This window comes from Cibotium barometz, chromosome 46, assembly GCF_041138505.1.
Source record: "Cibotium barometz isolate CiBa-2024 chromosome 46, ASM4113850v1, whole genome shotgun sequence".
Classification (NCBI taxonomy): Eukaryota; Viridiplantae; Streptophyta; class Polypodiopsida; order Cyatheales; family Cibotiaceae; genus Cibotium; species Cibotium barometz.
The window spans coordinates 34,945,390-35,017,478 of NC_141091.1; the positions used below are offsets into that span (position 1 = coordinate 34,945,390).

The 72,089-nt window shown below is 42.9% G+C and overlaps 1 protein-coding gene across 1 annotated transcript; it reads right to left on the minus strand.

Moving 5' to 3' along the window:
* Positions 1-26,982: 26,982 nt before the first annotated feature.
* On the minus strand, positions 26,983-48,636 carry LOC147612164 (uncharacterized). Its single transcript, XM_086784039.1, has 6 exons — positions 48,478-48,636; positions 48,140-48,400; positions 47,408-47,607; positions 34,759-34,798; positions 27,760-27,808; positions 26,983-27,562 (listed from the first exon to the last, which is right to left on the minus strand). The coding sequence occupies exons 1-6, from the start codon at positions 48,514-48,516 to the stop codon at positions 27,072-27,074; spliced, it is 1,080 nt and encodes a 359-aa protein (XP_086640165.1). The 5' UTR covers positions 48,517-48,636; the 3' UTR covers positions 26,983-27,071.
* Positions 48,637-72,089: the final 23,453 nt, after the last annotated feature.

The window sequence follows — 72,089 nt, forward strand, 5'->3', positions numbered from 1 at the left end:
TTTTCCGGGACATCAACTCCCAGATACTTGAATGACTGCACCATCTCAATTTGCTGTCCATTATACAGAATGCATGGATATTTGGTAGGCTGAATTGTTTTCACTACCATCATTTTAGTTTTGGTGACATTGACTGCTAGGCCACTTTCCTTACAAAACTCATGGAGCATGTGCATCATCCGCTGCATGTTTTCTGCTGTGTATGAAAAAAATACTACATCATCTGCATATAGTAGCAGTAATATAGTGTATCCAAAAATTTGAGGGTTATCTTTCAGTTCAGCAGGCTCTGTTTTCCTGACCAACTCTTCCAATCTATCAGTACATAGGCCAAACAAAGTTGGTGACAGAGGGCAGCCCTGTTTGACACCCATATTGCTGTAAAAAGAGGTTGACATTCCATTTGTGCCTTTGAGTTGACAGACCACCTTCTCATAGAGTTTATAGACTGCCACCCTTAGGTCATTTGGCACCCCTAAGTGCACCATTCTCTCCCATAGGCTGTTCCTTGGCACGGTGTCAAATGCTTTCTTAAAATCAACAAAGCAGCAAAAGAGGGGTTTTCCTTGTAAACGGCTCTCCTCCATCAGAACCCGTATTGTGACCAAGTGATCTACTGTGTTATGGTCTCTCTGGAACCCGGCTTGTCCAATGGCTCTCTTCTCATTCATTTCTGCCCATAAACTGAGTTTGCTCTCAACAATTGTACTAAATAGCTTGGCCATAGTGGATCCAACCATAATGGTTATGTAGTTGGTGAGTTGGTTCTTATCTCCCCCTTTATAGATAGGCTTTATCCAATTCTCTTGCCATTCTGGTGGGAAACTGTTGACAATTGCATCATTCAATAGAAGAGCAATACATTCTCTTGTATACTCTTTTGTCCACTTGAGTAGCTCAGCCTTGAGGTGTAATGTGTCAGTGGCCTTCCTATTAGCCATTTTCTTCAAGCCTTCATTCACAGCCTCTAGTGAGAAAAAATCTGGGCTATTAAGGTGGACTGCATTTGTGACCATAGGTGAGGCATGTGGGTGCATATATAATTGCTTGACATACTTGAGCATTTCTTCCTCCGTGAAGTCTCCCATGATATCCTTTGCTTTCCCTTTGGTGCCCCTCCATGCACCTCTTGGATTTTTGGCAAATTCAATGGCATCTTGCCACTCTTTTTCTAGAATGTATGCCCTCTTTTTCTTTCGGGTGAGTGTATGGAAGTGCTTTTCTGCTTCCCTACGTGTGTCACTATTCTGCAGATTTTTTATCCTCAGCCTAGCTTCTTTGCATTCATCATCGAACCATTTATTTTGTGGCAGCCCCTTGGTGCATTTCTTCTTACTCTTTTTTTGTCCTAATAATGTATGTGCCACCGATAGTCCAGCTCAGCCTGTGTATTCCTCTTAGTGATGCATCAATATTTTCAGCATATTGCTCCCTCTTGTCACTGTCAATACAAAAAGACCAACCTACTGTAGTAGGTGTTTGCATTTTTGTCATGTATGGGATATTCACCTTGAGGTACAAGGGAGCATGATCCGATTCTGGGTACTTAGGGCCAATCACATACTCAGCTATGAGATGTACCGCATCTACAGAGATGAAAGCATAGTCTATCACGCTAGACCCTCCACTAGCTAGAAAACATGTCGGTACCTTTGTGTGTGGGAAGAGAGAGAGAGAGAGAGAGAGAGAGAGAGAGAGAGAGAGAGAGAGAGAGAGAGAGAGAGAGAGAGAGAGAGAGAGAGAGAGAACTTATGTGTGGGCAAAAGCAAAAGGAGATTGAGAACCACAATTATGGAACCACCGCATGGAGAGTCTATGTGTGGACAAGAAGAAGGAGACGAGAACCATGACTGTAGAGCCACTACACCAAGAGCTTGTGTATGAGTAAAAGTAGAAGGAGATGGAGAACCACAATTATAGAGCCACTAAACCGAGAGCAAGAGATGAGTGTAAAATTGAATCTCAGAATTGACCTATAGCACTTGCATGAGAGAGAGAGAGAGAGAGAGAGAGAGAGAGAGAGAGTCCACCAGCCTCTCAACCCACGTTCTCCAAAGTGAGGGGGAGGGGACCACATACAGTTACAAAAGAACATGGGTTGTAATTCTAAGCTTGAATTTGAACTTGAACTCCCAAGTTATTTTCAATACTTTTTAGTAGCCAAAAAACCAATGTCCTTGTTGACACCACTTTTGAGACCACCTATTCACGCTTCTACCCACAAGCCATCACCTTAGATAACCCCTAACACTCAACACTCATCTCATCTCACCTTATCGACCCCATCCCCTCAAACCAGTATGGAGATCCAAAACCTCAGTGGTGGTAAAGATGAAGACCACCTCCAAGCCATAACCTCAACAACAACACTTCACGGAGGTAATAAAGAAGGAATGGGTACCTAAGAGAACCTTGTCTAACCAAGGAAAGTACGATGCCCAAGAAAAGACCTAGTATTAGAGCGAGGTAGCAGCCACCATTTAGCTAGAAGCCTATCCATGAGTGGAGATCTGCCAAAGTGTGAGCCCTATGCAATAGAGTTTTACTTAAACCTTGAGCCTAGTAGGATCCCTGTCAAGATATTAGAAGATCAAGGCTTCTACAAGGAAACCCTTCCTTTGGGGTCCCAAAAACCTCATGAACTACACCCCCCAATCTCCAAAGCTAAAGAGAATCAAGTAGCAACCTCCAGGCAGCAACCTCGAATGCTTGTTTGAGCCCACCAGCTAACATCTTGTTGCGTCCTAACCAAGCTACTAGAAGCGCAAGGCTTCTATGAAGGAAACCCTTACATTGGATTTTGAAGTCACAAAAAGCCCCACCACAAGCCTCTAGCCTCTACAACCAAATCAACAAAAACACCAAACCAAAGATGAAGTGGATTCCAAAAGCCATGCCAAACCCAAATCTTAAGCTTGAATGGAGAGCAATGGGTTTCACCTCGCCTCATGTGTTGACACCACCTTCGCCTGGCCCATGGTACAACCCATCGCCTGGACATTCCTCAAATCAGTAGAAACCTTCTATGGCCTCTTCTTTGTACACCTCACATTAAAAAATACAGTTGCAGAAAGTGCAGAAGTTTCCCATGTATTGATGAATGAGAAAGGACCGACCCATGCACAATATCTCAATATGTATGACACTCTATATGTGTGTGTCCGTCTAGAATATAGAAACTGGATCATCATAAAGATCGTCATCACACTAGGCACTGACCAAGTGTCTACACAAGAGGTATAAGTGGTATCAGTCAACTCACTATCAATGAAATCTCTAAGGCCACTAAGGTCATCCCCAAAGGTATAAACCAACTCCATCCTCACTGGTGTCCCTATATGACCTGAATCCCATGATAGATCAATCTCCAATAGTACTGGATCTAAGGAAATACCTAGATCAATCTCCAATAGTACTGGATCTAAGGAAATACCTAGATCAATTGTAAAACTCTCAAAGTCAATGTCATAGGATATGCTAAAAATATGATCAATATGCATACTCCTACGATGTCTCACCTCTATGAACTCATCACTACTCTCATGCACTATCCTTGACTGCTCAATCACAACAACTCGATCCACTCGAATGCTGCCATGAAAACTAGGAGTAGTGGTCGTATTCGAAATCTCTCCACATGTAACAAATCTAGAGGAGTAGCCCAACACATCTAATACTAGAACCTCGGGTCTATGCTCCTCATGGTCTATAATGTGCTCAACGACATGTGAAGTGTCAATCCCATGTGTAACTAAGGATGTATGACTAGCCGAATGGTCATGACTAGTCAAATGCCTATCAAGATCATGGAATGCATCACTATGGTCATCTAATGAATCCCTATGATCACTAGGAATAGAGATAGGTAACTCTATGATGCTCGATGTGCTTGATGCCATCCCTCCTATCAAGATCATGCTCACATGATTTGACTCACACACACATCACTCTCACTATCACTATCACATACATCATCATCATGTACATATGTGTCAGTGGCATCATGTGCACGTGTATCACTATCATCATGTGTATGTGTGTGTGATACATCAATATCATCATGTGTGTGTGTGCATGATACATCATCATAGGTATGTGGGTGTGATACATCCATGTCATCACATGTATGTGTATGACCATCACCATGTATACATGTATCAACATTAATATTATCATCAACATGATGATCATCATCACTATCCACATCATCATCCACTGAATGCATGTCATAATGATACCCATCCTTAGGTATACAGTCATCTCTGCTCACAAATGTAGGGCACTCAATCAAATCCCCACATACATCCTCCCATGCAATCAGTGCCGAACCATCTATGTAAAGATAACCACATAGATACTCGACAAAATCACCATGTGTAGAACGTCTAGACCATCTACACAAACATCCTCCTCATCAAATCAATGTCTAAACTGGCTAGGTAATAACATCTGAAGCTCAAACATCCATATGTGACATGAATATGATGTGTCATCATAGCATAATGTCGGTGAAGAAGGATCTAGAGGTCGAAGCCGTGATGTGCCAAATGTATGTATGCACTCGGCAAGTGATATCTAACTCCTCACCTATAATGGCAAATGAAGATAGCCATAAAGCCAGAGTGATAGGATACGAGCAGATATCGCATGATCAACGTCTGGGGGGATGGAGACATAGTGATGTCGACGAACGAAGATGGTGGGTAGCACGATGATCATAGGTGGGATAGAAGTAGTAATGGAAACTCATGTCATCCCGCCAAAGCCCGAAAGTGTGGAAACACCTCTAAATGTGCTCAAGAATCCCACACTACGTGTGGAAAGGCACCAATATGCTCAAATGGTCACTCGAACATGAACAAAAGCCAAAACAATGACTAAAGTGCTCAGAATGACCACCCGTGCATGAACAAGGACTAAGATGCACGTGTGCATGCCCAAAATACACTAAATGGCCCAAAGTGTGTACGTGAACGCCCAAAATGCACCAAATCGACCACACGGCACATTAACCACCACCACCATGAGGCTCAAAACATGTGAACAACCTCAAATAAAACATCAACGCGTGTGACACCCCTCACACGTGTGAGCAATCACCCAATATGCCCACACTACACACGAACTATCTCCACAAACTCAAGGCATGAGGGACGAACTCCATCACCGCATGTGAACACCACTAACTCAATGCATACTTATCATGCGTGGGAACCACCACTAGCACAAGTAGGTCGGGTGTGGAAATGGCCAATCGATAAATAGGAGATATAAAAATGAGTGAGAACAAGCTGCAAAATGGGCTAAGTGATAGCCTAGGATGTGGGTTAGAAAAAATGAATGGGAATAGGAAATGGCCAAAGGATCCAAGGTAAAACAAAGTATAAGTGTGTGAAAAGGCTAAGAGAGAAAGAAAGAAAAGAAAATCTAAACGTTAGACTTCACACACATTTTTTTTTCTCCTCTATTTCTCCCTCTCCCATTGGCGCCTCCTCTTTCTGTTGAGCTCTTCTCTTATGCTGAGCTCCTCCTCTGTTGAGCTTGAGCAAAGCATAGCTTAGCTCTTTGAGCAATGATGGCAATAAAATTGTATATATATATATTTTTTATTGTTGTTTGTTGTAAAAAATGTATGCTTGATGGCTGGTTACTGTGCTTGAAGAGCCATGTGCTTGATGAGCTTACTGCGCTTGATGAGGTTAGCCTCAGTTGTTGAGCCTCACCTTCTTCCACTTCCACTTGCTGAGCCTCACAGAGGCGATGAAGCAAATAGAAGTTAGCAAACATCACCCTCGTCCTATAGGTCGGCCAAGTGACTCACCAGCGTGCCTTCTCCAGCGTGCGGAGCCTCATAGAGGCGATGAAGCAACAAAAACTGGTTATTGCGCTCACGAGCAGTGTGCTTAATGTCGAGTTGAGCGTTGCAAAGAAACTATGGAAGTGTGGTGTGTTAGCCTCTCACCTAGAGGAAGCTCATCATAGGGAGCAATACCTAGTGTGGTGTGTTAGCCTCTCACCTAGAGGAAGCTCATCATAGGGAGCAATACCTAGAGCACTCATGGGAGTTTGCACCATATCCATGGGAACACATGTTCCAAGGAGAATAGATGTCCAAATGTCATAAAGTGAGTAAAAGATCCTAGTACATGATAGTAATCTCCTATTTATACCCCTAGGGCACCATGTGTCCCACATGTGTAAATGGACCCTAACCCCATGGGCCTAGGCCCATCTCCATGTGCATGTGCACCACTAGGACACTTTGTTACAGAGGGTCACCTTTGACTTGCTTGCACCCATCCAAGGGGAAAAGAGATTGGAAAATCAATAAGGTTCAAGTAGTTTTAGGTATCAACATAGGAGAAAAATTGTTATCATAGTTATAAATTGAATTTATTAAAGCTTAGTAGGCCATATTTTTAAGAGGATACAATGTATAGTAGTGCATATAAGAGAACTCTCACAAGAAGTAGGATCTTTCGCAACACAAAACTTTTAAACTCAAATTACACAATAATAGAGATAGAGAAGAATATTGTATTAATGAAGCGATACAATAGATAACAAATCACCACACCTATATGCTTTTGTGAAGGGAGTTTTGGATGGCTGATTCAAAACTACTTATATATGGTGGCCCAGTTTGAGCCCCACAATATCAAGACAAGCTATCTACCTACTCCATTGGGGACCATTATGGAACAATGTTCTAGTGTAGCATGTAGCCCCAAGTTGTCTCTAAACCATCTAGCTTCCTAGGCCACCATCCTAAGGGGATACCCCAAGCCCAGGCTGCTTAACCATCGCTACTTCTAACATAATTGGGGACATACAAACATGAGCTAGTCCATACAATATGAGGGTAGAGCAGTGATGTGCAACAATAGTAGTGCAAGAGCAAATAGATATTGAGAAGAGTGAAGGTGTGTCAAATGATCAATCCGCTTACTTAAGTGCAAACCTTGACATGCTTGCTTGAGTAGCTATAGGGAATAGTGTGTCCAAGAAAAGAGTGTAATGAGGAGGGAAGTAGGCTATCAAATCCATTACCACCATGAAATTGAATGGGAAGTGTGGTCTTTAGGTAGTAGGTAGGGTGTTCTGGTGACTATAGTAATGTTTAGAAGACCTTAACATGTTTTAGTTAGGTGTATGTGTTGGTTTAGTCATTAAGGAGAGACACATTGGTTGTGAGTATTTTAAATTTTAGGAATTATAGAATATGCCAAAGTTTACAACCTTAGTATAAATTTATCCTTAAAGCATACCTAAATGATTGCTTATATATATTATTAACCTTTTAATTAGGCATGTGTATGAACTTTCACTTATTGATTTAGTTAATGATCACTCTCTCTACAATTTTGTTGATTGTGTGTATTCGGAGAGAGAGAGAGAGAGAGAGAGAGAGAGAGAGAGAGAGAGAGTTCACATAATGCGCCACACAATATCGTAACATGGTATGACAAGGCAAATGGGGAGATTGATAAATGTTACTAACATAGAGAGAATACAATTATCATCATACATGGGATGGAACAAAAAACCAACCAATTTACAAATGCCCTTTCTAGAGTATTCTATTTACAAATCAAATAAGAACAAAAACTATAAATTTAGAGTACAACAAGAAAACTTTGGAAAAAGATTTAGATCACTCACACATATTCATTTACGTTCTTCAAACCTTTGTCATTATTCTCACAAATAGTAAAATTATTATGGTTGATTGAATTTTGAAAAAACAAATATCATCACAAAGAGAAGCGCTCCTTAGAACCCTTGTAGCTCACTTAAAAGTCAATAACATCTAAATGAGGTGTTTCTCTCTTTTTTTTGGGGGGGGGACAAAAAACAATAAGATTATGAAGTTTTTAACCGTACCAAAACTTGAACGACTTTTAATTTTGAAAACAAACTTGTTTGTCTTTTAACTTAAAAATAAAAAAGTAATTCCTTGTATGTGTGCACTTACTAGGTTCCCCACATCTTGCATACAAGGGAGTTTTGAGTCTACACTAGAAAAATGCATGGCGTTCCACTCAATATTACTGATGATATGGATGACCTCAAGATACCTTCCTTACCTTAGTCAAACTATGATGCCTTATTTTCAACAACAAGAAATATTTTTTCTCCCTCAACCTTTGAAATATGTGTTCACATTATTGATTTCCATTGCACATTGAGTTTTTTTGTATTTCTTGTTTTATTTGGACATTTACAAATGTAATTAAAAGATTTCATATGACTAATGTGGTTTAGTGTGCTATCATGGTTTTCTTTTAAGAAAATTATTATATTGTTTTTAAAGTTTACTAAAGCGTTTGACATTCTAATATGCCAATTTGAAAGGAAGGCTTCGCATATTCGGCTTGTGTGAACTTTATCATTACTTCTAGTTGTTCTTCCAAACTTTTATACTTTACACTATGCTCTATGTTTTATTCTTAATAATTTTCAAGAAAGTAGCTACACCTTTAGTATTTCATATTTTGAATGGACTAATGATAGTTAGATTGCTTTACACTAGGTCTTCATGTTGTGCACAATAACGATAAGTGCGCTTTACATGAAGACTTTAATGCTTTACACTTCAAAAACTAGTAAAAGTAAAATCAAGCTACCAATTTGTATATAGAACTTGGTAAATAAGCATTTTCTTGTAAACCTACTCTTATGACAGTAATGAATGTGAGTTTAACTTAACTCTAAAACATGCTTGCATTTTAAGGAACTGTTTCATGAGGAAGCTTGAATGAATTGATAGGCCAAATGACACAAAACTTCTTACCATCTCACTAGGTGCAATCGAAAACCTACATGTACAAGAATCTACAAAAAGCAAAGATTATGCTGATAGCATTAGAGCTAGGAAGTTATTTCACCTTCACATTATATTTGGATGCATGTGTATGACACTTAAAAAGAAAAAGAGTACGACATACGTGTTCCCATACGTCCTGGCCAATTGGGACAAGGCACGGGCGTGCAAGGGTACTTGTGCGCGCCGGATGGACGGGGCGGAGTGGGTAGGGAGGGAGGGGAGGCCATGTGTGGAAGCAACCTAGGGGTATGTTGGGGGGGGGGGGTTAGAGGATGGAGCTATAGGCTAGATAGCTCACACAAAGGCCACCGAGCTGAGGTGGCAGGGGGATGAGGGTTATGGAGCATAGACCACATGACGTGGACATCACCGTAGCCACAAGTCTGCACATCTCTGTAGATCTTGTCGAATCCTCGACCTGCACACCAACACGGCCAGATTAACACTCCAATGGCAACGACTAAGCAGGGCACTTAATCATGATTAACAACCTAATCTTCTGCACAATTATGCCTAAGCATGCACATTACCCTGGCTATGGCGCAGGAAGCGGTTGAAAGTGCAGTGCCAGAGCCTGCGAAAGGGGGCCGAGATGATCCCTAGGCAACCCATGCTTCTCCCTTGTAAGAGGGTCTCACTACACACTACACCTTTGTAGTAGCTCACCCTTGAAAAAACTATGGTGCCTTCTTGAGAGGAGAGGAGAGGAGAGGAGAGGAGAGGAAATGCCCTCACACACCACACCAACCCTCCCTCCCTTCCAAACCCTATATAAAAGCCCCCTTTCCCCCCCTTTTTTTTAACCCCTTTGTCAAAGGCTTCACACCCTTTGTCAAAGGCTTCACACCCTTGAGAGAAGCTCCCCCCATATGCTCCTTGCTTGCATTTCTTTCAACCACCCCTTTGTCACCACTTGGAAGCTTCCCATCACCCCAACAAATGTTACAATCAAATTATACAAATGACTGTTGCCCAGCCGAGCACACTTAACTTCCCACTTGTTGATCGAGATTCTACCCGCGCTTGGGACCCCATTTTTCCATTCTCAACATGCATGTAGCCCCGTGTCCTTTGGGTAAATTTCGAAACCCCACAAAAAAGAATCACTTAAAAAAGTTCAACTTTTGTTGCCAAGTCTTTGCCCATTATTTCCCCCATGTGCTCAATTTTATTGCAAGGGGACAAGGAAAATGATCCTCCACAAAAAACTAGTCACTTTCATTGCATAACAAAACCCAGCTAGCTTCGAAAAAACAACTATCTTGAAATTCACAAACCATGTGAGCACCAAGATGCACAAAAAGGTTCACACGCAATCACATGTCTACATATGATTTTTCTAAAGTTTTCCCAAAGTGACTCCACTTTATTTAATGTGTTAAAATTCCCTTCTAAAAGCACTTGTCCCTTTAATTTTAAAAAAGTTGGTGCCATTCTAAGTATATGAAATGTTTGAATGCATTAAGCCTAGCCAAAGACACATCTAGAGTGAAAGTTCACGCCCACTCCTTAAACTTGAAGAATCTTTGAACTTAGCCAAAGACACGTCTAGAGTAAAAGTTCACTTCTTAAACTTGAAGAATCCAACTAAGTGGTCTCTGAACGACTTGGGTACAAAAATCTAATCCTTATTAGCAAGAATGAGTAATCAAAGGTGTGCAGATTAGTTATGTATACGGAGGCATAAGGAAATAAAATGACAATGGTTTTCTAAACACACAAGAATGGTTACCAATTTTAAGAATTTTAGGTTTATGCTATTTTTGGGATACAAGAAAGGAATGACAAAGATTCAATTTGTAAGTTGTGTTTAGAATGTCAAAGTGCATATTTTGAAGTTTTCTTATTCTAGGCATGGAGCCAAGAACCCACTAAGAAGGAGGTTTTTGATCTTGTAAGAAGGAAAGTGTGAAAATTACTTATATATATGGAAGGAACACTAAAGTAGTCTTTCAAGAATTGAAGTGACTAAATTTTTGGGTTTATGCATTGAAAATTAAATCTCGCTTTAAAATAAGTAGAGTGTGCCTTTGAAGTACGCACTTAATTGTATTCATAGTCAAAATCAACTTTGTTTAGCTTATTTTGTGGATACATGCAAGGCACACTCCTTCATGTAGCACCCTTTACAAAGTTGATTATAAAAGGATAACTTGTCGGCATTTCCTCTCTCTCTCTCTCTCTCTCTCTCTCTCTCTCTCTCTCTCTCTCTCTCACACACACACAATTCAGCATACACAATGGCCTCATAGTCAATGTGCAAAAAGACCAAAGTTATTTTAGTAAAACCCTTAAAAGGGATCCTCCATGTGTAGCTATAATGATATCCACTTGTGGAAGTGGTGCACTTCTAAATACCTTAGCATCAAAGTACATTCACCATAGATGGTGGTGGAGTGTGGTTCCTTGGATAGAGAAGTGTAAACAAGCATACTATGCTTTTGAGAATTTATGTCTAATAGCACATTGAAATTAAGAGTTGGTCCTTAACAAAATATTTTTTAATTACCTATCAAGCATATAACTACTCTATGCTATTGAAATATGGAGAGGTGCATTTAAAACACCACATAATTGAATGTAGAAAAGGATCAAAAGAACTTTCTCACAAATTTCATCAAAGTTAAACAATAACCCACTTCTCCTTCTTAATTAGCCTATTTAGGCCTTGGGCTTGTAGAGGCTAGTAGAGTACATGCTCAAGCTTTAGAGACTACCCTCTAATATATTATTGAGGATAACAAGCTGTAAAATGTAGAAAGAATGCAAGAGAAGATACTAAGCGAGAGAGAGAGAGAGAGAGAGAGAGAGAGAGAGAGAGAGAGAGAGAGAGAGAGAGAGAGAGAGAGAGAGAGAGTTAGTGAGTGAGGAGGAAAAACATAAAAATGACAAGGAAGCATGGGTTATTTTTGTATTTAAGAAAATTTGGGAGGAAAAGAAGTGTCTTGACACTAATGTAGTGTAAATTTGCATCAATAATTTAACATCATAATTAACATCGTAACTACGATGCTACATGACACATGAAAAATGCTAAGTGACTCGTAATTAGGCTAAATTTTTCATATTATAACCTAACCTAATTCAATATAAGAGGGTACCACTCCTCTTATAGTAACACCCCCTTCTTCTCTTCCATCTTGTTTTCTCCTTTCACATACTAGCATTGGGAAGGAACTCCCAAATTAGAATCTAGATCAATTGGCTCCTTGACCTTGGCCCGTGCACCCACAAATGGACATTTTGCAAATTAAACCAAGGATAATCTTGAAGAGTTGCCATCAGATAAAGAAGATAATAAGGAGCCTAAACCATCAAAAGAGATACCACCAATCCACATGCAAGAATTACTTGTGAAGAGTTTGTTGATACCTTGGAAAGGAAGACAACAAGCCTACTAACATCTTGGAAATCAAGATAGTGGTAAAAGTGTTGAATAGGTTCTAAGAGAATGGAGGCCCCCAAATCCATGTGACCACCCCATAGGAGGTTTTATCATTCTAGATGGGCTAGATATGAAGCTTCAAGAAATAATAGCTAAAGCTATGGGATTTTAGATCTATTGGAGAAAGACATACCTCAAACAAAAAAATCATTGGAAGATGTGTGGTGGAAGCTTAATCTGTGGGTCTTGATTCTTGCATCTTGCAGGATGCCTAAAAGTTTGGCTATGTTCCCATCGTCAAATGTCACTACAAGGCTTATGCCTACATGTGGATGGCAACCCTAGGCCCCCAAAAATCCTATTGAGGAGACTCACTCTAAGTCCCTTGTATGTGGTAGATATCACAGTGTTCATTTTGTTTCTTTTAAAATAGTGTCTGAGCTTGTTCAAGGGTACTTTTGGTTGTTCTTTGATTTTGTCTATTGAGGGAGAGTGCTCAATCGGGCATGGTTCCTCCTTGCATTCGAGTTTAGTTATGTGGGCTCTTCTATCCAATCCAGTAAGTCTCTCTAAAGTCATAAATTTCCTTGCGAGCGAAAGAGAACTTATCGAAACTTAAACCTTTAAGGACAAGAGGGCTATGAGAGGCATGCTATGTTTCACTGGCAATACACACACTCGTTGGGGTTCATTCTCACTCTAAGGTGCTAATGTATGAGGTATGTGGACTAGTCCTTCCCTAGGAGTTAGTGCCTCTGAAGGGAATGAGATAAAGTCGTTTTTTCCAATCACCTCGAATAAAATATTATGTTGGATGTGGTGACCCATGGAAGGCAATTTCACCTCCCACTAAGTCCTGCCTCTTACTACATGTAGCAATGTGGGGCTTGGTTAGATTGGCTTAAGAGGAAAAGGCTTTGGAATTGGTTTTATTAATGGCCTCTTAAGAATGGATATGGGTATGTCCAAGGCCTTGGTAAAAATCCAAGGTTCCCTCACTGGGTCTATGGTTGGCTTTGGGATATGCTCAAGTGGGGTTAGTGGTTTGTACTCGACTACTTGCTCCAACACTGGCTCTAGTTTAGCCTGTACCTTCCTCAAAAGCTCCTGAGCTTGTTTCATTCTCTTTTTCTCCAACATGAGGTTGGGGTGCTCCTTGAGTTTATTTGAAAGGTTTTCATAGTCTTTGAGCTCTTCTTCTTCTAGACCTTTGATTCTTGTTCATTGACCTTTTGGGTCTAATAAAATAGCCTTTGCTGCTTACACCTCTAGCTCTTTCATTGCTTGCTTTATAAGCTTGGGCTTTCTTCTTTATTGACCATCTTGGATGTTCCTTTAACTGTTTCCCTTGTCTTGACTTGAAACCTTATAATGTGATTAAGGGGGACTATATGAATAAGTCCTCTTCTTAACAAGTTAAATCTTATCAAAGTGTTAGTAGATGCTTCTACCACATGGGCGATTATCACTCTATTGGGACAATGCTTGTAAGCATGGCCAAATCCACACTTAGAGCATGTGCTCCATAGAAAATTATGTTAGAGTTGGGCATGGGATTTGAAGTCCTTGGAGCACTCCAATGATTAATGGGGGCACTCCACATATAATGTGGGCCTTTGCATTGGAAGCATTACACATTGGTGGTGGCCTCTATACCATATTATTGAAGTGGACACTCCACATACAATCTCCACATACAATGTGGTCCTTTGCATTGGAAGCATTACACATCAGTGGTGGCCTCTATACCATATTATTGAATTATGTTTCTATTTGTTGCACCATGACTTCAAATAGAGAGGTGTAGTCTATGGTGAAGCCTATTTAGGATACCCATAGGAATCATACTGTTGCTGCTCATATGGATCTTTTTGGTCATAAGACGCATAGCTCTCTTGTTCTTGGTTTTCTATCTCTGGGGCTAGGCAAGGACACTTAGTACTTTTATACATGTGCGGGTCTTGGAGAAATCGACTAGGGTGGTAGTACTATTAGATATTTAGTAGTACTACATTATGAGGTCATACACTTATGCTATGGGAACTTTTGTCCCATTAGTTTTTTTCCCATGGCCATCCAAGTGTGAACGGGCATCTTAGGGTTAGCTAGTATATAAGCAACCTCACTCTTAGCGTAGGGTTGCTATTTATTTTGTACTTCATTTTAGTTTGAGCTCTTGCTCCTATTGAACTAGCCTTCTACACTCTCTCTGTGTTCTTTGATCTATGAACATTGAGTGAGTGAGTATTGCATCTTTGCTTTCATTAAAGCTAATAGTGGTATCAGAGCCAAGCTATCCATTGCTTGGTTTTCTAGGTTTTGAGCTTCATAATCTTCCAAGCAATCTATAGCTTATTTGCTTCAAGCTTCTACAACATTTTGCAAGTGGTTGTCTTACTTGAAGTATTCCTGATTGTGTGGAGCTCAAGAGGTTTCATTCAACTTTATTGCTTGAAGTCTTCTTCTTTGTCTATGGAGTTAACCAAGTTCTAGAGAACTCGATGCACCTCAACAAGAAGCAACATTATAGTTGGGTCTATAGTTCAATCATGTAGATCAATTGTGGTACAATTCCTCCAATTGAGTGCAGGTGATGCAACTCAAGTAAGTGGGAGCAATTCATGCTTTTTTAGTTCCAAATCTACAATATTTGTAGTTTGTCAATTGATGGGGATGTTAACATGTAGCATCAAATTCTTCTATTTTCTCCCTCAAAAACTACCACTTAATACAATGATGACACATGGCAAGTTATAATCTAATTGCTCAACTAAGAAATTGCTCGATTGAGCAACATGGATAGAGTAACATTCCACTTCTCCAATCTAATCGCCTGACTAAGCAATTGCTTGATTGAGCAACACAGGTAGAGTAACATTCCACTTCTCCAATCATCTGGTTTTCTAATCGGCTTACTCTCCACCAATAGTACAAATGTATGGTTTTCCAATCATCTATTGTAGGTTTTTCTAATCATTCGATTGACTAATTCACCAATCATTAGCTTTTTCCAATTTCTATGTTTGCATTAGTTCACCAATCAGTAGCTTCTCAAATCATTACATCCTCCAAATCGTCACCTTTTTTAATCACTACACATAGCAATCACTCTTATTTTAAATCGACTAGTCTAATTGCCCCATAGCCATTGAATAATACCTAAACTTAGATTATGTATTCCCATAGCCATTGAACAAGTGTAGAAAAATGATATGAACAAAAATTCAGATTGTATTTTAATTTGTTGTTTAAACATACACAATGAAGCCACGACGTGAAACCCATAAATAGAGGTATGATATTCAAAGACCAACTATGGCATTCTAAAAACTGGCCTAACTACTTTGGTTCCCATCCTAAATTAGCATCTAGGAAGTCCCTGAGGTGCAAGAGAACTGACTCGAGTATTCTCTCACATGGGTTGACTAGCACTAGTTGCATCTACATGAAACAAGCATGAGCAAGATATTAAAATATGATCACAACATAAAAACAACGCAAAAAACATGTGACAGCATGTCAAAAGCATGACTTCTTACCATTTAGGGATACCTTTCATCAATGCTTTTGAACCGTGGACCTGTTGAGCACCCCAAAAACCTTCCTATGAAACAAGCCTAGGAGGAATTGAACCCCAAATCTTAGCCGTACTGGCTAGACCTCCACGAGGCTCCCCACCCCTTGGTTAGTATAGGCTGAAGATAAATCAAAATAAAAAAAATAAATTAACAAAATATGCTTACCTGTGCATATCTAACCAACCTTCATGCTCATATTAAAATCACAAAACAGAGCTGCCTGTATTTTGACTATGGCATGCATCTACACAAAACTATGCAAAACACATAGAAAAAGCTACTATTTTTGGGATGCATGATAAAGAAACATTCAACTCCCTAAGTATGCAGCTTTAGATAGGTTGTAATGAGCATAAAATATAATGTGATGTCATATATATACAATGGTCAAACATAACCAAAGACAAAAGTCCTAGCTCTTTGGCTTCTCCTTGTTGCTCTTTTTCTCACAAGTATCGATGCGATCCTCTCTAGGGCTAGTGGTTGACCTTTGACTTGTGCGGTAGTTTCCACTCCTAGAACAGGTGTGATTATGGCCACGATGGTGGCTACCATGGATATGGCTACATCCATGGCTTTGTCTGCTATGGTTAGCTATGCTGGTTATGGTTCTATCTGTTATGGCTATGGTTACACTGATGGATATCGCTGATGTGCAACTACAACTGCACGTGATGAGTACTTTGGTTGTTGCATAGTTGTGTAACCTTTGAGCATGGGACAATGATTACTTGTTGATTACACATCTCTGAAAGCAAGATACAAATCATGGATTATTGATTGGATGTTGCATGCATACCTTCTAAAGGGATTCAACATAGGTTTTGTCAAAAGTTATGCCCTTGTTGAACAATCAACATGAGGGTAAGGAGCGTCGAGAACCCAACAGACTTTATATGCTCAATGACATGATGGACTTGCTCTATCACACAAGTTGTCACAAAGACATGGTCAATGACATGGTGGACTTGATATGCTCAATGACATGGTGGACTTTCTCTATCACACAAGTTGTCACAAATAATCCTCCCTCTACAAGGCACTTCTAGTGGGCCATAGTGGTGGCAGGTGGCTGCCCCCGTGGGCAAGTCAATCCATACATTCCATGCCAACACTTGATGTGGAAAAGGGAAGCAAGGAGTTTGGAAGGCTCACCCACACCAAAATGCACCTTGCCTAGATCTTTCCTTCATCTTTTTGTTTTCTGGAAGGTGGAACTCGATTTAGGAAGTCCCAGATATCTAGGAGTTCTTAATCGATGAAGCTATCTCCCATACAACCCGTGTAATCACACATATGTTGCCAAACAGAGGTTAGTGCCTAGGAATACTCTCATTGTCAAGAATCTGCTTGATAGACATGTGGAGTACTTGGTGGAGAGAGGTCTGAGTCAAGGGGGGTTGTCTCCATCATCGTAGATTGTTCTCCAATAGGTACTACAACATCATTATTTACCCATGGTTGGTGCTCAGATTCTTTTGATGGGCATGGTTATGGACCACAATCGAACAAGTCATAGTCATCATCAATTATATCCTTCTTCTTTAAACCCTTGCCCTTCTTTGATTCCTTACCCTTTTTTAAGTCCTTACTAGATGTTAGACCTTTCACCTTTTCTGGTCTCGCGAATTATAGCTGCCTTGAGTCGTATGCCTAGGCCAGGAAGGTCACGTGGAGGTGAGACCTCGGTCGAGAGTAGTTTTTTATGTGATCTTTGACTCTATCTAGACGGATTCAAAATAGCTCATCCGAATCAGATTTGGCAAGTCACTGAATTAGGGATCTTAGCCATGGTGGTGGTCTACTGGTCGGCACTGAGACGAGTAGCCATTTTTGGTTTGTTTTGAAGCCCAGGCCAGGAAGGTCATGTGGAGGTGAGACCTGGGCTGAGAGTAGTCTTTTATGTGATCTTTGAGCCTACTTAGATTGCTACAAAATATCTTGTTAAGATTGAATTTAGCGGGCCCCCAAACTAGGGACATTGGCCATGGTGGCTCTCAATGGGGCAATGCCAAACAAGGAGCCATTTTTGGCTTGTCTGAAACCTAGGCCAAGAAGGTCATGTGGAGGTGAGACCTAGGCCAAGGGTGCATAGATAGCCAACATGTCATTTTTATATATATTACATGGTCAAGTGAGAAGCCATTTTGGTCTACTGACTCCACATGACCCAAGTACATATATTGGGAAACCCACATGTCAAACCCCACGAAGAACTAAGGTCTTTAGTTAGGAACCCCGTAGACAAGGTCTCAGTGACAATAGAGTGGAGTTTGCACCAGCTCTATAGATGCAGTCCTATTTTCTATGTAGGCCATGCTAAATTAACTCAAACATGGGATTTAGTGCTGGAATAAGTGGACCATAGCCGGGCACACATGATACAAGTCAAGGTGACATGCCAGGACCTCAACCACCATGGTCGTGAAATGGCTGCCAATAGTGCCAAGTAGTTATTTTCAACTTGTCTGAAACCTAGGCCAACAAGGTCATGTTGTGGAGGTGAGACCTAGGCCCGTAGTAGTCTTTTATATGTCTCTGATCCTTTCTAGATAGATTTAAAATAGTTCCTAATTATTGGATTTGGCGAGCCCCCAAACTAGGGACCTTGACCATGGTGGCAGTCTCGAAGACGGCAACGGGCCGATAGTGACAAGTAGCCATTTTTTGCTTGTTTGAAACCTAGGCCAAGAAGGTTATGTGGAGGTGAGACCTAGGTTGAGAGTAATATTTTATGTGTCTAGACAGATTAAAAACATCTCCTTAGGATCGGATTTGGTGAGCCCCCGAACTAGGGACCTTGGCCATGGTGGCGATCATTGAGACCTAGGCCAGGAAGGTCATGTGGAGATGAGACCTGGCCTAAGAGTATTCTTTTATGTGGTCTTTGACTCTATCTAAATGGATTCAAAACAACTCATCGGGGTCGGAATTGGTGAGCCCCCAAGCTAGGGACCTCGGCCATGGTGGCGACGATCGGCTTGCTGGCACAGACAAGTATCTCAATGTGCCGAATGTGAGACTACTTCCTGTCTAGAAACAAAGTATTTGAGATCTAAGATGCATGCCTCCCTTCTCACCCTATGTTAGGGTGTCAGTATAAGCTATTAGAACGTATCACACTAAGTATAGATGGATTATGATCCGAATTGCCAACAAGTGTATCTTCATTGGATACTCAACTCAAAGTGAGAGCTACAAATGCTACAACCCACATAGCATGATATTCTTCACCGGCAAGGATATATTGTTTGATGAGTTGAACAGGTGGTGTCCTCCTGAAGAATGTGGTGCATATGATTTATATGCTAGGGCATGGCAGAAGTTGGGCTAGAAAATAAGTTAAGGACCATTGGGTCTTATGGTGTAGATATAGAAAATAACACCAGTTCTAGGTCAAGTGATGTGATGCATGAGATGGCACTTCCCCATGGTTTGTAAGACCTAGGACTATCTTTGCACAAAAGGAATCATCTTGAGTCTATGTGGAGGGGTTGGTGTCAAGGCAACTGCGGGTAGGGTGCACAGATAGCCAACATGTCAGTTTTATATATATTGCATGATCAAGTGAGAAGCAATTTTGGTATACTAACTTCACATGGCCCAAGTAGATATATTGGAAAACCCACATGTCAAACCCCACAAAGAACTAAGGTCTTAAAGAACCCCCTCAGAAAAGGTCCACGTGATCTCCCCCTATGTCAGGGTGTCAGTAAGCTATCAGAATGTATCACTAAGTATAAAGAGATTATGATCCAAATTGTCGACAAGTGTATCTTCATTGGATACTCAACTCAAAGTGAGGGCTACAAATGCTACAACCCACACAGCAGGATGTTCTTCACCAACAAGGATGTAGTGTTTGATGAGTTGAATAGGTGGTGTCATCTTGATGAATGTGGTATATGATTTATATGCTAGGGACATGGCAAAAGTTGGGCCAGAAAACAAGTTGACCATTGGGTTGTATGGTGCAGATACATAAAATAACACCAGTTCTGACGTGACACAAATTCTTGAGATGGCATCTCCCCATGGTCTGCACGACCGAGGGCTACCTCTACACAAAATGAATCATCTCAAGTCTATGTGGAGGGGGCTGGATGGTTGGTGGCAAGGCAATTGCAGGCAGGGCGCACAGATAGCCAACATGTCATTTTTATATATATTGTGGTCAAGTGAGATGCAATTTTGGTATACTGACTTCACACGGCCCAAGTACATATATTAGGAAGCCCACATGTCAAACCTCACAAAGAACTAAGGTCTTTAGGAACCCCCTCAGACAAGGTCCATGTTACAGTAGAGTGGAGTTTGCACCAGCTATAGATGTCACCCTATTTTCTACAGAGACCATGCTGAGGATAACTCAAACATGGGATTTGATGCTGGAATGAGTAGCCGGGCATACATGATACACAGGTCAAGGTGACGTGCAAGGACCTTAGCCACCATGGTCACTCATCACGAAACGGTTGTAGAGTGCCAAGTAGTTATTTTCAGCTTGTCTAAGATGGAAGGATATTTTAATGGTTAGCAAGCTAAAACACTAATATGGACTCACCAACCAGGACATGCTCTATCGAATTCACAAGAAAAAGGAGAAGAATTGAGAAGCTAATAATAAAAAATGCACAGCACTCGAGATGGAATTTTCCCTCAAGGTGCAATAAAGATAGAGACCTTGTATAGGGCTAACATGGAAGGATATTTCAATAGTAGCAAGCTAAAGCACTACTATGGAAATCTTATCTTGAACATGCTCTATTAAATTCACAAGAAAAAAGAGAGAAATAATAAGTTAATAATAAAAAATACATGTCTCGAGGTGAACACCCGACAAAAAAGAACTAAATAGGTCATATCGTACAATCTTTGTATATGCAGCCGACCTTCAAGATGTGGGACAAAAAAAAACAATGGAACTGGCTCGCCCTGAGCTAGAGTTCCCACAAAGACCACCTACTAGCTGCATGGCCAACCTTGGTTATTGACATTGGATTTAGCAACAATGTTTTATTTTGAGATACATGGATCTCATTAGGCTATCCACCCGTCACACCATCCGTTAGCAACCATTCCCTTGATAATAATAAACAATTCCTTATCCATATCTTCCTATTATTTTGAAGTGGAGTTTTTCATTAGCCTAAACCTATATCTTGAAAGTTTTATGTGACTCCCATAAGCACAATGAAAAATGGCAACATCCTTGAAAGGGGATGGATAAACAGCAGTCAGGTCGCATTTTCATCGGCGACAATTCCACTATACCGATTCATAGTGAGGGTAGGATGGAGATCATTCTCGATGCCAGAGGGGGGAAGCATTCCTCTAGTGTTCTTTATGTCCCCACACTTGGTTTTCATCTATTGTCAGTGCATGAGGTTTGCAAGATTGGCTTGCGGGTGGAGTTTGAGGAGCATTCTGTTACTCTTTGGGATAGAGAAACAAGCCAAGTTGTTTGGGAAGGTGAAGTGGAGAATGGTATCTACAAACTCTCAGCACTCTCCTCATGTTGGAGCATTATGATCTTCCTCGTCCACTTTGGGGAGAGGCTGTGGCTACGGCTGTCCATATCCTCAACCGATCTCCTACAACTTTAGTACCAACAAAGATGACTCCCTTTGAGGCTTATTTTGGCAGGAAACCAGATGTCTCGCATTTTTGTGTGTTTGGGAGTGATGCCTATGTTCACATTCCAAAGAAGCTGAGGGGGAAGCTTGACTCAAACTCCTAGAAGCTTGTCTTTGTGGGATATAACTCTCTTTCCAAAGGATACAGGCTGTATGACCCAAAGCGAAACGAGGTTGTCGTCAACATAGATGTTTTTGATGAGCATGTTCCAACTTCCACTGTTGATGAGCCACAACTTCTTGGAAACCTAGACGAGTCTGATGATGATTCCCAGTTGATTGTTCTAGCTGGATAGCCTCAGTCAGTTGAGGAGGTTGAGCCCAGGACAGGAGATGAGCACCCGCAGCAAAACAGGAGGCTCCACGTTCTATTCGAGTACCTAGGTGGTTATTACACACCCTTTGGGAGTCAGGTGTTACGGACCTTCCCTCCGAGTGGACCACAGAGGACGGACCTCGAAGATCTGAGACAAAAGGCATTCAATGGAGCTCTTATAAGGTAAACTATGCTTTGATGTCTCGTATCATGCGGGACAGGCCCACTTCCATAAAGGAATCCCTTTCACCACACAGGATACTTGGAGGAAAGCCATGTAGGTGGAACTAGATGCCATAGAGAAGAATAAAACTTGGGCACTGGTTTGGAGGCCATCACAATGGTCAGTCATTGGTGTCAAGTGGGTCTTTAAGACCAAGTATACGTCTAATGGGTCGGTGGACAAACACAAAGCTAGACTTGTGGCTAAGGGTTATGCTCAGCGGCCTGGCATCAACTATGAGGATACCTTTGCACCGACAGGGAGGATGACCACAATTCGAACCGTTCTTGCCCTTGCTTCTCCTCAGCAATGGCCTGTATATCATATGGATGTGAAATCCGCGTTCCTTAATGGTTACTTGCAAGAGGAGGTGTATGTTGAGCAACCTCCAGGCTTTGAGATTCCAGGATCAAAGGGGATGGTTTACAGGTTGTGAAAGGCCTTGTATGGTCTTAAGTAGGCTCCCAGGGCTTGGAATCAGAAGATTGATTCCTTCTTTCTACGAACTGGATTTCAAAGATCAGTTTGCAGATCCTAATTCGTATCTCTTTCACGAACGCGGCCTGGTCACGTTGATCATCCTTTATTTGGATGACCTCATTCTTACTAGCGGTCATGTGGAGCACATTGCAGTGACAAAGGCTACCTTGTCAAAAGAGTTTGAGATGACCGACTTAGGCTTACTCCACTTCTGCTTGGGATTGGAGATCTGGCAGACCCAGAGGGGGTTCTTTGTCTCCCAACAGCGGTGTTCATGAGTTGCTAGAACTGCAAGCCTATCACGTCACCGATGGACCCAAACACGAAGCTCACAATGAATGATCCTTGTGAGCCGGTTGATGCCTCTCTGTATCGGAAGCTGGTCGGTTCATTGATCTGGTTGTTGATCACTAGATTGGACTTGAGCTTTCATTTGGGGCTGTTGAGCTCATTCATGCAGACATCTTTGAAGTCTCATTGGGACACATGATTGCGGATCTTGTGGTATCTGCAAGGTACGAAGGATATTGGACTCTTCTACGGCATTGGAGGGAAAACGAAGGACTGAGTCCGACTCCAAGGATGGAGTGACTCAGATTGCAAAGGAGATCCAAACACGAGGAGTTCTACATCAGGCTATAGTTTTACCCTTTAGCTACACTACTCAAACTATCGGTGAAGATATGGAATTTACATTCCATGTTACCCTAGATCCCTTGAGTATTATGTCTTCCTTGGTGGAACTTGGATAGGTTAATCGTTGTATTCAATAGATGAATCCATGCAAAGAGTCACCTTGCACACTCCTACAGGCAATGTACAATTGCTATTACGGGGGGAAGAGACCTTGGAGCAGCCAACTATTGCCCTATCGTCTACAGAGGTTAAGTACCAGGCTGCTTGTGGTGCTGTCTATACGAGATTGTGTGGCTACTACGGAGGTTTCTCGGTGAGATTGGGTTTCCAGAGAAGGAGCCCACGGTCATCTAGTGCGATAACCAGAGTTGTATCGCTATTGCTCAGAACCCGGTCTTCCATGCTCGGACCAAGCACATAGAGATACAATATCACTTTGTTCGTGAGAAGATTTTGGCTGGTGACATCTTGCTTCTTTATTGTTCGACGAAGGACAATGCGGCGGACCTCTTCACGAAGTCTCTACCTCAGGCTATGCTCCGGCGGCACTCCAACTCACTGGGGTTGGTTCCACATCCAGGAGCTGAGAGGGGGTGATAGCAGCCATCTCCTGTCTATACGTTACACCAGGGCCTCTGTTGTGGGTGTGCCCGCCCAGTTTTGGTGTTTACCCATTTTTCCTCACTACCATGTATTTTTTTCCATCTTTTGGGTGTGGAAGGGCTGTCGGCTATCTCCTTTTGCTTGCCGACTACTAGTTTGCTACCCGACTTGTCCTAGAGATCCAGCCAACTATTGGTCACCTAGCCGACTGGCATATATCTGGTCGTGAGCCCTTTTAGTGCAGATCGTGAGCATCTGGCTGTTGTCAGCCTCTTCTGGACAGGCCGACCAGCAGCCTGGGGCCATATAAAATGGCCCCTTGCCCCCCACACTTGACATTGTCAATTTTGGGATTTTCTTGTGTGTATATAGCAGAGTTACATAGCTTCTCTCCCCCTCTCTCATCAGTGTTTTGCTCTCTACAACAGTTGTCTTCATTTCCGTTGTGCTTTCTGACAAATCCCTCCCTCTTGAATCTGTCTTGATCGCAAGACGTTGATATACATGTACTTCAAATATATATGAACCAACCGCTTCCTCATAAGCTTAAAGTATATATGAAGAGTCCTAGAATTACTCCTCTCGCATCCCTTTTGCATCCAATAGCGAATAATTCTTGAAGTGCAAGAGGAACTTTTCGACCTCTGTCTTTCCTCTTTTTCTCACAGAATGAAACTCAATCTGTTCTGGCTCTTCCACCCTTGGTGGATCCTTCAATACAGGCTCCTCTGGGGGTAGCTCTATACATGGTTTCCATAAACTATCATGGAAGGCATTATGTGTCCTCCAATGATCTAAAAGTTCCAACCGAATGACATACATGGTTAATCTTCTTGGTATCCTGAAGAGGTTCATATACGATCATTCCCTAACTTTGGCAATCCAAAGATAAAATCCATAACAATACTCTCCCGTAGAACATTGAATGGGTGCAATAATCTTGCTAGCTTTTGTCAATCAAAACTTGGCTATCTGGAGAAAAAAAAACCAAACATTCTCGAATGTATAACTCAACGTTCGTTCTCATACAAGGCCAATAAAAGTAGCTTTTCAAAGCTTAAGTTGTAGCCAATTTTGGCCTCAAAATCCTTTGTGTCACATAAGCAGGTTTGCATTATAAGAAAACTTACTTAGTGACATAAAAAAAGTCACCAAATCTTTATTCTGCAATCTGTTTCAATCTGTTTCAAAACATCTTTGAAATCCTCTTTGGTAGTATAAGGATCCTTCATCGAAATGAAGTCCATATGGTAACCCATAGAAACCACATGGCTCAAGGATCTCCGAGATAATGCATATGCTTCCTTGTTGTCTTTGACATTTATAGGCCACAACATGGCCTTCTTGGTTCAATACTGCTCCAATGCAATCTAATAATGTCAACCACAAAAAGGTCTAGAATAACCAAGACTGGTCCTTTGCTAGCATAAAGTCTCAATGCTTCAAAAGGGTTCTATTTTAGCTTTGGTCCTCAAAGATTCCATGGCTTTATTTGTCAAACATACAATGGGCTAACATCCACTGCAAACCATTCGTCGCTCGAACTTCCTGGCATGATGTCAATCTGATGATCTTCTGATATCTCTAGCTTCACTGCCGTCCTTTTCCTTACCTATCTCGAGAAAATTGCATCTGAGAGAGCAGGCCTAGGAGAAGCTTTCATGTCTCCTCCATGAAAAATAGAACGGGTAGCTCTAGATCCTTTTGCAATGACTCCTTTGGCCCGAAGATAGGCTTTAGCCGCTTCAACTCCTTCGGCTTCGGTGGCTCGATCCTTGATGAAATCTTCAAACATTTAAGCCCTTCTATGGTCATGTTTCTTCTTGGCTCTCCAAGCAAGGAATTCTTCATCTTGGAGAAACTGTCTGGACTGTTGAAAGTTATGGTACTCTTTTGATGCTAGGACCATGGTCTCAAGATAAATAGACTGTCGACCTTGGTTCCCATCTTTTGGTCCAGCTCAATCTCCTCTTTCCAATGGTGCCCTTGACTCGTGGTCAACCTTGTTTGACTTTTTACTTTTTCTTGCTTTTGACCAAGAATTGTGCTTTTTTTTAATCAAACCTTATGGACCTGTCCCCATGTCTTCTTCCACCTGTTTGGTTTCCGGGCAGGGGTTTCATCATGTGAAATAGAGCTAGGAGGACCAAATATTTATAAGAACCCCCGTCCAAGTAATCATGCATCAAGAAAGTGCACAGCCAGTTCCGACTGTAGGGCTGCCAGAAGCCTATCTCTAACTTGCGAACGGGTGGAGCAGTAGACACTCCTAATGAATTGTCTTCATTTCATTGTCCATGTCACTTTGGAGGATGAGAAGCTCATCATTCTGAAAAATTGATAGTCCTTACAGCCTGTGGGAGTGGAGAAGGATTGGCTTGGGCAGAAGCCATAATGCCAATCAAGGGACGGGCAACCGACATGAATACGAGAAGAAATTTCCATATGCTGACACATGCAAGGAAGAGGAGAGGCTTATCTACGCCAGAGAGGGGGGAGAAAATGGCAGGCAGAGAAAAGGCGGGCATACGGAGGAGGTGAACGGCAGGCAGGAGGAAATGTGCGCAGAGGGGAGGGGGTAAGGTGGATGGCAGGCAGGAGCGCAAGGTGAATGCCGGGCAGAGTGTGCACATGCACAGTTGTGCACAGCAGGGGGGCAAGTTGAATGGTGGGCAGGATGAAAAGGTGTGCAGACAGGAAGAGGGCGAAGTGAAGGCAGGATGTGCAAGCACACAGGTGTGCAACAGGGGAAGGTGCACAGCGGTCAGCAGTACGGAGAGCCTCCAGCTCGTTGTTGGTGTTCTATCAACATAATTCCGAAGTCATAAACATTTCAAAAAGCTGCCCATGACAAAAATCATCACCACCTTGAGTTGAAAGAAAACTGCCAAATTGAGCCAGACAAATGGAGGACTATGAAACAATGGTACCTGCCACAAAAATAGATTATCACAACCAAAACTCCAAGGCCCAAAATTCCTTAGGCAAACTTACCAAACCTAATGACCAAGCTTTGCCAATAACTTAACCGATGCAAACACAGTAATGCCATGACCAGCATAACCATTGACACATTGAGCACTACCACGCAAGGCATAGGAGGACAAGCCGTCTTTACTTACGCTCACCAAAGCATGCACGTCCTAATCCTCTTTCTGGGCTCTTGATACACCCTTATACGCACGCACAGATGGGCACAGCGTTCAAAGCAACAAAATTGTATGGCATTAAGCCCTGACACTGACAGCTGCGATAAAATTTCCCAAGGACCACAGTTTAAGCACTGGAATAGAAAAAGTAAACAAAACATCTTCATTTAAGTAATAATTGCACCCTGATGGAATAAACAGCAGCTGTAAGGAGGACATAACAACCAGTTTTCATGTCTTAATCATCATCTTTAAACAGGTCATCTTCATGTCCATACCAACCCCTTTTTTTGGGTTGAAACTCTGTGTTCCCAGATTGGAACTTGGCATTTCTGGGTTCGTTGTCTTCGTCTTCATCAGTATCATCTTCTTCATCTCCACCTTCACCTTCACTTTCACCTTCATCCCAACTAAATTCTGCACCTTCAACATCATCCTCCTCATCTTCAGAAGACGCCAGACCACGATGACGCCTTCCAAACTGAGCTCCACGCTCCATTTCATGTCCTTGGCTTCTGTTTGTCTCTCTACCACCATAGACACTGTCAAAGTCCTCATCTTGATAAGTTCGTGTGTTTTGGCGGCCATAGTTGCTTCTTTGTGCTCCAAATTTTGTTTCGTCTTTGTTTGCACCCTGATCTCTATAAGAAACCGGAGATCTCATCGAGTCTTTGTACGAATCCCTTCTCATGTACGGTTGAAAAGGTACTCCAGGCATATTACTTGGTCCTGTAGTATTCCAAGTCACATCAAAATCAAAATTTCACACTTCAATACCTAAGAGCCCTCAAAATAACAACCATCTTCAATTTTTGTGCATATCAATGCTCGCATAGGCTATCAGCTTGAACACCACAAGTTAAGAAGCCTTGTACAAACACTCTCAATTTCTGAAGGCAGCCACAGTGAGGGTTCTGTTCAAGTACCTGTATCCCTCCGGCCCTCAAAAGGATAACGATCCATGCCAGATGCAGTCTGCAAGAAAAGCCCACACCAATGCTTACATTTCTCATATTGGCTACAATACCGTAACTTTCTTATAGGAGTAATTTGAACAAATGAAACACAACTTAAGACATGACACACCAATCAAGCCCCCAAAAGCTAAACTAATGATAGAATAAGCCACATTCCATACGACAACACACTTGTGATAGTGGTCGTGATGGTAATGGAGGAGGTGGTTGTGGTGGGCGTTGTGTGCGTGCATTGAAGCAGTCTGCAGCCAATACAATAAATTGATTAAGCAACAAAATGAAACACAAAACCATTCACAATGCATGAGACACGCCACCACAACTTGTGATGACACAGGCAGAGTTGGATCTCTATGTAGCGGAGGCAGTGCTCCAACCCTTGGCTACCCAAGTGGCCAAACAGGTGCTTTCACAACCACCACGACCTTCACCTTTATTCTCACAACCACCACCTAGTACAGAACCCCAGCCCACCTCCACCTTCTTTATTCTCACAACCACAGATCTAGAGCACGACCCCAACAGCACTTCACAAACCCAACCTTATGTTCCATCTCCCAAGCATGTTGTTGCTATGGAGGACTGCAGCACAACCATGAGCTCAAATAAAGCAAATTCAGCTTCAACAAAGAGCCTTCAACTGGACAGCACCCTCAAGACTAATCTTGAAAGAATCCAACTTGAAGAGGAGACATGCTGAAATATCTTGGAGGCTCAACTCCAGACGGCAAAGAGACCAATAAAAAGACAATGAACGATGAAGACGTGAAGAGTACGGGGCCTTCCATATGGCTCGCTGTGAGCCCAGTGAACCCAAGGTCACCTTCAGTAAGTGTGATGGTAAACTTTATCCCTCCACCGTTTGAAGCTTACTTTTACTGCAATACATCAGTTGGATAGGGAAATGGATGCATTGATTGTCACCTCATTGGCAATACCATTGTGTGGTGGCAATCTTGGTCCCAAGCCTACACCAAGGATGGCATGGCCGCTTATGAGTGGGACCAGTTTTTAGCCGACTTGAAAAGGCGGATCCTACAGCCAAACTACCTCCAGAGACTTCACAATGAGTTTCAAGGCTTGCGACGAAATTTGCAGCCCATCATCCAGTTTGCCAATAAGGTACTCAAATAGCTTTATAGTTACAAAAAGCATGGCTTGTGGAAAATGGCATTTTATCCAGCCCTAAAAAGGGGATTATTCTGGATTTATTTTGGTTTTATTCATGTTTTTTGTCTTGCTGCTGGCCAACTGCCCCTTGCACTAGACCGACCAGCAGCCCACATACTATATATAGATTTGCCTCATTCAGTATCTAGTACCACTTCATAGACAAATCAGGTGCCACATCTGCTAGTGTTGCTGCTGCCGGGGCCTGCACTACATCTGCTTCATCATCATTGTCTCTCTGCTCCAGTGCTTATGGGACAGCAGCCCTCTCTGCTACGCAGAGCATACCAGCGTTTTACCTCAGCTTATGGGACAGTAGCCCTCTCTGCTACACAAAGCACACCAGCGTTTTACCTCAGCTTATGGGACAACAGCCCTCTCTGCTACATAGAGCATATCAGCGTTTTACTTCATCTGATGGGACAGCAGCCCTCTCTGCTACACAGAGCACACCAGCGTTTTATCTTCAGTTCATGGAGACAGCAGCCCTCTCTGCTACATAGAGTACATCGTTTCTCTTCTACAGTTTACCTTGGGACAGCAGCCCACTCTCTCTGCTACATACAGTACATCCATTTTTCTTCTACAGTTTACCTTGGGACAGCAGCCCTCTCTGCTCACCATCTCACATCATTAGGATGGCAGCCGTCTCTACTTATCTTCACCATCGACCCCACTCGGGTCGGCAGCCCTCTCCGCTCCTCACCTCTCACTCAGGTATTGCAGCACCCTTGTCACCAAAGCTTGCACTACTTGTACCACTCGGGACCATAGTCACAAGAAACGTTTCGAGGTTTTTTTCGTTTCGAGGTTTTTGGGGTTTTGTTTCGAAAGGTTTCGTCCCTTGGCTAAGAAACCACGAGGTTTCGAAAAATCTATAATTTCATAAAGTATAGATACTTAAATACTTATAGTAGCCATCTAAAAACACAATGTAATGATAAAAAAAATGGTCTCTTCTCACACATCTCAGGGAACCATCCTTACTTTGGTGAGGCTTTATGGCAATTTTGCTTGATTAGATATCACAAGTGGTTCAATCAAGGACTCTTAAGAAATTGAAGAAGAGAAGGTAGAAATTGGGAAAGATTTAAGACATTGAAGGAAGAAAAAGAGGAAAGAAGAGAGGAGAAGAAGAGAAAAGGAGAAGAGCAAGGGAGAAAAAAAAGAAAGAATGAAGGAAGCATGAGTAGAGGTGAAAGAAGTAGCCAAAGGTGGAAAAGGAAATCCGGGAGGCAAGAGAAGAAGAGGGAAGGAAGGCGATGAGGAGGATATTTAAAAAAACAAAACTCAGAAAAATCAAGGGGAGGGGGGGGGAGGAGGAAACAAAACCTGAAATTTGGGAAAAAATGCCGTACTGGAGAGGTTTCGAGGTTTTTAAAAACTATTTCGAAGTTTCGAGGTTTCGAGGTTTCGAAAGCTAGAAATAGATTTTTTTGTTACTATGCTCAGGACGGCAGCCCTCTCTATTGCAACACCCTTGTCACCAGAGCCTGCATCACTCGGGACGGCAACCCTCTCTGCTCTTCATCACCCTTCAGGTACCGCAGCACCCTTGTCACCATAGTCTGCATCACTTCACCTTCTGCTACACACTACCACCTCGGAGTGCCTCTGCATCCACCAACACGAGCCTTCGACACCGACCACCTCTCGGAGTGCCTTTGCCTTGCATCAACACGAGCCTTCATCACCAACCATGCTTCAGCTCTGACATCATCTTTGCTTCTGCACTAGTCTTCTACTCAGAGTCTCATGCCATGATGATGCTTGCAGTACTCACAGTTACAATCATTTTTGGCATGACAGCCAAGACAAAGAACCTTGCAAAGAACCCGAGGGATCAACAGAGAACCCGACGGATCAACAGAGAACCCGAGGGATCGTGTGTGCATGCCCATGATATTTTATCTCAAAAAAAAGAACTAATATGATCACTAAGTACTTTGTTGATATGTGGTGCCATTGCACTCGTGAAGCACATGAGCACCAAGGAGAGTCCCACGGTGGGCAGTTGATGCAGGCTCTGATCACAAAATGAGCACGGCTGCAGTGAAGGCTCAGTGTGGAGGTGCAGAGCAGGACTGTACTTGGGACTGTTTTGGAACAGATTTGGGACTTATTTATGCCGTCCTATATGGTGCGTTTGCTGCCCTGATACCAACCCTTGTTGTCCTGATCTGGAGGCCTGTATTTTCTGCATTTTTCTGCACACAGGCCTCCTATGATGGGTTAATATGATCTCTAGCCATGTCTTGCTAGTGGGAAAGCAAAACGCAGAAGTGGTGCTGATGATGATGGTGGCAGAAGCATCAAAACGCAGCAATGATGATGGTTCACTTCAGAAAACACAGGTCAACCAGCACACAGATGGGTAGAAGATGGTTGATCAGCAACGAACCCTAAAATGCGGACAAAACCCCTAAAATGCAGATAGAAACCCTACAATGCAGTATCAGAAAAACAGCATAAAGCATATGAACGGGCTCTAATACCATAGTGGTATCCACACAATCAGGGAGCAAGCTATGGAGGGTGGAAGATATCCATGATGTGAGTGGAAAAGAGAGAGGGAGAGAGAGAGAGAGAGAGAGAGGGACACGAAAAGAGAGATATGTTGCACAACTCAAATGATACTCCTAGGCCTTAGTAAGGGCTGTTCACACCCTAAGGGTGTATTCTTACCAATGGACACACTACTAGACTCCAAAATACCTAACAATAGGTGTCTCTTTGTCTCCTCAGTTATGAAGAAGATTCCATTGAACTACTCCATCCAGAAATTGTTTTTGTTCATCTCCATAATTTGATGATGCTTGCAGACAGCTGACAGATACTAAGTAGCTCCAATTTGATGCAGGAGGCTTGATTTTGGAAAGCCCCAGTTTTTTTGATGATGCAAGCACTCTAATTTAATGCAAAATGCTGAATTTTGTAAATCCCCCAAATTTTGGTGAGTGCAGCAGCATCAATTTGACGATTTTCACTTGATTTTTGAGAAACCCTGATTTAATTGCTGATGTGGCATCTGCAGGTACGTGCTGATTTGGACAGGGAGCTGAGCTGATGTTGTGCATAGGTCGGCGCTGCTGAGTTGACGTCAGCTACAGCGGCAGCAAGTGGCGGAGGCAGTGGGAGCAGGCTATTGCATTAGGAGGAGATAGCGCAAGCAGTGCTGATGGAGAGTGGCAGCGTAGCGCTAGCAGCGGAGCCAATGGGGGGCAGCAGGGAGCTGCAAGTGTGCAGGTGGAGGCGATGCTGCTGCTGGTGCAGCTGGGAGGCATGGGAGGCAAAATGCGGCGGGCATGGGAGAGGGCGGCACCAGGCAATCCACCAGTAAGCATCGGAAGAGGCTGTAGTCGACTGGCTCCCCCATGATACGAGGCCCACCAGGGGACTCAGGCGGCAAGGCAGACAGTAGGGAAGCTGTCATCTCCACTAGGTCAGAGAACTGGTGAATCATGCAGCACAGAGAGCCAGGCTGCCTTCGCCGAGAAGGATCATGCATTGCGGGAGGGCGATGGGAGTGAAGAGGGAGTGTATGCCATGTGTCATGTGCTTATATGTGGGTGTGATAGTGAGAATCAAAAGATAAGGTTCTAAGCCTACAAAAGGCATGTATTTGGTATAAGCTTTACAACATCCAATCAATATCTTTGAGTCATGCAATCTCTCTCTCTCTCTCTCTCTCTCTCTGTCTCTCTCTCTCACCCACGATGGAGTTTCATCCTCCACAGCAATCACTGCTGCCGAACCCTAACCCCTAGCATAGGGTCTTCAATTGGTATCAAAGCGACTACACCCTAAACAGAAAGAGATGAGGCACAACGTGCGCAGTGGGGACTTGGAGTCTTGGAGCTTGCCAATTTGAACCCCAGTTGTGCAACAGCGGAATCCAGCCTGTCTTGGATCCTGTGATGGAAACACCCTTCACTTCGCCTGTGCCGCCCACATTCATCAACAGCACCAAATTGTAGCGAGAGTTGCCATTGATAGTAAAGCAGATACCCCCTTCCCAGCTGCAAGGCACACTCGTGTACATTACCGACACAGCCTCGCAGAGCATAATAAATCAATATTCTAATGTCTCATAAACTCTAAGGTCATAAGGGGCTTGTTCACATGGGTGCTTCGACTACTATGTGTGGGAGTTGCTTGGAGAATCTTCTAGAAGCATTCACATTCACGTGGTGGCCATCATCGACATGTGCTTCGTCAATAAGATCATCATCACTGGCATGTGAACCCCAAGCATTCATGGCTTGGACACGCCCGCACAGAGACATCTCACTATCGCCATCAAGGGGGGATTCTTCCTCAATATTTACTTTTAGTTTTCATGTGCGTGTTGTGTGTTTGAGTGTCAAAGGTGCTCTGCCCGGGTAGTCCCCCAAAAAAGATTTGTAATGTTTGTAATGTGTGTCAGTCCTTGTGTGCTTTAAGACGATTCCTCATCAAAGCAAGGGAGGAGGACTGTGTGTGAAACCAGTGTAGGTCATGGACCACTAAACTCCAAGTGTAACCTTGGCCTCTGAGTCTTTGTGTTGAGAACAAGCTACATGAACCTCTGAGCCATGCCAAGATAAGCCTCTGAGCCATGCTTGTCTTGAGCCTCTGAGCCTGTTGAGCCAAGCTCACCTGCGTCTGAGCCAAGCTTACCAGCCTCTGAGCCATGTTACATGAGCCCGTAAGCTTGCAGCCAGGAACACGTCAAGTTCTTACCATAGTCGGAGCATGTTTATTCTAGACCATTGAAGGCTCTTCATCACACTTCCACCTTCACTCTGAAGGGGGGGTTTGTTGGATATTTCGGAGCTTGTGTCTGTGTGTCCATCTTGTGTGTGTACCCCCACCTATATATTTACCTGTGTGTGTCCACCCCATACGTATGTGTGTGTAGCCTTATTCATGTATATGCGTGTGTGAACACCTACTTAGGTGTGAACACCCCTTATAACCGGATAAGATAAGTGTATGCCACAGGTCATGTGCTTATATGTGAGTGTGATATGTGAGAGTCAAAAGATCAGGTTCTAAACCCACAAAAAGATACTTGGTGTAAGATTTACAACATCCAATCAATATCTTTGAGTTGTGCAATTTCTCTCTCCCCCCCCCATGATGGAGTTTCATCCTCCATAGCAACCGCTGCTGCCTGACCCTAACCCCTAGCTTAGGGTCTTCACGAGTGGCTTCCATGGAGTCCTCCCGAGGTGGTGAAGACCAGAGTAAGCCGACACTTGCCGAAAGAACAGCAACCCAAATGCTGGATGCACATGCAGAGGAGCTCTAAGGGAAAGGATCTAGAAGGTACAAACAGAAACATCGAGGGTGACCAAAGCAGGAAATGCAGGTAGAACAACCCCCTATCACAGCTGAAAAAGTACCCACCAGGGCATCTAATACCATAGACAGCAAAGCAAGCTGCTTATGTGCTGATTATGTGATCTTAATCTTGTTTACGGCTTATACAGTTCCAAGACACGCGCCCACCCCTTACACTTCTGGTCTTCTTCTAATCTTTCCTTTGGTTCTCACGATCCTCCCTTGCAAATCACTCATGACTTGCATCCATGGATCCAACGTACATCGAGGGCATATACATTTCTTGTCTAGCACAGTACTAGGTAATACATGGAATATAGAACTATCTATTTGATTCTGCAATGCATGTGTATCCTAGCTTTTGAGTGCTATAGACTATAAACAAGAATCTTTGATATTTAGGCTTACAAACAAGCATTTCTCTTAATGTGAAGATAAGTTTTTAGTACAAACCTTGTTGTCAAACCTTGACATTGGAAGTGACTTATCCATCCTGTATGCAATACACAAGAAACAAGATGATCAAGACCTTTACACATAGATCAGATATAAAATCAAAGATGCTACATCAAAAAAAGATCACTTGATTCAACTTCCAAGAGTAGACTTTACCTTGATATGCACACACACACACACACACACACACACATAAAGGTATTATAGTAACAAAAGCCTTGAGCACACATTAAGTCAAGAGATATTTGTGCAAGTGATTTCAAGTTGAGCCATGCTTGATTTGACTAATCTAGATTTGAATGTTGCAATGTTTAGTTCGCGCACCTCACTAGGAGCTACTGTATAAAAATGATTGTTATTTTTTGTGCAAAAGATGCATGCCACCTTCTAATCAGTCACAAGAAACATTCTTCAGGCCTTTTTGTTTCAAGGTTTTGGAGGTTTTGTTTCATAAGACTTCCTCTCTCAAAAAAAAACTATGAGATTTTGAGAAACAATGTTTTCCAAATCTTTACAAATCACTAGAAAACATAGTCCAATGATGTTCTTAAAAAGTGTAACAAACCAAGATAATCCAACGATACTTGAAATTTGAACTTAAAAGAAATACATAACTAGAGATACTGTATTGGTTTTTTCATACTTAGTAGTTTCTTTCTGGACAGCCTCTGGAGAATCTGCAATAAGCACGATGTCATCAGCATAAAGTAGTATAGAAACAAGGATGCCTGCTAGTGATACGCCTCCTCCCCCTCCTCTATCAATGAAGGCCGAAATCTCGTCGATGTAGAGGCCAAAGAGAGTGGGAGACAGTGGGCATCCTTGCTTCACTCCAATGGTACTGGAGATCTCTGATAATCCTCTTGGGCATCTCACCCGCCCTATGACCGACTCATATAATGCCATGATCCCCCAAATCATGTCTAATGGTACCCCCAAATCCTGGAATCTCTGCAGTAGTCTGGCTCGAGGCACTATATCAAATGCTTTGCAAAAATCCACAAAGCAACAGTAAACCCATTGGTGTCATGCTCTGGCCTCCTCTACAATGGCTTGGAGGGTGAAGATGTGATCCAAAGTAGAGAATGACCTGCGGAAGCCTGCCTGCCCTGATGGTATGTGCCCATGTCTCTCTGCTAGTGCGTTGAGCTCAAGCTCAAGTACTGACCCATAAAGTTTGGCCAGTGTGTGGCCAATCATAATAGTCATGTAGTTGTTGGGGTCCATGGGATCTCCGTCTTTATTGATGGGTTGTTAGAAGTCATCTCCTGTCTGTATATTTACACCAAGGCCTCTGTTGTGGTCGTGCCCGCCTGGATTAGGTGTTTTCTCATTTGTCCCCACTCTCCATATTTTTCCCTATTTTTACCAGGTGTGGTAGGCTTGTTCTTTGGCTCCTAGCTGATCCAGATGGTGGCCGACTGAGTCTGCTGCCCCCAGGTAGTCTTCTATAGCTGGCCGACTTGGTCCAGATGCTGGCCGACTCCACACGTGTGCGGGCTGACTCTCTAGGGCTGGCCGACTAGAGCTGGTGCAGGTCGTGGGCCATCAGCATGTTGTCGGCTGTCCTATTGCTGGCTGACTGCTCATGTGGGGCCATTTTGGGGCCATATAAAATGGCCCCTTGGCCCCCCACTCATTGTATTAGGTATTCGGGATTTTCTTGTGTATATAGAGTAGAGTTACACGCCTCTCTCTCTCTCTCCTTCTCCATTGCTGTGTTTTTCTGCAGTGCACTTGCTCTTGTGTTCTCAGATTTTGTCTTCATCTCCGCTGCATATTCTGACATGGTATCAGAGCTCTAGGCTCTTGATAGATCTTGGGAACTATGTGAGCAAGAGGGGGGCTGTTTTGTTGCTGATTGGTGGACTGTTTTGGACTGTTCGGGAAGAGGAGAAGCAAGAGGAAGGCGGGCTGATTTGCTGGACAGCCACTTGCAGGTTTAAGTTCTTCTTTTTTCCCACGCACCCACCCTTTTCAGTTACATACCCGCAATGGCTGCATGGTAGATTTACTTGAGATGGCTGAGAAGCATGTGAAGATCCCGACACTCCCCACGTTCCCAGTGGACCGTCAGTTGGACGGGAGCAACTACGGCATATGGAAGGTAATGATGGAATCTGTTCTGGAGTCTTACGACCTTGCTGATTTCATTGTTGTTGGGGTTCCACGGCCGGAGGTAGAGGAAGGGGAGTTACCCTCGATTTGGAAGGAACGCGAGGCACAAGCACAGTTGTGGGATCAGTCCGTTCTTTCATCTTCCTCAACTGCACACCGCAGGTAATCAATCATATCAAGCATATGACGCTCGCCAAAGGTATATGGTAGCATTTGGCTTCTCTCTATAACAGGGTATTGCCCATGAAGAGGATTTCCTTGGCAGTACAGATGCGGGTTATGAATCCTGCAAAGTCATCGATGATGCGGGAGCACATTAACAAGTTGCAGGCTCTTCAGCAAGAAGTTCTTCAAGCTAGGAAGGAGATATCATCGGAGGATGGCCATCACATTGCTGTCGCATTTGCCTTCTCTGTACTCAGCTTTATACTCTTCTTTGATTACCAGTGGTGGCAAGCTCAACACCATCACATAGGAGGAGCTTGTGCCCATGGTCTTGGACTAGGAGGAAAGATTCACGAACCCTCCACAGGGCGGAGGTTCAAAGGCCTTAACTGGCCAACGGTCGAAAGGCCGGAATAACAACAAGGGCAAAGGGAAGGCTTCATCGGAGAAGTATTCTGAGAAGAAGCCTAATGCAGACCAAGAGAAACTGAAGGCCGAGAGGACCTGCAATGATTGTGGCGAGAAAGGCCACTATTGGAGGAAGTGTCCTAAGCTGACTGGGAAGAGTGCTGATTCTTCAACTTCAGCTGCAAAGACTCTAGCCTTTGTGCACTTAGAGATGATGGACTCGGATGCTTCATCTTCTTCGAGCGAGGAGGCAGTTGGCTTCACCGCAAAGGATACTCGGGAGTGGATTCTTGACAGTGGTGCTTCTAGGTACATGACTCCTTCCCGTGACTTCTTTTTGGATCTGAATCGGCAGTCAGGTCGCATTTTCATTGGCGACAACTCCACAATTCCAATACACAGTGAGGACCGGATGGAGATCATTCCCGACGGCAAGGGGGGTAAGCATTCCTCTCGTGTTCTTTACGTCCCAACACTTGGTTTTCATCTATTGTCAGTGCATGAGGTATGCAAGACTAGCTTCCGGGTGGAATTTGAGGAGCATTCAGTTGCTCTAAGGGACTGTGAGATTGGCCAGGTTGTTTGGGAAGGTGGCGTGGAGAATGGTATCTACAAACTCTCCGCACTCTCCTCATTGACAAGTTCTTAGGTTGGTGACTTGTGGCACTTCCGGTTTGGCCACTTAAATGTGGATGCGTTGCGGCGAGCTTTCCGGGACCAGATGGTGGTTGGCTTGCCAGATGTTGGCAGCAGGCAAGGAAGTTGCAGTTCTTGCGTACATGGTAAGCAGCATAGGGAATCCTTTCCGAAGTAGACTTCCAGGCGGGCTTCGAAATCGTTGGAGTTGGTTCACACCGACTTGTGTGGACCTATGCAAATACCATCCTTGGGAGGATCTCTATAATTCATGCTGCTTGTTGATGATTGTTCCAGATTCACATGGGTCTATTTTCTTTCTCAGAAGGACCAAGCTTTTGCTCGGTTCAAGGAGTGGCATGTGATGGTGGAGAAAGAGTCTGGACTGCAGGTGAAGACTCTCCGGGCTGACAAAGGAGGTGAATTCTCTTCAAATGCTTTCGTCAAATTTTGTGCAAATCATGGCATCAAGAGGGAATTGGCCACTACTACAGGTTCGCCTTCAAAGAATGGAGTGGTAGAACGCAAGAACAGGACTGTGGTGGAGATGGTGAGGACGATGCTAGAGCATCGTGATCTTCCTCGTCCACTTTGGAGAGAGGCTGTGGCTACAACTGTCCATATCCTCAACCAGTCTTCGGACGACTTCAGTACCTAACATGACTCCCTTTGAGGCATACTTTGGCAGGAAACCTGATGTCTCCCACTTCCGTGTGTTTGGGAGCGATGCATACATTGTTTGATCTAGAGAGGAATGAGATTGTTGTCAACAGGGATGTGGTCTTTGATGAGCATGTTCCGGTTACCACTGTTGATGAGCCGCCACTTCTTGGAGACCTAGAGGATTCTGATGATGATTCCCAGTCCATTGTTCCACCTGGACAACCACAGTCAGTTCAGGAGGTTGAGCCCGCAACTGGAGTTGAGTCCCCGCGGCAGCAGGAGGCTCCGCGTTCTATTCGAGTACCCGGGTGGTTAGTGGACACCCTTCACGCGTCAGGTGTCACGGAGCTTCCCTCCAAATGGACCATAGAGGACGGACCTCGAAGATCGTACAAAGTCCGTGACAAAAGTCATTCAGCAGAGCTTTTACAGTCTCGTATCATGCGAGACAAAGAGCCCACTTCCGTCAAGGAAGCCCTTGCACAGGATACTTGGAGGAAAGCCATGCAGGTGGAACTGGATGCCATCAAGAAGAACAACAATGCCATCAAGAAGAACAACACTTGGGAGTTGGTATCGAGGCCGTCAAAACGATCAGTCATTGGTGTCAAATGGGTCTTTAAGACCAAATATGCATCAGATAGGTCGGTGGACAAACACAAAGCCAGACTCGTTGCTAAGGGTTATGCTTAGCGGCCAGGCATCGACTATGAGGATACCTTTACACACCGACAGCAAGGATAACCACGATTCGGACCGTTCTTGCCCTTGCTTCTTCTCAGAGAGGTGGCCTGTGTATCAGATGGATGTCAAATCTGCGTTCCTTAATGGTGACCTGCAGGAGGAGGTGTATGTTGGGCAGCCTCCGGGCTTTGTGGTTCCAGGATCAAAAGGGATGGTTTACAAGTTAAGGAAGGCCTTGTATGGTCTTAAACAGACTCCCAGGGCTTGGAATCAAAAGATTGATTCCTTCTTTCTCCGGACTGGATTCAGAGATCGGTTGCAGATCCCAACCTGTATCTCTTTCGGGAACGCGGCATGGTTACGTTAATCATCCTTTATGTGGATGATCTCATTCTCACCGGCGGTCATGTGGAGCACATTGGAGTGACCAAGGTTGCCTTGTCAAAGGAGTTTGAGATGACCGACTTAGGCTTACTCCACTTCTTCTTGGGATTGGAGATCTGGCAAACCTCGAGGGGATTTTTTGTCTCTCAACAGCGGTATGTTCATGAGTTGCTTGAGGCCTTTGGGATGGAGAACTGCAAGCCTATGATGTCACCGATGGACCCAAACACAAAGCTGACAGTGAATGATCCTTGTGAGCCAATTGATGCCTCTCTGTATCGGAAGCTGGTTGGTTCATTGATCTGGTTGCTGAACACCAGATTGGACTTGAGTTTTTCCGTGGGGCTGTTGAGCTCATTCATGCAAATGCCGTTGAAGTCTCATTGGGATGCAGGATTGCGGATCTTGCGGTATCTGCAGAGTACAAAGGATCTTGGACTCTTCTACACAGGAGGGGGGATTGATGGATGGAGTCCGACTCCAAGGTTGGAGTGACTGAGATTGGGGAGGAGATCCAGACACGAGGAGATCTACATTAGGCTACAGTTTTACCATCGGCTCAGGAGCAGTAAGAGGTAGCCAACTATTGCCTTATCATCGACAGAGGCAGAGTACCGGGCTGCTTGTGGTGCTGCTTGCGAGGTTGTGTGGCTGCGAAGGTTGCTTGGCGAGATTGGTTTTCCACAGAAGTAGCCCACAATCATCCAGTGCGATAACCAGAGCTGTATAGCTATTGCTCGGAACCCGGTCTTCTATGCCCGGACCAAGCACATAGAGATACAATATCACTTTGTACGTGAGAAGATCTTGGCTGGTGACATCTTGCTACTTTATTGTTCAACGGAGGACAATGCGGCGGACCTCTTCATGAAGTCTCTACCTTAGGCTATGCTCCGACAACACTCCAGCTCCTTGGGGTTGGTTCCACATCCAAGAGCTGAGAGGGGGTGTTAGAAGTCATCTCCTGTCTGTATATTTACACCAGGGCCTCTGTTGTGGGTGTGCCCGCCTGGATTAGGTGTTTTCTCATTTTTCCCCTCTCCATATTTTTCCCTATTTTTACCAAGTGTGGGAGGCTGTTCTTCGGCTCCTGGCTGATCCAGATGGTGGCCGACTGAGTCTGCTGCCCCCAGGTAGTCTTCTGTAGCTGGCCGTCTTGGTCCAGATGCTGGCCGACTCCACACGTGTGAGGGCTGACTCTTTGGGGCTGGCCGACCGGAGCTGGTGCAGGTCGTGGGCCATCAACATGTTGTCAGCTGTCCTATTGCTGGCCGACTGCTCATGTGGGGCCATATAAAATGGCCCCTTGGCCCCCCACTCATTGTATTAGGTATTCGGAATTTTCTTGTGTATATAGAGCAGAGTTACACGCCTCTTTCTCCATTGCTGTGTTTTTCTGCAGTGCACTTGCTCTTGTGTTCTCAGATTTTGTCTTCATCTCCGTTGCATATTCTGACATGGGTGTGGTGATATGGGCTGTCCACGTGGGTGGGAAGCCTTCCGAAAGAGCCCGGTCGAACATAAGGGGCAGGAGGGGTGCCAGAGTCTCCCCCGCATGGGAGATGTGCTTTACCAAGAGGCCCTCGTGGTCTTGTGATCTACCATTTTTGAGTCTCCGAATGGCTCAAGCTACCATGTCGAATGTGAAGAAGGTGGATGTGATGGTGGTGGGATGGGGGGCTGTTTTGGTACTTTGTATAGGGATCGTGCATTTGTGCGCCATATGGCTGGAGATGTGATGGGTGTGGGTGGGTGTTTCTCTCGGATTTTCTTCCAGCCCTCGGTACAATTCAGACCTTTGAGAGATTGGTATAAGTCCTTATGTTGGCCCTTAACATGTGCTCGTTTCTTACGTCTGGTTGTGTATTGGTTAATCCTTTGAGCATCTTGCTCTCGGATCTGGCCAATTGCAACCTCGCGTAAGAGATGCTCACATGTTGTACGGCATTCCTCGTCATACCAATCGTTCTGGGGCATGGTGCCAGTGGGGGGTTTGGTGGTAGATCGGTTGGTGGATGGGAAAGCTGCTATGGCAAAGGTGTGTAAGATTGTGGTGAGCTGAGAGGTGAGGTCGGCTAGTGGGAGATTGGGGTCTACATATGTTAGATGTCGGTAGAGATGGTCGGAGTAAGTGGAATCCCCATCATGGTGGAAGTGAATCTGGGTGAAGTGGGAGATGGGCGATGGTGGTGAGGATGGTCGGGAAAAGCTGAGATTGAAGGAGAGATAGGCATGGTGGGCTCCAAGTGGGCAGGTGGGAATGGTGAATGTGACTAAAGCCGGAGATCCCATCAAGTAATCCATTCTACTCGAGCCTCCACCACGTGGGAAGCATGTGAGAGCTCCGGAAGAAGGCCAACGGGACATCCCGTTGAAGATGGCTAAGCCATGTGCGGTCCCCATCTCTCCCTGATGCTGTAATGTCCCCCCTATGTCCTATGATGCTCGCTGAATGCCAATCTCCTCCGAGTCTATCTATGCTATTCTGGAGGAGGGAGAGCAGTTTATCCCCTCCATGCAGACATCGAGTTCACGCTTGGGCGAAGTTCTCCTTTTAGGGGACTTCAATGCCAGGACTAGAAGTGCTAGGCATCTCTATATGACCAGGAGGAGCCGACCATGGAGGATGAGGACTTCCTAGGTGGGAAGTAACATACTACAATGTGTATACATCTCTCCAGTGTGACCTGTAACCTCACCCACATAAAGCGTGCCTTTGCGTCCTTGCGGACTATGGTGATCATGGGCTATAGATGTGTCCTGAATGGTACCACCACTCCCCCAGACCCCCAAATCTGCGTACCCCACCACATGTGCGTGTCTCCTCTTGGTAGGCGGATGTGTGGTAGCCCTCTCTTCAGGCTCTAGTGGGTCTGTGTGAAGAAGATAATGTCCCTCTCTGTAAAAACTTCCCCAAGTCCCCCAATGTCCGACCATAGTGTCCCATTGCAGTTCCAAACTGCCAGCTCCACGTGTATGGTCCCACAGACCCCGCGTCCCTATTTGGGACACCACTCTGTGATGATGACTCGCCCGTCCCTGTATACTGTCCACTTCCCCGCCTTGCGGGCCTCATACACCTTGAGCATGTTTGCCCGTATGTGCTCTACCTGGGTTTGGGTGAGATCGTCCCCTAGGTATATCTTCTCCCCTCGAAGAGTTGTCCGTGTGTTCCTGAAGGCATCTCAGCTAGCAAGGTCCGAGAATATCAAGATGAGGAGGTGCTCCCATGAGGTGTCTCATCTCACACGCCATGTGTCCACATAAGGGGTCCCTTCCACTTTGAGTTTCTTGCATAGGGCTAGAGCGTCAGCCTTGGGAGATCCCCCCTCCTTTAGGCCTGTCACTCTCACATGAAGAGCACAGACCTTCCTCCTCTTCTCCTCTTCCAACATATCATGTATGATGGGCGTGGGTGTGGGGTGTTTTCTCACCACTTCTATCCATTCTTTCTCTACTTCTTGCTTAACCACTATGGCCCACCCTTTTTCCATATCCTTCTTTGTGGCTACTAAACCTTCCTGCAGTTTGTTTTTTAGGCTTTCAACCTCCAAGGCAAGGGAGGGATTAATTTCCCCTTCTTCTTTCATCTGTGCTTTGCATACATGTAGCTCCTCTTTGAGGTCTTCAACCTACGCCTTCCACTTTTCCACTTCAGTTGCTTGGGCTTCCTTGAGCTCTTTGATTTCCCTATCCTCTGTATCTTCCTAGCGTATCAGGTTGTCCCTGATAACTTTCAGCCCATCTTTTGCCCATCCGGCTAAGGGGTCCTTCTCTGGCTTCTCCGAGCTTGCAAGCATGTGTTTCTCCATCCGGTCAATGATTGCATTCAGTTTTGAAAGCAAGGCCTCCCATTTCTGGGATCTCTTCATCTTGGAGCAAACGAGAGAGAGAGAGAGAGAGAGAGAGAGAGAGAGAGAGAGAGAGAAGATTATGTTGCTGCCTTCTTGGGGACCTAAGAAGAAAAATATGTTGCTACCTTGGGGGCTCGAGGAAGGGTGGGTGGAATAAGGGAGGGGATAAGGGAGGCGGAAGGAGCCGAGGAAGCGCAATGCACAAGCGGCGAAGCGGCACCAAGGCACGGGCAGCGAAACAACACAAGCGGAAGGAGCCGCGCAGCGAAGCGGCACCAAGCATAGCGGCTGACAAAAGGAGGGGGGGGGGGCGATGCCATCATGCTAGGCACAGCGGCTGGCGGTCGGGGGGCACAGGCAGAGAGAGAGAGAGAGAGAGAGAGAGAGAGAGAGAGCACCAACACGTAGCGCGGGAAGGGAGGTCTATGCAAATCACGCCATGGAGAGAGAGAGAGAGAGAGAGAGAGAGAGATTATTCAAAAAAGGAAGGAGGGAATAAAGTGAGCCACACACGAGTATTAAAGTCAACACATTGTATTAACTTATCAACCTTATAAAAGAGAAGGCTCCTTTAGTGTACATAAGATGCAAATACAACAACAAGGCACCACCCTATAAAGTAGGGCAACCATGACCATAAAATCTTATCCAATCTAGACACAACCAATCACAACGATTTACAATTTTAACACCCTCCCTCAATACCAACACAGGGGTCAGGTATTGCACTACATTAGTGGATACATAAAAGGAAAAGCCTTTATAAGACGGGCTCATTACAAGATTGGATAAATGGAAGTCATGGTACTAAAAACAAATGTCATCAAAGGAGTGTGTCAGGTAAGGAGGAAGAGGTAAGGAGGAAGACTGACTACAAGTGAAGTTGCCTTCTTCCTTTTTATGGGTACACTCCTGACTAAAGTGACCGTGCTCTCCACATTTACTGCATTACTTGCGCATAGGTCCATAGGATCCTTCTTAAAACACTTGGCTTCTTAATGTCCCTTTCTTTTACAAAAAGAGCATTTGAGTGAGCCAAATTGACTGTACAAAGTCTCATTAATGGTACTAACTGATGATGATGCCCCACTCGCCTTGATCCTCTTCTCCTCATCAAGGAGAGATGAGATGACCCCCTTTAGTGTTGGATCAAGGACCATAAACCTTAGCCACTCACTTGAGTAATACTACAGCCGCATCTTCATCATCTACCTTAGAATTTACCGATGCAAGCTGTGCCATGAGTCCCTTCATTCGAGAGATGAAGGTGCCAAGGTTGCCTTGTGTAAATTCTAAACCAAAGAATTCAATTTTCAAGGCAATTTTAGAATTTTTACTTTTAGCATGTAAGGGCAAAAGCACGAAAGGACCAGATGTACGAGAGATCAAAGCAAAACAACACAGCATGAAATAGGTGAGTGAGTCTATATATAATGGTGAGTGAACATATGTACAAGAGCCCTCTGATGTGAGGTGACTCTAAGTAGAAGAAGACCAATGCAGAAGCAAAGACGATGTTCGAGCTGAAGCACAGTCAGTGATGAAGGCTCGCGTCGATGTGAGGCAAAGGCACTCCGTGAGGTGGTCGGTGTTAAAGGCTCGCATCAATGGATGCAAAGGCACTCCGTGAGGTGGTCGGTGTTAAAGGCTCGCATCAGTGGATGCAAAGGCACTCCGTGAGGTGGTCGGTGTTAAAGGCTCGCATCGGTGGTAGTGAGCAACGGAAGGGATGCAGACTCTGGTGACAAGGGTGCTGCGGTACCTGAGTGATGATGAAGAGCAGAGAGGGCTGCCGTCCCGAGTGGTGCAAGCTCTAGTGACAAGGGTGATACAATACCTGAGGGGTGGTGAGGGGCAAAGAGGGCTGTTGTCCCGATGATGCGAGATGGTGAGCAAAGAGTGGGTTGCTGTCCCAAGGTAAACTGAAGAAGAAAAATGATGATAAACTGTCGCAGAGAGTGGGCTGATGTCCCAAGATAGGTACTAATGATAAAACACTGATGTGCTGACCTGAAGAGCCGATGATGATGAAGCAGATGATGTGCAGTCCCCAGCAGCAGCATCAGCAGTAGAAGTGGTACCGGATATGCTCTATGAAGTGGTACAAATGATGTGGTGATGAGGCAAAGCTATATATAGTATGTGGGGCTGCTGGTCAGCCAGGCTAAAGGCTGTCGGCCAGCAGCAAAGACACAAAAAAGAGGGAAATCTAATAAATCCAGAAAAGTCCAGATAAAATCCCCTTTTAGGGCTGGACAAAATGCCATTTTCAGACAAGCACCATAAAGCTTCTCCAATTCATCCCACTTCATCTAGGCGGTCTTCAATTCGTCCACGTGACGGATCAAGCCTTTGTCGAGATGAAGTATGATAATAGCTTGGGCCCATTCGTCGTCTTCGACTTCATCCTCCTTCGTTGGATCCATTGACATACAGCCATAGCCCTCTAAACATAAGCATGTACTTGACTTGTGTTTGCCACAAGTGGAAGCCTTCTTCGTTGAATTTCTCTATCGTTGACAAGTCCTTGGCCAAAGCTACAAGGAAGCCCACATGAACAAGGGCTAGAAAAGGCAATGATAAAGTCATAGTGACAGGAAACCGCCTTTCAGTCCCTTGGAACACGTTTCTCCGTTTTAGGACCCCATCAGTTTCCATTTCCCAAGTGATATTGTCACAGGAAACGGTCGTTTCCACCCCTAAAAACTCGTTTCCCCGTTTCCATTCCTCGAACGTTTCTGTTCCCGTTTCTCGTTTCTAGTGACTATGAATAAAGTGGCTAAAAATCCTATACAGAGACACGCCATCAGCGGCAAGAAAAGGACCCCTGTCTTGCCTTCGTGAGGGCACACAAGAGAGAGTCAACTAGGGAATTTTGCAGCCGATAACTGAGAAGGATGCCCGAGGTGCAGCCAACACCTTTGTGATAGCCCAACAGGTTGGGCAGGTGGCCTCAGCAGCCAGGCAGGCCTGGGCAGCACAAGCAAAGCATCATAGGAGGCATCAAAGTATAAGACAAACAGCGGTATTTTGGGAAGTCACCCGCTAAGCAAAGGGACCGTTTGAGGTAGCCAGGACAATCTCTCAACTTCATGATAGAGTAAATACACCAAAAGGTGGGGGCTCTTAAGTGGGTTTTGGGACTCAATCGGGTGACTGGTATTTCTCTCTCCTCTGTTCTCCCAAGTTAATGCACCATAATATCTGCACAATTAACTCAGCAGCCTAGGTAAAAGGTTTATCGCATGTGACAAAAATGTCCAGCCTGCATAATCTTGTTTGACACCCCTATCCCTTTCTTATGTAGCACAACCTTTTTGGTGCTACCAACTTGCAACTCGCCTCTGTGCATGCAACCCTTTGCATCTCTTAATCTTAGGGTTAATAATAGAGCACAATATCTTCTAGCTGTGTATCCTTATCCACCATCACATTGTGCTGTTCACAATAGTATATTAGCAACTTCCAATACACTAGGTTGGACACAGCCATGTTCTGATTCTTGTTGTAGCCTAAATCCAGACACACACCCCCTTTAGAAATTATAATAACAAAATTTAAAACTTAAAAATTTTTATTTTAAAAAAAACGATTACAAATCCTACAAGCTGTACCCCAAGGCATTGTTATTCTCATGCCTTTTCTTTGCTTGATGCATGAACCTTTCAGTTAAATAATTGGCATCGTTAATTATTTCTTAACTAGTCTCCTTCTTAATAGTTTTGAGTTCAAACCTAGAAAAGCGAGGGTCATCAAAGCTGTAAGCATTCCTGCGAGGATCCTTCCAAACGTATTTCTCGGCATCTTTTGCCACCAATAAAGGATTGCGGGTCTTTGGTGCTGGTACAGGTATTGGATCCCAAACTTTTTTCTCCCAGTCATCTCTCATTATTTGATATCTTCTCATGTATGCTGTCCAATAAGGCTCTTGACCCTAGCAAAAACATCACAACATGTTAACAGCCCAAGAGAGTATCAAGACATTATCAAAAACACCTCAGTCCACCTAAGGGTCTCAATGCCCTGTCCAACCTTTGAAAATTATATATATATATATATATATATATATATATATATATATAGCTATGATAAAGATGCACCAAGAGTAGAGGTGAGTTGCATACTTAAGGGTATACACTCATGACATGCCCTAGGTTGCTTCCTTGCCAAATGTACAAACACGCACACGGAACCATATAAGAACAACAATACAAATAGTAATGTGGATTTCTCCTGAGAGCCCTCCTCACCACACATGCAACCACACAAGAACAACGACACACACCACACATGTACAAACTGCTCAACACAAACAAGCAAACCCATCCATTGACAATGCACATAAAGCAAACCACACTATTGGAAACCCTGGAATGGAGAACTTCCATGCCACCACATTTCAAACAACATCTGGAAAAGAAGTGGCAGCTTCCTACACTTGTTTTCCTTGTGGCAAGGGGTCTTACATGGGCTCTAAGCTTGAGGCGTGTGAGAGTGAGGTGCTTGATTCGGTCTTTCCTTCTCTTCCTATTGGGAATGTGCTCATTTTCTAGAGGGGCCAGCACGATTTTGGGGTCGAACTTCTCCGCTTTGAAGAGCTCCCCGTCCACCGCCCACCATTCGTCCTTCTGCGGCGGCGGAGGCGGCGGCGGTGGCGCCGGCTGCTGCCGCCGCCCACCACCACCACCACCCTGGTGATGAGTCGCGATCCCTCGTCGCGAGAGCCTCTGCAAGTGTCGAGGTGAGGATGAAAATCGCCCTAGCAGTAAATGCAGTAACCAGTTCACATGAACCGACAGCTTACCTGCGAAAAGCAATGGCATCTGCGTCTGAGTGAATTCATTCTACTCGAACAGCATAGAGACCCTGTGAACACACTTCGTGCGCCAAATTCTGTGTATGGGTGCCAAATTCTATAATTCTATTTCGCTATTAATTAATTAGCGAGAGAGAGGGGGCGGTATTAACGTCAACACTAGGGCGTAGAATGAGGGCATATATGACAGCTACTTTGAGAGAGGGAAAGTGGTGTAAGAGGGAGAGAGAGAAAGAGAGAGGGAGAGTGGTGCAGGTGGAGGGAAGGAAGGGGAGAGAAAGAGGGAGGGAGGGAGGGAGAGAATTTATTTATTTTTTAAAGGTAAGAGGGGAGACACACACACACAAGGGTGGAGGTGGAGGTAGATGGGAGATATATTTTTTTAGCATTTTCTATTTTTGGGAATCAGGCGAGTGGATTTCAAAAAGATTCTTTTTTCCTTCCATCAAGAGAGAGAGGGGCGAAGAGAGTTAGAGAGAGATATATGACATAATTATTTAAGAGGGAGAGGGCGAGAGAGAGCCAGAGGAAGTGAAAAGGATAAAAACTTGACAATATCACATCCTCTACATCAAGGTTATTGCTTCAAAGTGAAAATAAAACCAAGTTCATTCACGTACAACTTCCAAACACAGAACTATGAAAACCATTATCTTTACTTCTATGGGCCTCGCTTGTCCTCCGGGGTGAAGGCACAAAGTAAGCGAACAACGTTCGTACCCTTCCACACTTCCTCTAGCAAGACACGCTTAGACGCATCATCAATAAAACCATGGACTTGCCATATCACAATTAAGCCCACCACTTTAGTCTTCACTAGAGAAATATCATCATCATTACCAAGAAGTGGAAAGGATGTGAGACCTTTCCATGCTTGTGTACCATCTACGATCTTCTACTTGACCTCCGCATTGGTGGCCTCCCTCACGATACGCACAACAACAACTTCAATGCTAATATTTGATGAGGCCATCACAAACAATACGAAGGAGGGTTTAAGTTGGTGTACTCTACTAACATGGCATGGTGGCAATGGTGATTAACAAAGTGTTGTGGGGCTTATCTCTATATTTATAGTAGTGGAGTGGTGTACTCTACTTTTGCAACAAACAAAATGTCAATACTAAAGGCATTTTTTGTACTTTTCTGGGGAAGAGCGAGTATGTATTTTTTTTAATACATGCAATTTCAGATAAGGGGTTATGTGCTTTATGGAACACGTTGCCTCTCTCTTCTCTCTTTAGCTCGCCGTTCTCCTCTCATTTTTCTAAGATTTCTAATCGTTTAATGCTCATAACGTGAATACTATTCATCAATAGATGACCATGTTCTACAATACCATACTTGCTTGAAAATGCACAACCCATAGCGAGAGGGGAAAGAGGGAGGGACGGGGAGAGAAAGATATTGCACAATCAAACCCTCTATAATGAGGTTGCTTCCATTGAGGTTACAAAAGTCCCAAAATACTACATGACATGTGAAATTCCATGCATTCAATGGTCTAAATTAGGGTAGGTTCTCCTACGAGACAAGGCATTGTAAAGCTTCAAATCCGATAGGATAAGATGAAAATGCACAACCCATAGCGAGAGGGGGAAGAGGGAGGGAGGGAGGGGAGAGAGAAAGATATTGCACAATCGAACCCTCTATAATGATTTTGCTTCCACTGAGGTTACAAAAGTCCCAAAATATTACATGACATATAAAATTCCATGCATTCAATGGTCTAAATTAGGGCTCCTACGAGACAAGGCATTGTAAAGTTCCAAATCCGGTAGGATAGGAACATATTCTTGTTCTGGCTCAAGTTTAGCACACGCAAATAAATGAAGTACAAGTGCTTGCATGCAAGATACGACTTCTTCTTGGATTCTCTATCTATAAAATATGGACACGTACAACACGGTTCGTCTTTCACATGCATATCATCCTCGTGCGATTAGATCTTGAAAACTTCATACTTGTGCTCCAGTCTCTGCACTTCTTCTACCACCGGAGCTTTCATTTTCAAAGCGGCCTTTTTTGCCACTTTCTCCGATATCGACATGTGGTACTTGACTCTTATGCCATTTCGCATGCCTGAGCCACCTGCCTCTGTGTTAGTAGTGACCCATATGGTGGTTCTTTGGAAGTAGCAGTAGTAAAGAACCTTGTAGCCCCACTGCTACTGGGTGGGATGCACATAACACCTTCTACATTCTTGCTCTCCACTTGGTATCCACCTTCCCATAATAAATATACCTCCTCGTCTGTGAGGTTAGTTCCCATAGCAACTGGCCATATCTTGGGTGGTGGATTTGGCTTTGGGTCTATGTTGGTGTCCACAATATAGCAATGAAGCACGTGGTCAAGGTAAAATCACATCCATTGTCTAATGAGACCATTAGAGTGCTTTGTGAGCCTTCAAAAGATGGTGCAGGCACACCCTTCATAGATACTGCTATGTGTTGCCCACACCTCTTACCCCCATGAGGCGTTCCGTTGTATGTGACCTTGCTACCAATGCATGTCCTTTGGATTGCCCGCATTGCTTCATTCACCTTGCGTAATGACACTGAACTCTGTCTACTGTTCTTTTTGGAGTATTGCTTGTATCGTGCTCCTTCAAAATGATCTTATGTGGCCTCCCAGCATACTTACAGTCGCGTACATGCTCATCCTCAATATCAATAACCACATCGGCTGTGGTCTCTTATGACGTGCACTTTCTTTGTCACCCCGGTGAGGGGGATAGGCGCCTTATACATGGGTGCTTTTTCAATCACCTGGTTAACTGTTCGCTTGGCTTGTAGACAACTGTTCTTTTAGTTTCTCCAAGCTTAGTCCTCTCCCTATGCACTTGCCTTGAGAGTAAGATATTGCCTTAGTGCTTTGCAAACTTGCATTTGCCATATTGGTAGTACATGCATCATAAAGAGAAATCTTGCATCTATATGCTTCCCCTGCAAGCCAACTTCCATGCTTACTTTCAGCTAGGTTTGTTCTTGGGGTATTTGGACCATCATTACTTCTATCTATGATTGTCATGGCTGAACCCCAATGTGTTATGTGTACGTTCCACCAGCTCAACCAAGAGTCCATTGTTGACATATTCCTATCCATCTCATGACCATTGTGCCACCATTGACGGGGAATACGTTACCCGAGTGGGTTTTTCTGAGTAAAGGGAAAGCCAAGCGAATCCCGTCAAATAACCTCCACATAGAAAAGAATAGCATCACATTCCAAACAAGCATTCGCCAGCATGAAATTTCATTCTGGTTAAAAATAATAGCATATGTAATGCAACTAATGACCCCTCCCACCACAAAACACGTTAACTTAAAAGATGCTATATTCCAGCAATCGAAGTGCACCCACTAATAACAAAAAGGACCATTGTATAAGCCATCAAAAAAGCCACATCAACAACATACGCAGATTATGTTGGCACATGGCACCGTTTGCCCCACTAACTGCTCGAAACAACTCCAAATAATAGCATCACATTCCAAACAAGCACACGCCAACACAAAATTGCATTCTGGTTAAAAACAATAGCATTTAATCTTACTAATGACCCCCCCTTACACTATAAGTCAAGGGGACTTAAAAGATGCTATACTTTAGCGACGATCGAAGTGCACCCAAGTCGAGGCTAATTACAAAAAGAACCATCACATAAGCCATCAAAAAAACCATATCAACAACATCTACAGATTATGTTACCACGTGGCATCGTTTGGCCACTAAGTGCTTGAAATAACTCCACCTTAGTTCGTGATGCTTGGTGCATGAAATCGTGAGCTACTGAATCCAATCCCAGAACCTGCAACAACAAGAAGTACAAGTGCTTGCTTGATATGTATGCCAAGTGCTTGCCCTTTCGTTTTTTAAAACATTCACACGTGCAAAGCGAAAAGTCTGTTATTGTGACACCGAGTAGCTCACACCCATTGCTCTAAACCCCTCAGTACTAATGTAGAAGATGTGGGATTCAGTGCACAATATAATGGCCTTGCAAATAACCTATGCAACCAAGGTCCTTCCCTTCTCTACACTCTCACGAAACTCCTTAGTCAATTGGACTCTCCACTTAACAATCTTGCCATCCCTGTATTTTGGACAAAGCACAAAATTGCATTCTGGTTAAAAACAATAGCATTTAATCTTACTAATGACCCCCCTTACACTACAAGTTAAGGGGACTTAAAAGATGCTATACTTCAGCGATCGAAGTGCACCCAAGTCGAGGCTAATTGTAAAATAACCATCACAGAACCCATCAAAAAAGCCATATCAACAACATCGACAGATTATGTTACCACGTGGCATCGTCTGGCCACTAAGTACTTGAAATAACTCCACCTTAGTTAGTGCTGCTTGGTGCATGAAATCGTGAGCTACTGAATCCAATCCCAGAACCTGCAGTATAAGTGCTTGCATGATATGTATGCCAAGCGCTTGCCCTCTCGTTTTTGAAAACATTCACACGTGCAAAGCAAAAAGTTTGCTATTGTGACACCGAGTAGCTCACACCCATTGCTCTAAACCCCTTAGTACTAACGTAGAAGATGTGGGATTCAGTACACAATATAATGGCCTTGCAAATAACCTATGCAACCAAGGTCCTTCCCTTCTCTACACTCTCATGAAACTCCTTAGTCAATTGGACTCTCTACTTAACAATCTTGCCATCCTTGTATTTTTTATGAAAAGCACTTGGAATGTTTACTGCATTTGCATTGGCTTGAGATGTTTGCAGAGCTGGTCCTCCACTTTGAAGCACAAATCCATTTGCTAGGAGTATTTGCACCTCCACAGCCTGCAGACATGTCCCCTCATCCTGGCCACATCCTCAGGAGACAGACCAGGTGTGCCAATCACATGGCATCCCAAGAGTGAGTGGGAGTCGAGTTACAGAACCATACAAATCCCCCCACAACACCGCCAGGGTATTTCTGTCGACCCCAAAAGCATGGTGCAGGCACTCCGTCATTTTTGTCTCCATCTCCCTCATTGATGTACATTCAACATCTTCCACTTTGTCCTGGCAAACGCCCAAAGCAAGTCATTTTCTTCTCTAGCTCTATCCTTTGAATAGCCCACATTGTTTTTGGCACTTTTGTTTCGATATGTCCATGTGTTTCCCCTCCTTATGCACCTTTCGGTGCACCTTGCTACTTGTTCACTGTAATAGTCACATATTCTGGCCTATGGATGTCTTCTTCTAAGATGACACCTGGATCTACATGTACCGGTCTTTTTTGCAAACACTACGCCGATGTATATTTACACATTGCATCTCATGAGAATTTATCCCCATCTCTTGCGTTGATGAGAGTGTGCTAGATCAACTAGTATTTTACTTGTAGAAGTACCTGCTCTACGATTGTTAAATTTGTCTGCCATTTCTTTCATCCCTGGTCCATTTCCTGTGTGTGTCCCTTTCAAGTATGCACTGTATTTAACACTTTGTAGAAATATCATTGCCATGTTTGCACCTGATGCCTCATAGAGTGAAATCTTGCTCTTATAATCGACACTCGCTCTCATGCTTGCATGTTTAGCCTCTAAGAGGTTAGTTGTGGGAACAAAAATACCGGACTCATCTTGAGTCACAAACCAAGATCCTGAGTGGAATGCCCGGATATCCCACCAAGCTAACCATGTTTCCAATGCTGGAATCTCTCCTTGTATTGCGTGCCCTAATCACTAAAATTTCTTGATTTCATTTTTGCAATTCTCAGCCCGCTACCTCAAACGGTGACACACCATTCTTTGCTTCCAATGAAAAATGCAAGTTCTTTCCTTCTCTGGCACCCTTTTACTTGCCCCTCCAAAGTAAGCAGCACGAACTGCAACCCAATTTGCATTGGCCTCGTCAGCCCCATTAATCCGTGGAATTCTAGTTTCTCATAGCCATTCTCTTGCACCACATGATTCAGCATCTTCCAAACCTCTATTTGTGCATACCTATCCTCTACTTTAAACTCACATGTAGCTATTGTCAAAATCTCATGGACATAAGGGTCATACACATGGGCAGACAGCCAACCGAGACTTTGTGGACGTGGTCAAAATGCACCCACATATCCTGCAGATTTCCCTCTTGTCTCATCCTATTGACCAAGTCAAGGCTACTTCCATGACCTTTAGTTGACATTTTAAATACATGTGGCTGATGTTGGTGGTCACACGATTGTCTCGGGAAAACCACACTATGGATAAAAGGGTATTTGCATCTGTTTTTTAAATCCAAAACCGCCTCAAGACCCTTTGATGTAATGCTTTTGGTTCTTTTGGCATACTCCAAGCATCTTTCTATCCTCTTTTTGTTTGGCAATGGAGTGACATACGCAAGCATCTCTGCAAACTCATTTTCACCTTTCTCTGAACTGCCAAGTTTCATATCCCCCATCAGCATGTCTAAAATGACATCTTGAGCCACAATTGTCTCCAATTATTTCGTTGTTGTAAAGGGATTCATTACAGCACGAGACAACACCTTCTCCTCATTCTCTTATTCAACACTCCTGCGTAGATTGACCTCATAAGGATGATTATGATTACCAAGGTGTATAGCACATCGTGTAGTATAGTCATGGTCTCTTGGGAGATAATAATAAATTATAGCAGGGCATGTGGAGACGCACTCTGGAATTTGTGCACAATGCTTACATGAAATGTTTCCAAACTCTAGACCAATCCTACATGACAACTCTTCTTTAGTCTTCCTTTCCACTGTGTTTCATTCTGATAATACAACCTAGAGTAGTAAGAGCAGTTAAAATTCACACGCAACGTAAATGACCAGAGCATTTACTCAAACGTACGGCACCATCACAACAATCACAACAGCATGTTATATACTCCACCCAAGAGTGACCATCATTCTTTTATTCCATACCAGACATTGCAGACTTCATACCACAAAGAGGTAGCTCATAAAAGCAATGTAACCATCATACGATGTTGGAAGCTCCACCACCCTCTTAATATTTTTTACACTATGCAAAGCCACATGCAAATTGTTGTTCAAGGGTAGCACTTTAAGCATGCTCAAGACACTTTTAATCTTACCACCAACAGCTTCATTATCATCCTTGACAGTAATTGGTGTTACATTCGCACCACTGTCAATAAAAACCTTCTAAAACTAGTGAAGTTCAACATCTAGCACGAACCCTTCTTCTTCATTAGAAATAATTATTAGCTCTAGCTTTACAAGCTCATGTCTCAGAGAGAGCGGTTTCAATGCCATTGGTTTTCCCTACTGCTGCAGATCAAAATATTCCTTCAGAAGATTAAGCTTAAGCTCCTTCCATCTGCCCTCAAAAAATAGCAAAAGTTTCTGTCTAGGCAAAGAGCCATAAATAGTGATGTTTTGGGTCATTGTTCTCAAAAGAAACTGCAAGAACAAGGTCACAAAAAAAGAACAAAAGAAAAACACTGACCAGGTCACTGAGACTAAAGGGGAACAAGGACAAAACTCAAAATTATAGGTCAAGAACAAAATCCATTAAGTTGTTTTCTTATGTAAGTTGTTCGAACACTTATGCAAAAACCCAAAATATAAATTGTATAATCGGTTGAAACAAACACAATAAAATTCCAAAAACAATATTTAAAGATATAGTGCCAAAAATTTTGTAATACAAAATGATGCTAAATAATTGATCCTCAATAATAATGGCCGCCTGTATTCAATGCAATTGATTATGAAATATATTTTCTAAGTGACACATATATACAAATTCACACTGAAAGTTCTTTGTTCAACCTGTTTTGGGACAAAGTACATTGGACCAGTCCAGTACAATGCTCCATGAACTCACACCTCAGAAATTGAACTGGAAATGTTATTTATTTTTTTGGTCTCAAAGTGTATGTAAGTATGTTAAGTAGGTTAGATAAATGTGTAAGTATGGCTATTTGTGTGTGTGTGTGTGTGTGTGTGTGTGTGTGTCAGCTCATATGTATGTGTGCATATGTGTATGTGTGTGTGGAGTGAATTTATGTGTATGTGTGTTTATTTATGTGTGCATATGTGTATGTGTGTTTATTTATGTGTGTGTGTAAACAAAGGGTTGGTGTAAACCTCACCATTTGTCAATATTGGCAACAATAAATTTTTATAGGCACCTCCACCACATGTGATTAAGTTTACATCATCACGAAAAACACGGGAGATGATATACACTGACAAAGGAAAGTTAATAACAAAGAAGGAAACTCCCAAAAATCATATATGAGCGGCCAAATAATGAGTAGCCAATTTTTTATTATGTTTTTTTTAAATATATACGATCATATATATATGTGTGTGTGTATTTATATTTATATATATGTATGTATATAAATAAATGTATGTATGTAGGTATATATGCATGTATGTATAAATATATGTGTGTGTGAGCGCGTGCACGCGCGTGTGTATATAGCTATCAAAAAGCTTTCAAATATATATATGTATTTCAAAGTTATAAAAAAGCTATCAAATATATGTGTGTGTGTGTGTGCGCGCGCGCGCTTTAAATAAAACTTCTAAAAACTCTTCAAATAAAAAATAGTTTTAAAATAATCTATAAATATGTGTGTGTGTGTGTGTGTGTGTGTGTATGTATGCTTTAAAAATAGCATCAAAATTTTATTATAATATAATATAAATATATATGCTTTTAAAAACACTTCAAAGAAAAAGCTTTTTAAAAGCCTTAAAAATGACTAGCCAATTTTTTATTGTGTTTTTTAAAAACAAAATTTACTGTCATCACTCCCTCTTCATCTCCATCGATTTTCAAAACCCTAACCACAAGCCTTTTAAGATTAAGTTTCATCTTCACCGTACGGTGCTCAGCAACCTCCTCTAACATGCTGCGCAAGTCGAAGCTACCGCACCCTCCGTCCAGGTGCATGTTCCATGTTTTTGAAATTTCTGCAAACTCACCTTCTACGCAAGAGGCAATGTCAGTGTGACCTCCACAAGGGAGATTTCAATCGCGTTAAGTCGTCTATTTATTATTTACTATGCGCATTTTCTTGTTGAATGGCTTGAATAATATGCTCGTTTTTGCTACGCTAATGCTTTGTGTGGGCTTGCTACATGGCCATGTTAAAGCCATGGCCACGCAACAAAAACATGGCGCTTGGAGGGCGCGTGGGTTTGACATGGCCATGTAGCAAGCCCACACAATAATTACTTTGGGTTTTGAATGAATTAAGACGAGTAGCTTTTGGGCTTTCAGTTTTAATACATAAATTTAATGGAGCAAGCTGAGTAGCGTTTGGGCTATGAAGAACTTATATGCAGGGTAGTTTGGCCATGCAACAAAAACATGGCCTTGGGAGGGTACGCTAGCGCGCCCTCTTAGGGCCATGTTTTTTTTTCATGGCCCTATCTTTGACATGGCCATGCAGTGCTTGTTGGGGAGTTAAGGTGATGAAGAAGAAAGAATAAAGAGTGTTAAGGTGGCCTTGTTCTCAAGCATTGGAGCAACGGACTTCTTGATGAGTTATGAGACATGCCCTTGAATTGGACTTCAAAATTATTGGCCTCCCATGGGTCAATATTATGAGGAGATGTGAGAGGGGTGTGCAAAGAAGAGGTGCCTTCCATGGATGGTGGCTTCATCTTGAGGGGTGTGTTCTTGTAGAGCAGAGGAATGCCTTGTATGCAAGATAGTTTGGCCTTGCTACATGGCCATGTCAAAGACAAGGCCATGTCTTTGACATGCCCATGTAGCAAGGTCTTGGCTTGCTTCATTGGTCATGTCAAAGACATGGTCATGCAACTAAAAACATGGCCATGTCTTTGACATGGCCATAAAACAAGCCATGCATCATTTATGGCATACTTTTAGCAATGCACATCTCAATGGTACAATGTAAAATGCACATCATATTTAAAGAAGAAAAGATAATTAAATATATGTAAGAAATATTTAAATGATTTGAGAAATAGTAACACATTTTAGTAAGAGAGTATCTTGAAGAAACCCATGGTTCACCATTTGCTTGTTGATTTCTTGAGTTGTTTTGTGTATGCACAAAGATTACAATGGTGGAGACATGACATGTTTGAGTCATTCTCTTGTTAACTTGGTTGGAGAATGTGCACAACCTTGGAATGGGGATAATAAATTTGTGAGCTTCTAATAGAGCTTTTTTAATTTGGGGCTCAAATTTACATTTCTTACCTATACAATGGATTTATCCCCCACATAAACAACCATTAAATTTTTGTAAATGGATATTATTGAGAGATAACTTCCTTACCATGCCTTTGGAAGCTACATCCAATCCAAGGCACATTTTTGAAGGGCAGAATAAACAACCATCGTATAGAGCTTTGTATGAGGTTGAGCATTTCCACATTAATTTGGGGCTCAAATTTACATTTCTTACCAATATGATGCATTTATCCCCCACATAAACAACCATTAAAATTTTGTAAATGGATATGAGAGATAACATAAGCTTTATCCTCATGAGGTGGTGTCTATTGAGAAAGACATATCCTAAAGTTGAGCTTGCACTCAAGAAAGAGAAGAGAAGAGAGACATTGTTCAAATTATTTATGCTTGATATATTGAAAAGTATGAACTTAGTTGAAAGCATACGTCCAAACTACATGTCGTGTGTTTGGCATCAAATTAAGGAGTTACAAGTGTTGATGCTCTAATGTGTATTGATGTTTGTGTTTAATGCTGTCAAATTGGAATGCTTTAATGTACATTTACGTGAGATGTATCCCATGTTACATTCCAATTTCATATTCTAAAATTTTTATAGCATTTGAATTGTGTCTATCATCCAAGGGAGGTGGAGGCAAGCGTGGGAGAAAGGCAAGAGGGTCAAGGAGTACAGACCATGTTCATCTATCCTCAGAGAGTTTGGAGGAGATTAGTAGAGTGGTCGAGATATATTTCCAAGAAGTACAGGATGTGGATAAAGAAGTTGAAAGCCATACTGTTGATGGTTTGGTTGCAGGTAGTAGTCATGAGATGGACGATGAGCTGGCACGCAGCCCATAGTTTTGGATCCCATGGAGGGCTCTTCAAGGGGTGTGTACAATGTGGGTGGGATATGGGATATACTACACACTACCCATGGAAGTTCTACATTGGGAGTCACCAAGGGTCAAATATGTGAAGGACAAGATTACACTTCCCAAGTCCAAAGGGGTGAACACAACCACCAAAGAATTGGAGGAATGGATTAGCAAGATGGAGATGTACTTTGCATTGTATCCCCGTGAAGAGGAAGACAAAGTACAATTTGCCATGTTGCATTTGGCAGATTATGACCATTCATGGTGGCAGTTTACTCAACATAAGGGTATGCATTTTGACACTTGGGAGGCATTCAAGGATGCCAAGTTTTAAAACTTCACATCTCCATTGGAACGAGCTCAATTGGTGGGACAATGGTATGATTTGGAGCAAAAGGGAAGTTCCATCAAGGAGTATAGTAACTAATTTAGGAAGCTTTCCATGTTTGTTGGGGGAATGAATGAGTATAACAAGATGGTGAAATACATACATGGATTGCAATCATCACTTGGAGCTGATGTGAAGGCTCAAAGACCTCAAACTTTGCAAGATGCCATGTATTATGCGGAGGTCTTTGGATCTAAGTATAAGGTGGGTGTTACAAATAGATGGAATGCGGGGTCAACTAAGCCATCTACTTTCAGCCCAAATGTAGTAAAATGGCCAACTTCTACCTCTTCAACACCTTATGTACCTCGTGCAAGCTTCACTCCAACTTCTGCTCCTATACAATGATATCCTAGTGTGTATGGATAGCCAAGGAATGTGAAATGGAGTGGTTCTATGGCCAAACCTCCTCTCAAAAGTGATGGTAAATCCTCTTCCCTTCAAGGCAAAGTGAATAAGCAATTGTTACAAAAAGAAGCAGAGATGAATTACAAGAGGAAGAAAGGGGTTTTCTTCCTTTGCAATAAGAAATGGAGTCCCAAGCATAAAAAGATTTGCAAGACAAAGGAGGTAAGAGCTAACATGATCTTTGAGGTGAATGAAGATGAAGAGGCACCATTGGATTATATGGATGAGTCTAAATTTCAAGATTGTGCAAATAATGTGATAGAAGAGCCTACTCTTGACCCTTCTCAAGAGTTTTCATTTGATCCGGGCAGCGGAGAGGATTGGGTAGAAGTTGAAAGAAAAGAAAGGACAGCCATGCTAGTTCCATTTCACAAGAAGCTAAAGTGGGATGCAAAGGTTCCAACACTTTGAGGCTCTTAGGGAAGATTGGGGGCAGATCCATTCACATACTTGTTGATTCGGGGAACACACATAGTTTTGTGAACTCTAAATCAATAAATTCTTTGAAATTATCCCTAATAGAGATGATGAAGCCTCTAAAAGTGGAGGTTGCAAATGGACAACATGAGCTGAGTAAGAGTTGCATTGTAACAAGGATTTCTTTATCTTCTGAGATTATGCCTATGATGCCCGTTTAATTGTGCTTGACATGGGGCCCATTGATGTGGTGCTTGGATGCGATTGGTTGCACACTTTGGGAAGGTTTTCAATGGATTTGAAGCACATAAAAATGTGGTTTATGCACGAAGGCAAAGAGCTATGTTCGGATGGAATTTATAGCCATGCTTTAACCTTGGTGTCTATGAAGCAAATAAAGAGAGAGTTGAAGAGTTTATTCCTTGTTTACATGTTACAACTCACTCGTCAAGAGAAGAGGACAATGGGTTGCAAATACATGATGAAGGGATGGATGCCTTGTTGCAAGAGTACAAAGATGTGTTTGAAGCACCTAAATGCTTGCCACCTATTAGAGAAGTCAACCATGCTAAATAGAGAAGTCAACCATGCCAAATAGAGCTTGAGAAGGATGCAAAACCAGTCGACAAGCCTCCTTATAGGCTTTCAAAGGTTGAGCGAGAAGAGGTGGCAAAGCAAGTGGAAGAGCTTTTGGAAATGGGATTCATACAACCAAGCCAATTACCTCTTGCCTCACCCATTTTGTTGGTGAAGAAGAAGGATGGATCTTGTAAAATGTGCATCGATTATAGGGATCTCAACAAGATTAGTATAAAGAACCCATTCCAAGGATTGATGATTTACTTGATGAATTGAAAGGAGAAAAATATTTCTCCAAGATAGATCTCAAGTCCAGGTATCATCAAATAAGGATGAAAGATGGTGATGAGTTTAAGATGGCATTCCGGACTGAACGAGGTCTATTTCAATTCATGGTTATGCCTTTTGGATCATCAAATGTCCCTGCCACATTTTAGGCTCTCATGAACAAAGTTTTGAAGCCATTCCTCTACAAATCACTTTTGGTCTTCTTTGATGACATACTTGTGTATACCAAGTCAAGGAAGAGCACTTGCTACATGTGGAGCAAGTGTTGAAGGTATTGAGAGAGCATAAGTTGTTTGCCAAGCAAAGCAAGTGCACCTTTATGTCACAAGAAGTGGAATACTTGGGTCACATTGTGAGCAATGATGGTATTAAGATGGATCCCAAGGAAGGTACAATGTGTGAAAGAGTGGCCTACACCTACCAACACTACTCAACTAAGGGGATTTTTGGGATTATCATCCTTTTATAGGAGGTTCATATGCCATTATGCTCTCATGGCAACCCCACTTACGCTGATAGGCTTAAGAAGAAAGCATTTTTTTGGGATGCCGTGGTCGATAAGAGCTTCCAAGAGCTCAAGAAAGCACTCATTTCATCTCCACTATTGGTTTGCCCTGATTTTTCTAAGCCTTTCACTATATGGGCTGATGCAAGTGGGAAAGGAATTGGTGACGTGCTATATCAAGAGCATGGGGTGATTGCTTATGAGAGTAGAAAGCTCACCGAGAAGGAGAGGGAGATTCATGTTTATGATCAAGAAATGTTGGCCATTTTGCATGCCGTAAAGAAGTGGCATCACTATTTGTGAGTACTCCAATTTTTCCTCACCCAACAAAACCTTTCTCCAAAGCAAAAGAGATGGCTTGCTACCTTGCAAAATTATAATTTTGAGATCTCTTACACATTGGGAAAGGACAATGCTATGGCGGATGCACTTTCTAGGATGTGGGCTTGCACTATACATGCCATTTAGGAGGTGCATTATGATTGGATTCATGAGATACAGGAGAAGTATTTGGTGGATGACATGGCTGGTCCAATGTTTTAGAAATTATAGTAAGGGTTATGTGATGAATATCCACATTTTGAGGTGCGCAATGGGTTGCTTTGGTATAAGGGAAAGGTCTATTTGCTCCCTCACTCATCCTTCAAGTTGAAAATCCTACAAGAGATGCACTCTCTTCACCAATGGCGGGTCATTTGGGAGTGTTCAAGACCTATGATAAGATACAGAAGAGTTTCTTTTGGAAAGGACTTTGGAAGGATGTGCATGACTGTGTGCAAAAGTGTTTGCCTTGTCAACAAAACAAGGATCCCGATCAATTTCCGAGAGGATTGTTGAAACCATTACCCATTTCGGAAGGAAAGTGGACACACATAACCATGGATTTCATTATCGGGCTGCCCACACTACTAAGCAAGGGTGGAATAGCATCTACGTGGTAGTGGATAGATTAACAAAGGTGGCTCATTTCATACCCACAAAGGTGCAATATATAGCTTCTATGGTGGCTCAACAATTTATGGAACATGTGTTTAGGTTGCATGGAATGCCTGAGCAAGTGGTGAGTGATAGGGATGTCAAGTTCATGAGCCATTTTTGGAAGAGTGTCTTTGATTCCATGGAGACTACCTCACTCTAAGTACATCCTATCATCCACAAACGGATGGCCACACCGAGAGGGTGAACAAGTGGCTCAAAATTTATTTGAGACACTATTGTTACCCAAGCTTCATGGGATAAATGGTTGCACTTAGCTGAATTTTGCCATAACAACACCTATCACATGAGTATTGGCATTTCTCCATTTGAAGCCATGTGTGGGTATAAGGTGCATGTACCTTCTATTGCATTCAATGAGGAAAAGGTGAATCCTCAAGTCAAAGAGGAGATTGAGAAGATGTGTGTGCAATATTGCAAAGGTGCAAGGATAACATGGCTAAGGCACAAAACCAAATTGAAGTAATATGCCGATGAGTCAAGGAAGCATGTGGAGTTCAAGGAAGGGGATTATGTATTCTTAAGAATCCCTAATTCAAGGTATGCTTCATTGAAGGGAGACACCAATACAAAGCTTTCTCATCGCTTTTATGGACCTTACAAGGTGTTGAGAAGAATTGGTGAGGTTGCCCACCTTTGTTGTTACCTTTTATGGACCTTACAAGGATCAACAATGTGTTTCATGTATCACATTTGAAGAAGTATGTGGGACCTCAATTGTTTGGAAGTGATTGATGAGTTTCCCCCTATGGATGAAGAGGGAATGATTCAATATGTGGTGGAGAAGGTGATAGGAATGAGGAAAAGACACCTTTGTAAATAGGTCTATTATTGAGTACCTTGTGAAGTGTAGATGCTTGCCTAATGAAGAAGCTTCTTGGCAGTCCAAAGGCTCCATGAAAGACCATTCGGAGCTTCTACAAGCAATGAATCATAGTGGATAAAGTGGGTACAACGGTATGGTATCTTTGGACAGCTATATGCATGGATTGGGATAATGATATGAAGGGTGTCATTACTGTAAATTTATTGTATGGACAGCCATGGCCATTGGTGTACTTCACCACTCATCAATCAAAGCTCAACAAGACTCCGTGGGCTTATGGAGTCATAGAGAGAGCAGTCCATTGTATATTAAATAAGTGGAAAGATCTATGTGGAGTTCTCTTGTGTGAGACACTTTTGGAATTGCAACAAATGTACTTTCGCATTCATGAGGGAAGTCAAGAAGATTCCCAACAGCCCATATATTGCTTCATACATGGTTTCGAGGATGAAACCTTTGGGTGGGGATGGTTTGTAATGAAGGGAGCTTGGTTTTGAACATAAGGGAAGCCCATGGGCATGGATATGGCCGGGCAAGTATGGGGGCCCAACATTAATAAGTGTGAAAAGGTGGGCAAGTATATACCTTGTGGGCTAGATCAGGCTCTCTCATGGACCCTGGATTTTGCCCTTTGTGCTCCAGCCCCTGTTCGGGGGAGCACAATGCTTTACCTTGGTGATGGACACTGTGATGGACACTCTGCAAACAACTGTTGTAGAAAGTGCTTGAGACACGGCGCTTTGTGCACCGCCGTTATCTTAGTGATTCATAGTGCTTCACGCTAAGTAAGTGGGTAGGTTTGATGTCCACATGCCTTGATCGGTCAATGACCCAGACAAAGTTGAGGTCTTCTTGCAAGCAAAAAAACTGCCAGGCGAGTCTAATGGGGGGTGAGCGAGGAAGGCCTAACCCTGTCTGATTCCTCCCAAGGTCCATTGACATCCCTTTCAAATTGGGCCATTTCCTCCAATGGACCGCCTAATTTCCATGTTAGAGAAGGGGACTGACGACACATGGTTTTTCAATCCAGTACACAAGTGAACAAATTATAATTAGGGACATCTAATCATTTTGACTAATCAAATCATACTTCTTGGAGCTCTAAGCTTCCATGGCTATGGTGGTACTCCCTTGAGTGCATGTGGTACTTCATCATGAGTCCATGTGGTACTTCATCATGAGTGCATGTGGTACTCCATTATGAGTGCATTCTCTTTCTCTTTCTCCCATCATTACAGTAAAGAAAAGTTATCACTACCTTTTTGGAGATTTTCCAAGGAAAGCATGATTAATGTGTGGTTGGAAATGTCAGATTGCAAACCTTTTTAAAAAAGAGGACAATTTTTGAGCTAGTGCTTTTTTTCATGTGTCTCTATGCCATCTTTTTTGTTTGTTTTAGATTCTCAATATAGTTGACCCTAAGCATGGTGATGACTGGTGTTCTAAAGTATGGTCTTTGAAATGGGGAGCAAATAGCTATGCAACATTGGAGAAGTTAAACTTGCTTGCCCTGGGTGATGTTCCCATCGAGTCTAAAATCTATTGGTTGTCTTTTCTAGAGGCGAACAAGACCATTAAATCTATGTTCAACCTTGCTCGAGGAGATCATATATATAGATAATAAGTTGTAGCCTTCTATTGCACTTTGGCTTGGCTCATGGCACACTTTTGTATTGGACTCCTACATTTGTTGTTCACGCATTCTCGTTTTAAGTTGTAGCCTTCTATTGCACTTTGGCTTGGCTCATGGCACACTTTTGTATTGGACTCCTACATTTGTTGTTCACGCATTCTCGTTTTAAGATGTGGGTTGTGTTCATATTTGTTTTCATTGTATAGTTGGCTTTGGAGAGAAGTGACTCTAGAAAAAATATCGCAGAGAGATCAAGATCTATTGAGAGATTTTCAAGAAGCTCTTGGTGGTGTTGTCGTCCCCAAATATTGTTTGTTGTGCAACTACTATGAAGAGGTGAAGATTGAGAAGATGAAATACTTATTTGACTGCACTAAAGAAGCTTGATTTGATCCACATGGTACTCGAAGATTAGTCTATAGGTAACATCTTGTGTGAATATATTCTTTATGGAGAGTATAATGGAATCTTATCTTGTTCTTAGTTTATTGCCACAAGTAAAAGAAACCTAATGTGATTTGTATGCATGTAAATACATATAGATACTTTGTTTGCTTGAAAGATAAGGGTCATTTGCACACTATGCCAGTAAGTGCAAAAGCAGTGGTTGATGATTGCAAATGCGGCCACTAGTATGTACCCTCCACCCATGCATGAGCTCTTGTGTGAATAGGTAACATCTTGTGTGAATATATTCTTTATGGAGAGTATAATGGAATCTTATCTTGTTCTTAGTTTATTTCCACAAGTAAAAGAAACCTAATGTGATTTGTATGCATGTAAATACATATAGATACTTTGTTTGCTTGAAAGATAAGGGTCATTTGCACACTATGCCAGTAAGTGCAAAGCAGTGGTTGATGATTGCAAATGCGGCCACTAGTATGTACCCTCCACCCATGCATGAGCTCTTGAAGTGGGAGATCATAAATTGTCCATGGTGGATAGACCTAGAGAAGGGTCACGTGTTGGAGAGGGAGAAGGAGATCCATGCACAAGTTTCAAAAGAGCAGCCCAGGGTCGTGTGGAGAAGGCTAATGAGTCAATGGATGGAGGTAAGAAAATCATGCTTGCATTTTATACATACTTTGTGAGTATTTCTTGTGCAAATACATCTAACTTAGTTGTCCAAAGGTTATGGTGGAAAGGGAATGTGAACGTGTGGTGATACACTCTAACTTAGTTGTCCAAAGGTTATGGTGGAAAGGGAATGTGAACGTGTGGTGATACACTCTAACTTTGTGAGTATTTCTTGTGACAAATACCTCTAACTTAGTTGTCCAAAGGTCGTGGTGAAAATACAGCATCCAAACATGGTGAGAGTCATTTATGGCCTTTCACCTCTTGTTTAATCTATTTTGCATACACCTCTTATTTGAAATAATTCTTTTGGGTTTGAAAATGAGGATAATGATGCTGGGGGGGTCTAAAAATACAACATCCAGACATGGTGAGTGTCATTTATGGTCTTTCACCTCTTGTTTAATCTATTTTGCATACACCTATTATTTGAAATAATTCATTTGGGTTTGGGTGTTGGTGAGTCCAGTGGTGTTAATATAGACAGGGTCATTTCAAAGCAAATGACCACTTACGTATATCAGTCAGACAATATGCTTGGAGAGGATTTCTTCGAGGATGATCCCAAGTGTTTGGCTCTTGGTGACTACATCGCTTTATTGGCAAGGATTTTTCGGCAGGAATGAAAAATCCAACATACACGAATATTCATGAGCATATGCAGAGGTGTTCGCAGGGTTGAGTTTGCTAGGAAGGGGAGGTCCATGTATTGGGCATAAAATTTTGTGTTTTTGGACCTCCCCTTTAGAGGTGTTCTACACAGTGCCACATCTAGGCCTCCTTGGGACACTATCACAAAGGACCATGTGTGATATGGAGTTTCATTGGCTACATTAACACTCTTTGATTTAGGGTGGTTTGTTGATTATGGTATCCATGGAAAGTATTCCATGAACATTCTACCTATTTACTTGGTTTGAATTTTTTTATTTGAAAAGGGTTTTAATGCAATGATTTTGCATTAGGTTGTAGGGGAGACTATTGGTTGGGTGGATCGGTACTGCTGTATAAAGATCTAGAGGTATGGCAGTAGATTGTTATCATGCATCACTCCCCGTGTGATCACCATGAGAGTGGTGGATTTCGGACAGAGATATTGTTACTAGTTTCGCTTGCAACTCAGTGCTTAATGCGCGAATAAGGCATTGTATTTGATTTGAGTGTTTATCTTTCTTGATTTACAATATGTTTCGTCTATGCTCTTTGTGGTTTGTAGATGAGGGATGGTGCCTCCTTTGTTTTGCTTGGAGAGTTCACAACTCTGTGAGGCTCTAAATATGCGGCCTTTGGATTTAGTGGCTTACCACCATTTGCCTAAGGTTTCACGCAGTAGGGAGCCTGTCGGGGGGGAGGATATTTGTGGAGCCTTGGAGAGGAGCGTTACATTTATGGCTTGCTTTCTTAAGTTATTATGCCATCATGGTGGTATTTGCCTTGAGTTGGGATGTGGTACCACCTCTATTCTCAAGGCATGTTTGAAGACTAGCCATGTGTGTGCCTATGGTGGGCAAAGATGAGAGACTTATTGCATCATATGTGAAGCGGGAAAGACATGTAGAGGCTAGTAGTTCATAGGCTGCTATGACATGCGTGTAGGAGATAATCCGTATGAATATTGAGCATCTACACCTTCTTCTTAGTTTTAGCAGGGGTGACTATTTGTTTGTGTTTTTTGGATTCTTACTTGCCTTTTGAGGCTTCTGCTATTGCTGTGGATTTCATATTAGGTTTACATTGTGGTTTCCTATGATTATGGATGTTACAATTCTGGTTGTGGATTCCAATGATTGTTGTCTCACTTAATGGTCAACATAGTTGTGTTGTTATAGCCTTATTAATGATGCCAGGTTGCTAGTCAAATTTGTGTATGTGGTGATAATGAATTGGTCTTATCTCTAATAAGGTGTGGTTGATGTAACTTGATGGCGTGGTTATGTGAGATAGGGATTGGAATGTTCAAACTGGTTTGTGTGATGCCTAAAACCTTTCAACGCGAAGTTGGCTTCCCCAATATGCAGAGGCGATGGCAAGGACAATGGTTGGAGACCCAAGATTTGAGATGAAACATAAGGAGCAGTGCCACATCCACCATTTGTTTATTGATGATGATTGTGACTCTACATGATTGCCTATCATTAAGTTTCCAGACATTGCCATCCATAGTTTTGCCGGCTACTTCAAAGGTTTCATGTGATTGTTCCCGTTCATGAGCTTTCTCGCAGCCATTTTGGAAGTAGCTCAATTTTATGGTGAATTCACTTACAATTGTACATGTGTTTGTTCATACTCTCTTCATGTAGTATGTGTCCATTAATGTGATATGGTTACATTGGAATTGATTTCGAAGGTCACAAATTAAAATTGAAATTCAATGGAACAATGAGGAGCCATTTTGGGGTCTCCTTTGCCACGCTCTGCTCGATTTTTTTGTTCGCTCTCGGAAGATAGTAGAACTCACCATTGACGTATCAATCAAGCCTCTACTGATGCAGCTTCATTGGTAGGAGCCATGTGCCATTTCTTGCACATTGCTTTATACTCTCCTTGAGATATAGCATACACATACTTTGTTGTGTGGGCAACCATGCCCTGCTCCTAATGAAATAAGCAAGACCTCTCCCTATCTATCTGGACGTTATTTTTCCCACCAATGAACACATGTTAAACTACATTCTAGTTAGCCTGAGCCTCATCTGCCCATAATGAAACCAAAGAAATCTGCCCTTTCACAACCATGGTTTGCCATCACCTCATTAATCTATTCCCAGAATAGACATTGGGCCTCCATATCCTCCCCTTTCATTTCACAAGTCGTAATTGTGAAATGAAAGGGGAGGATATGAAGATCCTACATGCTGCCTGAAAACTCTAGTAATTTATGATGTAACACACTTAACTAGCTTTGACTACTTTTATACTCTACATTTGTAATATGCTACCTTGAATCATACACATGACAAGCCATGGTCACCCAATCTAATGTTTATTAGGTGTGGTCGAACTGTATCCACGCATGTCACAGGTCACCAAAGCTGCGGTCCGTTACATTTGATTCACCAAATCGCAGGAAGTGGGCATGTCACAAGTTGCCACATCAAGCGATGTAGCCACCAATACATCTGGATTGCAGTTGGGTATGTTGCTTGCTCTTGCAATGCTCAGCAAATATCTTGTTGCCAGCATGAGTGCCATGATTTTCTAAGAAGAGGAGTCCATAAAGGAGAGTTTCGGCCAAGTGGTTGATCAGCACATCTCCACGAATTGGATGGAGGACCAGTTGGTTGTTGATAATCATCACCGCCTTCCTAGAGTTCCTCTTTGTTACCTCCTTGCAAACCCAGCAATTCGTACGAATGAGGATTCCATTGAAGGTTTAATTAAAATCATGGAAGAGAGCACATACTAGTACAATGGTGGCATTCATTATCTCTGAGGGTTTCCATGGCCAAGAGCCCCTTCCATTTGACCATCGAAGTGCAGTTGGTCACGATCTATCATTGTCAACAGAGTTTGACACAATACTAGAGTAGATGGAAGGATGGAAACACATGGTTGGAAAGATGTTTTTTTGTCTGGGATGGCAACTATCGACTCAAAGCATGGTAAGAATGGGCAAAAAACACTTGAGTTGAAAGAGATAAGGTTCCCAAGGTGATTTGTAGAGTGGTTCGATTCCTTGAGGAGGAGGAGGAGGCTGAGTTCTTGTTGGTGTTACAGATGATAAACAAGTAAGTGGATTGTATCTTGTTTTTTTGTGATTGAATTGAACAAACATCTTATAGATCATCATATATCTTATTTATTATGCATACCAAATTGTCAGGGTCACTACCATTCATGTGCAAAACACAACGGCACATGATATATTTATGATGCAACGTGTGGGCCTTGTCGATCCACAATCATTGTTGTCAAAGTTCAGTGACGCGGGTTGTGCATGGGCTAAGAAAGCTCTTACTCATCGAGGAACAAGGAAGCATGGACGCGTTTGATAGCCTTGGAGGCCTGCACTTGGTGTGGGCTGATTTTCCAACGAATCTAGCACTCTACAAGAACGAGATTGTGGTTCCCTAATGGAATGTATTTAGGGAGGTACTTGTAGAGTCATCTTTTGTACTTGTTGTAGAGTTCCTACATGTTGATGGCACTAGTGTTTGTGCTCTACGTGTAGAGCACTTGGGGATTGATGTGCGAGAGGTAGGGAATTAGAACTTCACATTGCGTAGGACTTTGTTCTTGCCCTTCCTGTGATACTTGTGTGTCATGTCAAAAGATGGACAAGAAGAGGTGAGTGAAGGAGTGGTTTTTATTAGAGTGAACAACCATGATTTCCCTAGCGTACTTACAAGTGTGTGCATGTAGATCACTGTTTTAGTCAGGTGGGGAGGTGAGGTACAGGATTTGAGGTGGATGATGATATCTTCCTAGAGCCGAAACCGTAAGAGGAGGGAACCTCGCCATACTAGTTGGATGTGGACGGGAATCCCATCAAAGATGTTGTTGAGCGTAGCAAGCCTTTTGCAAGGTAATTAGAGCACTCACTTCATTACAATTCGTTTCGAGTAGTGTAATTGTTATATAGTCATTGTCTTTTATATTGTTGATACGCCAATGAAAGATTTTACTATGGCGCGTGGTTACTCGGGACGCTCATCGATTGAGGGGATGTAGTCCTAGATTGCTTTGTCGGTACACTGAGACCCTTGCTAGAGCATGCATGATACTACATCGGCATTGCATCAATGTGGAGAGTGACGAGGTGTGTGTTAGTTCATGTCTACGACCACTTTTGTATGTTCCCGAAGATTTGGGTCAACATTTTTTCAAGGGTGACATTAGTGAGTATGCTCGAGATGGGAGTAGCAGAGGGACATGGGGACATCGTCTCCACACGTTCCTCACCTATATCCTCGACCTACCCCAGTACCCATGAGACCTACAAGGTTAAGTGCCTTGTCATGGCCACCTGGTGTTCCAAGGGAGCCCCAATATCGACATGTCATGCCACAGATGTCCCCTCTAGGTTCTTTTATGATGTTCTCAATATGGGAACCACGTCCTGAACTTGCGAGGCTATTATTCCCACCTACACCAACACCATTTGGTAGATCTCCCTACATGTAGCCACCTTCCTTCTTTCACCAATGCTTGGGACATCCTTATTAATGTATTTCATTGCTTGTGAAAGAAATATATTGTTTTAGACATTATTATATGATGCACTTTTGTACACTCATATTATATCAATGGCATTGTTTTGAGCTTTTGCTATAATTGTTTAGGTAATTAAATTGACAATTGAGAGAGATGGAGCAAGATGGATAGACATATCAAGGCCACGAGAGAGAGTGTGAGTGAAAGAGAAAGAAATCTTGAGTGAGACTAAAACGGGACCCTTTAATCTTCTTGAAGAGAATAATCAAAAACTCATAAAATATATCAAAT

Excerpts from the sequence above, each read along its gene's own strand:
- LOC147612164 (XM_086784039.1), bottom strand. The coding sequence starts at position 48,516 with ATGAATTCACTCAGACGCAGATGCCATTGCTTTTCGCAG. Across the intron at positions 34,799-47,407 it reads GATGACCCTCGCTTTTCTAG|GATGGATAAGTCACTTCCAA; the intron begins GTTTGAACTCAA and ends TATTGCATACAG. Across the intron at positions 27,809-34,758 it reads TGTCAAGGTTTGACAACAAG|ACTGCATCTGGCATGGATCG; the intron begins GTTTGTACTAAA and ends CTTTTCTTGCAG.